The sequence below is a fragment of the Cataglyphis hispanica genome, chromosome 8, assembly GCF_021464435.1.
Source record: "Cataglyphis hispanica isolate Lineage 1 chromosome 8, ULB_Chis1_1.0, whole genome shotgun sequence".
Lineage (NCBI taxonomy): Eukaryota > Metazoa > Arthropoda > Insecta > Hymenoptera > Formicidae > Cataglyphis > Cataglyphis hispanica.
This window is the reverse complement of record NC_065961.1, coordinates 7,942,717-8,012,559: the sequence shown is the minus strand read 5'-3', so window position 1 is coordinate 8,012,559 and position 69,843 is coordinate 7,942,717. Positions and strand designations below refer to the sequence as shown.

Here is a 69,843-nt window from a genome sequence, read left to right as displayed (position 1 = left end):
TTGCGAACAAAGTCCAAACTTTGTATAAAGTTTTTCATCGCCAATGTATCAAAAAGAATGCATAAAATAAGAAAAATTACTATTATTACGGATTTACTGATATTGTAAAATATACTCGATTAAATTAACAGCTCAAATTTTTCATAAGAGTAAAACACTTCTAGTATATTTATTAAACGATCAGATTAATTTCATCTTTAATAATTAATCAAATCAATTTTGTCTCTTCTATATATGTAAGTGGTGCGAAGAAGAATGCTTATATTTTTTTCATCCGTAATCGAAAAAATATAGATAATAAAAACATTCGATTTAGACAAGCGATATGTTATGTTCTTATGTACATTATCTGGATAACAACAATCAAATTTGTTATATTATAATACCGTTTTATTAATATCATTTGTTAAAACAAACAATTGCGCACTCTAATATTTTCTCTTTTAAATTGTTTCCTTGTTTTTTTAACACATGAAGTTCGATAACAGTTTATCGGTGGTAAGGAGAGAAAAGCCGTATTTTTGAAACTTCTTTCGCAGATGATTTGATCGGATGATATAGATATTTTTATTTAATTAAGTCGAATCAAATTTTATCATCAAATTTATTTCGATAATACTTTAAATACAATATTTTATTTCATTTTCTTTTAAAATGTATTTCTATTAAAATGTAGATACTATCGTTAAGATAAACTTATAAGCCTAACGCTTGTGAACGTAGTTGAAACAGATATGTATAGTTACCTATCTGCTTGTGACTCCACTATTTATAATTAAAAAACGGATTATTTGATTAAAAACTCAACCTCGCTTATTAAAAACAACAAAATAATCCCAATCTATTTAAAATAAGTTAATAATTATGCGAGGTTTAAATTATAGGATATCTATTTTAGAATTATAGTTTTAGATAGCCTATTCATTATTGTGTTTGTGTGTATTTCCGTGAGAAGAGAAGTATATACAATGCAAGTATGTGGACGCACGTGTAAAGTAGAGAGGTCAAAATAATATTAACAAGATAAATGAAAAAGTATCATGTGGGCACTGTACCAGAAGAAGCAAAACATTTTGTTACTCGAATTATGAAAATAAGATTACTGATCGGCCGAATGTTTTATTTTGCTGGATCCTTTCCCATTATTAAATTAATGAGTGTTGATCCTTAACTGGTGAAAAGAAATCTCTCAGACTTTTTATTTTTATTTCAGATTTTTTTTTCCGAAATTTAAAATTTTTCAGAACTTTTCGATTTTTTGGATAACGTTAATTAGTTTTATCCGTTATTTAAAGTATATAGAAATATAAAAAATAGAAGAAAACACTATTGTATTACATTTAATATCTTAAATGATTTAGTTTTCTCAATCAAACAAGAATTATAGAAGATAATATTTCAAATATCTTTGAAATCTAAAAAATTCTCGTATATACTATGTTAATGATTAATTTAGCTTGTTGATTTTATGAACATTAATTCGTTGCTAAATTATTCCATACAGTTTGATCAGAAATCGAAATATAATTTTTTTTCGACACTTAATTTAACAAAATATCAAATGTTTAATTTTGTGCCTGGATAATATTAACTTTTTTTTTAAACTATTCTAATTATTTAGTCATGTCTTTATTTCACGTATACACAATTCCTGCTTAAATTAATACCTTTTTTTTATTCAATTATATTCTCAAAATGTTGAATGTATTATTTAAATTAATACGCAACACGTCATTTCTATATTGATAATTATTCTTAAATTGTATATCATAGTTTATTATTATAATATCACCATTATTGATTATCCTAATAACTCTTTTTATATATACATTGAATTATTTCAACTCTATACAAATTAAAAATTCTTTAACATTTTTATATAAAACACATATACATATGTATAATCTAAAAAAACATATTACGAAATAATATAAATAAATGATACAAAACAAAGATAGAAGAGATAACAATAAGAAAATAAATTTCAAAAATACTTGTGTATTAATGAAAAAAAGTGCTTATATATCTACTAATTTGGTTCAACGATAACAATAATAAATAATGATAATAATTAATATATAATAATAATTCGATAATAAATACTATATTACGTTATTAATCCTATAGAATGTTTTTGATGCAATTGCTCTTATATTATATAAAACAGCATTATTACAATAACTACAGCTTACAGTAATGTTATAATCACAAAAGATTATTATTGCTTAACATTATTATTGCATTTTTTTATTATTATTAAAATTATTTTATACGTGCTACTGCTATTATTACTATACAATTATTGTTGCTATTATTACAACAATTATTAATATTATTGTTACTATCATTACTACTACTACTACTACTACTACTACTACTATCATTACTACCACTGCTATCACCGCTGCTATTACTACAACTATCATTACTAATACTATTAATACTCTATCCCTATTATTATTATTATTATTACTAGTTCTACAACTATTACTACTGCTATTATTGTTACTATTACTAATATTACTATATATTATCATTAAACTCCTAGGAATATTATTAATAGTATTACGGCTACAATAATTATTGCCACCAATACTAATGCTACTACTATTACTATTAATTCCACACTTTTATTATTATCGGCATTGATACTACTCTTATTATATATTACTACTGCTGCTGTCATTACTACTGTGCCGCTGCTTACCATTATTACTATTATACTGTTACTGCTGCTGCTGATACTAGTAGTAGCATTACATTTACTATTACTCTAATCTACTATTACTACTACTAGGAATAACAATTCTACTGTTATTACTATCATCACTATTACCACTAATATTATTGTTATTTCTAATTCTTTTATTATTATTATTACAAATACTACCACTTCTACTATAATAACTATTACTACTACTGCTATTGTTACTACTACTATTATAAATAATTTAACACGTCACCATTAAACACTTTACCACTATTACCGCTATTAATGCTACTGTTATAACTATTACCGTTATTACTACCATCACTATCACCACCACTAAAACTAAAACTACTATTACTATATTATTATTATCGACTATTACACTATTATAATAAGTATTACTGCTCTAACTAATAGTGTTACTAATACAACTAGTATTACAGCTGTAAACATAATTATTATTATATTTTATTGTATAAATCATCACTATTACCACTATTTCTAATAATGTTGCTATTATTATCATTATGTATGCTACACAACATTAACATTATTTTTCTTATGTTTTATTTATCTACTAATTTTCCTCGCATAACTATTATATTATTAAAATTGCATTGCCAATATTAATGCATTATATATATATATATATATATATATATATATATATATATATATATAATTATTATTTATTAAGATATTTTAAAGCATATTAATTGTAAAAAAATAGATATTGAAAGTATATTTACACAAATTATGAAGATGACAAATGTGCTCGTGACGACTCGAAATTAGCATGGATATGTGAAAATAATATTAGCATTGCTACATTGTTTTAGAACTATAATGATTCAAAATTATTAAAAAACCATAAATTATAAAATTTGGACACGTCACATGTACTTTTGAATATCGATCACTATTTAAAAATAACTGGGTGGTTCGGGATATATACATCACGAAAGTTTTATGTTTCTTTCGGAATGCATCACGAGAGAAGAGGAATAAAGAGCGCACAATTTATATAATGTTTCTTTTCACGAGCAAATAATCGATGAAGTTACAAATTCTACAAGCCATTGCAGTATTCTGAGGTAACATTCACATATAATTTTTGTAACAAAATTTTAACTTCATTATTTTAATTTTAATAAATTGCTAAAAATCGTTGTGATATATGTGATACAAATATCACAGTACTTAGTATGCTGCTTTTAAAGCGTGAATGATAGAATAGTGTGCCAATTTATAGTAATGTAAGTTTAGATTTTAGGTATTCACATCAAGAATAATGGCGCATGATGGAGATAAATACATGAAATTTCAATTATGATAAGTGAAAAAAATAAATCTAATGTGATACAACGATTGTATGAATAGTGAAGTAAGCGTTAATTAATGGCACAAATGATATGATATGATTAACTTGAAAACTATTATATCTTGAAAGTATTTAAGAATATTTCGATATGTATCTCCAGTATAATTTAAATTGTATAATAATCTTTATAATATCTCTCATTGATCTTCATTTATTCAGCATTGTTTTTTCCAAAAGATAAAAACATTTATTTATTATTAACTCACGTTTAACGAAGGTAATATTTCGTAATTCATAACAATCAGATTATTTAAAAACATTTTGTATAGCGTATCAAGTTGCCTTGAACCAAAAGTGCATTAAAAAATTGTTTGCGCTTCAGCCGTTGTGAGGAATAGATGCAGAGTTAGAATATGGATATTATAAGACAAATCGATACATAGTTTCATTTACGACAATAGTGATAATTTCTGCAATGTCACTAATAAATCGTATATTTATGACAGATAAACGGTAGCTTAAAAAATGTTAGCAAAATAAAAATTTAAGAAATGTGCACTATCATTTTTATATTTATATAGGCGCATATATACATCAAGTATCAAAGTAACCAGAATAACGATTCGTAATCATTTTCGTTTTATCACATTTCTATTGTATTTGTCTTATATAGATATCCGTGACCAATATTTGTCGCTCCAAGCAGTTCTCTCAACGTGCCTATAAATACGACTCTGCTTCTGTAAGATAAATCTTACAGCAATAATTCTAAGTTTGTCAAGTCAAGGTGTATATTCCAGATTTTGAATGAAAACAAAGTAGAAATATGTATAAACTATTCGTGTCAAAGGCAAATCGATCAATTGAAATTTTGATATATAGGGCGCAAATGTCATTATATATTCCGAGCCACTCACGTCTTACAGAAAGAGATGCGATTTAAGTAGTTTAAGATTTAACGAACCGTTCACATACACACATACATGTATACACACACACACAGAACAAATTATAAGATATACTTGAGGAAAAACATAATTAGAGAGCAGAAGAGACAATAGAAACAGATAGAAATCAAATCTAAAGATTTGAATATTTTCAATGACCACCGTTTTTTAAATATAAATACTAGAAAAGCCGTAAAAAAATCGAAATGTCTGTTGATCGTCATATTTGAAGAAATTAAAAAAAAAGATATTTGATTAATTCCCACGGCTCAGCTATATATACACATGCATATATGCACATCGTAGACATAATAATATATTCAGAATTGTCAAGATATATATATATATATATATATATATATATATATATATATATATATATATATATATATATATATCTTGACAATTATATACGCAATTTATTTAGACTTGAGGAATACCAAACTTGATAAAAAAGCAGAGTGCGTTTTCACTAAAATTGAACATTGTTGCAAAAATAGTATTTTTTTTCTGCAAATTATTTTCTTTGTCACCATTCGCTATTTTGTTGTGTATTTTTATAAATATTTTTAAATAATTTTTATTAAAGTGCAAAATATAAATTAATCATTACAACGAGATATCTGTAACAAAAATTAGAGATCTGTAGGACAAAAATTATCATTAATAACGGATTACATTGAAGACTGACATGAGAGTAGCGTCAGAGACATTGCGTGTGTGCATGTATGCATGTACAAACAGATTATCTTTACAGATTGTTAAAAGAGTATGTTTTCTGTCTCACGTTTTATCTTACTGATAATATCTTATATTTCATTATATCTATGATATACTATGTGATATCTATGATATAATATACGATTTTAAGTAAAACAAGCAAGTCGTTAATTAAAGTCTCGTTAATTAAACTCATTGCAATGTTTTTTTTGAGCAAAAGAAAGAAAGAGAGAAAATGAGAGGTAGAGAAGATAGTTATAACTGTAATGATAATAAGAACTGTGTACGCGTGTATAAATTTAGTCATGAGAAATAATATTAAAAATATGTACTATAAAAATATAATATATATAACATTGTGTAATATATAATAATAATAATAATAATGATGATAATAATAATAATATGTAGTAATCAATAAGTAATTATATATAATGACACCAAAATAATATAATAATAATAATAATAAATTTTAATAATGATGATAATGATAATAATAATAATAATAAAAATAATAATAACTACAACAAAGATGACAATAAGAAAAATAATTGTTCTTGTTGTTGTTATTATTATATATATAATTATATATTTATCAAATATTTATTCAATAAGTAGACTGTACGCTGTGTAGTATCATTGCAAGATGTATTTACAAAATGATAAGTAGAGAAACAAACAATTGCGAGAAGAAAAGCACAAGTTAGAAGCGTCCAAGAGCTATAGCTCTAGGATAGAATTATTTTACAATACAAGGTGTCTCTCGATAATGTGAGTGCTTCATCTTTTCGGGATATTTCTTCAATCGAGTAAAAATTTTATATGCAAAATAGCACAAAAAAAGCGAGGTGCCATTCTAAAAGGCTAGAAATAATCTAAGAACATAAAAAATACAAGATTTATATGATTTATTTCTACAAATATTTATAATTTATATCTAATGAGCACGAATGACTTATTAGATATTATCCGATATGAAAATTCATTACTACTACTTATATTGATTTTCAATATATTGTAAGAAAATAAGCATCCTCTCTCTTATATTTAATTTACTTTCTAAGATTATACTAAAGTGATATTTCTCCCGAAAATAATAAAGTGTTTAACGATAACGATAGCCTCTAACTGGTGCTAAATTTGTGCTAATCTGCGTAATGCAAAATCGAATAATGAATAATAAAGCAATAAAGTGTAATAAAAAATTTAAGATTTGAGATGTTTGATAGATTTTGAACAAATTTTAAGAATTAATAAGAATTAATTTACTTGAGATCTTAATAACTTTATTTACTTTAAGAATTAATTCAGAAGGAAGTATTACTCCTTATTATACATATATTACTATGTATAAATTTTTTTATACAGAGGAAAAGGGGAGAGAGAGAGAGAGAGAGAGAGAGAGAGAGAGAGGGAGAGAGAGAGAGAGAGAGAGAGAGAGAGAGAGAGAGAGAGAGAGAGAGAGTGATATTATCGATACAAGGTCAAAAAACTCGATTCCTTTTTTATTGGATTGAAACTTGATTTATATCATATAAAATACAGAATTTATTTCAAAAATAAAAAAGAGCAAAAATAATGAACAGGAAATTTATGAATTCGCGCGTGCAATATCTCTTATTTTATTTCTTTGAAGAAAAAAAAGGAAGAGAGAAAGAAATTTAAATATTTACATATATTATTACTACTCTTATGGTTTTTGGAAAATATATAGCGTAAAATTAATTTTGTTCAAGTTACAACACAATAATCGCTATCTCGATCTAACGACTGATCATGCATATTTTGCTCAGCGATGCTTTCTTTTATGAATACTACGAACGATGTTCATGTTATATATCAGGGATTAGAATAATTTTAGTGTAATACGTCATTAGAAACAAGTGATAAATACCACATTGTAGTAAAGAAGAGAAAAGGCTTAAAGAAAACATACATGTACGAGAGATTAAAAGAAATAGAAAATGCGCTCACAGTGGTAATAGTGATGTAAATAATATTAAAAAGAAAAGAGGCTATTGCGATACACGAAAACTGTCTCAGAAATCTCCTTGGGATAAATTATTTCCCTGCGAAGAAAGAGAAAGAGAGAGAGAGAGAGAGAGAGAAAACACAGAAGAGTAAAAGTTCTAACGTTAATAGCTAATAATAGCTGTAATAGTAAAAACCAGAACTTTTTCGACGATTTAAAGTTAAGAAAAGAGAGGTTATTGGAAACCTCGCTGCGCCAATTATGCGTTGTGTCCATACTGTCACAATTAATATATATTATGTATATTATATATCTGACAATATTAATTATATATATTAAAATTCTTGATACTATATATATATATATATATACATATATAAAAGTTATATCACTTTTTAATTTCCCAAAAGTCGACAGTATCATTTTCTAACTTTATCTTTATTTTGAGAAGCCCATATATTTAAGTCATAATTTATATATACAATACATATATATTTTTTTCGCATTATATATATATATATATATATATATATATATATATATATATATATATATATATGCACGAAAGGATTCCAGAGTTATATTTTTTGAACAAATATTTAAAATATTTTCCTTCCTTGCCTATCCAAAATCTAAATACGTATGTATTTTACATTTATAAACAGAGAAATTATTGACGTAATCAGAATAATCAGATTTATAGAATGAGTCACACGAAAAATTGTCAAACGATAGCGGCCGATTTCGTAGATGCACGTGCGCCGAGGGCGTCGACCTTATTCGAGCTATGCAACAAGGAACGAATAGATGATAAATCCTCGGCAGTTTCTGGGTCGTCGCCGAGAGAAAATCGTCACGTCGTGAATGGCTCGTGAAGCATATCATCGTTGGGCAATGCACCCGATGGCGGTTTCAAAGTTCGAACCACCTATTTATCAGATATTGCATCACTCGGATGCGTTCGAGTCTCTCGGCCCTTTTGCGCCTCACCTACAAAGTATTAGAGAAATGAAACACGATATTACACAATCGCGAATTACATCATATATCGATGATTATATAAAAATGTACATGATTTAATAGTTCATTTGTTTTAGAGATGAACATATTCCAAATTTCATATATATATATCTTTTTTGCTTAAAAAAAGAGCAATTGGAAGAATAAATCTATTTACTAACTCATAGAGTAAAGAGAATGATGAGTTTAAGATTTATACATATAAAAAAGATGCAATTTTATATGTATATTGTATATATGGGCGATGTACAGAGCAATGATATGTAGTAAGTAAATTATAAATTGATTATCATTTATATTATTTTTAAAATCATAAACATATTTCTCGTTCTTTTTCTTGATAGTCTTTGAATCATTCTAGATTATCGCATATTAATATAACGCATATTAATACGCGCTAGTATTCTGTTTATTAAAAAAGACATGCTCATATATCCTATCGTTTCGAAATAATTATGTGCAGGATTAAAAACGGAACGGAACCATCAACGGAAACACACAGTTGTCAACTGCGCGAGATGATCTGTCACATGGAAGAATTTATCGCTTCCAGATCGAGAAATGCAACGAGGCGAGATAATCGTCCCCCCCATTTCTTTCGTATATCTTTCGTTGGCGTGTGATACTACGTATTATGCAATCTTTGAAGAAGAGAAATCGAATAAGATGGAGAAAGCTACTTCTAAACTCTCTGCTTAGTAAAGATGCCGCGACCTTGAAGGGTAATGCACTGTGAGCGCGATGCAGCCGATGACACACATTGTCGACGCGCTAGGTCATCGACCCTTTCTCTCTTTCTTTAAAAACTTACCTCCTCCCTCGAACCCTTCTTTCCACTTTCTACTTTAACATCTTTTGCGGCTTTCCTCGATTCATTCGCGCATTAGTATGTTATTCGGATCTCATTTATACACGGATGTGTGTATCTCGGAACTAAATTAATGCGTTCGGCTTTGCCATTAAGCTCTGTTTCATGAAATTATACAAGAATTATAATACGACCTACGATCTAGACTGCTATATCTCCGCCGTAAGTGAAAATATCTTGAATGAAAAAAATAGAGCTATTTCACTATCTCTTTCTAATGGACGTGAATTTGGCCCCTCTTGGTGGCTTCTGACGACAAAAAAAGAAGAAAAATATTTTCGAGATTTTATATATATAATTGAAACTTTTCCTGTCCACAGAAATTCTGTAAAAAAGATTACATAAAAATTTCTACGAATAAAATCATATTGAAATTAATTAATTTTGAGTGTAGGATAATTCCTTTTTTCAAATTATTCTCGTCTCGAAGTATCCTATAAAAATATGCCTCTTTTTATTTGTAATATGGAAATAGATAATATCTCGTGCAGTATACATATTTGTGATACTTATAATTTGATATATTATTATCCTATAGGGCCTATAGGGGGTTCCGCAATTACATATTTCTGTAAATAATTACGTGATGTGCAGGATTAAAAATTAACAGAAATATGTGGTTGTCAACCGCGCAACTAATCTATCTATAGAAGCATTTATCGCTTCCGGGACGAAATCATATCGATTAAATTACCTCGTGGGCGCTTTTCTTCATCAATTACCGCAAATGGAGAGTCGTTATCGCAGACATCGCTACTTTTACTGGAGCAAATTTATCGCGCGCTCCTGCGATATTCACCGCGAAAATATAAATCATTCCATTTCAAGTCAAATCAAGGTTAGTTATTCGAAAGCAACGATATTACGCCGAGAGATATCCGCGGATTCATCGCAGTCGTCGCGGGAATGCGAATTTCGCGGGCACGACCCGCACAAAAGAATTGCACGCGTGCTCGCCATTTCGGTTTCAGCACAATCGCGCCACTCGTTTCTAAGGTCATCGTTTCTCGCGCGCTCTGGCATAGCTTAAAACAAGTCGCGTTGAGATTGGTCAAGGTACGACATCGCTTTAGACCCGCTCCTTTCGCTCGGTCCCTTCTCTACCACCCCTCTCCCTCGTTTCACCTTCACATTTTCTCGCTCCGAGCCGCTCGCTGCCTTCGTCACCGGTTCTAGCTTATCCATCTCCCTCTCTATCTTTTTGCCGTAGCAACGGGGTCCCCCGTTCTACTCCGCTCTCCCCTCCCCCATCCCGCCCTCCTAATACGAACGCGCAGCTTCCCTGCTGGAAACGACGTACCCCCGCGCGAACGTTTTGCGCGCTTTGGAGGAATCGCAGGAATGATTCACGTGTTCTTCAGGAGCGGCGTCGAACATGCGGATGCCCCTCGAAGCCTCGATATTTCATTTGAAAAAAATGCAACATTAAGATATATTGCGTTCTTTAGGATTTTCCTCTCAATGACGATGAGATATTGTATTCTTCAGGATTTTTGAGATTTTCATATCAAAAGGCTTGTGAAAATTGTAAATGTAGATAGAAATCGTATGAAAGATTGGCTTCGATTCAATTTTGAATCAAATATTTTTTTCAAATCAAATTGTTCGAGTTGGGCTTCCCTTTTAAAAATGAAATCTCTCTTTTAGTTTTGATTTTGAGAAATAATGAAACTAATACATTATAACTTTAGTTTTTTTAAAATCGATAAGCTATATTTATAGATCGATAATACCGATGCTTCAAAATTTTGAAAATTTATTTCTGATATAAGAAAAAACATTTATCAATTATTTTATATAATATATAATATGTTGTTATTCTTCAAAAAAATAAATTCGAGAATTAAATACAAAATTAGATCAAAATACAGAATTAAATATATATAATAAGCATCTCATACAAAGAATTATACTAGAATTTCTTGTAATATAGCACCCGATATAGCTATTTATAAATAAGATTCATGTAAGACATCTTTGCTATTTTTTTTTAAGCTTAATTCTTTAAATAAAGATCACAACAACATTTATTGCTAAATATAACTGTGACAAAAATACGAGATCTCTTGTATCAACGGCATGTAACATGCGTATCGTAATCCAATTTGCTACATTTGATGCTGGGGCCTCTCTCTCTCTCTCTCTCTCTCTCTCTCTCTCTCTCTCTCTCTCTCTTTCTGTGTAGGTATTGATCGCTAAATTTTCGTCATATCTTCCGTGCTTAGTGTCACAAAGTCAAGGTCTACGATACCGTAGGCCTTATGATTTACACACGCAATGTTTATGTCTATGTAAATTTTTACAACACGTATCTATAAATTGGACATTTAAATGCACATATGTATGTATGTGAATAGGATATATAAAATATATTATATATATTGTATAAATTAAGGATAAATAAGATTTATTAATATTAATAAGATTTAATATAATATTTTGTTTAAATAAAAAAAAAATTACTACATTGATAACTAAAACTGCTTTTGACAATAAAATTAAGAAGTTTAAAATTTCTGCCTTTGCAATTGTCAAACAATTTTATTTTTCATGTTTCTTAATTTTAATTTAAAAAGGGCTACGTCTAAAGAAACATTTTGTATTTTCTCAAACTTTTTTAATTTGTTACTATGCAATAATAAGAATTTATCTATTTAATAGAGAATAAAAATTAATTGCATAAAATTATCATTCTCAAAACAGTTTAAGTAAAATTTTTATTCAATGCTCCGCATACGTCAATGCTTTGATTACTATGATAATAATCGGCGACTAATATCGAAGAAGTAGTCCAAATTTTTCAATAATATATACAATGTGTCGCACAATATCAACAAGCCTTATTGAATTAATACCATCGTAGAATCATAAGCATTCTTCATTGTCGACGCGCGTGTACGGTAGCCAGAATTTTAGCTGAGAATCTTTCATTTCCAATTTACGCATTCCCGATTCCGTTTCTGGAAACAATGCTCGTACTTTGCTCGCATGCGCCGAATCAGGGATTTTACCGGGCCATCTCCATTATCCGAATCAACGAGGGCGTATCGACGAGGGACTCCTATCAGGCCGGGCGTTTCGCCATTTATGTGTGCATGTAGCGGACGAGTAAGGCGAGCGAGAGCGAGCCGCTGTGCGAGCCGTCGCTCTTCCTTTCCCCACGCCGCCGCCCTCGCTGATACGCATCCCCCTTTTCCCCCTTCACCCCTTCCTCGTCGACGACGCCGCGTTCGCCCTTCTCCCACCATCCCATCGCGTACCGCACGTGGCGTCCAATGCCCCGCCGTGAGGCAGTCGTCGTGGTTTCCACCCGACACACGTGCGTCGCGCGCACTAGGTCATTGCTCTCCTCCGTCTCCGACGAACTCTCTCGCGAGCAATATCGTTGCGAGAGAGCGAGTCGGGGCGAGCAAACAGGCGAACCCGACCCTTCTTCGCAGCACTTGCCGCACACTGTGCGCGGCATGACCACGACACGCCAAATCGCACCGAGCCCCGGTCCCGAACCCCGGAGTCGCAAACCCGTCCCGCTCTCAGTGCGTTGTCCTGCGTAACCGTGGAATGCTTGCGAAGTTGACGTCGACGCTCGCAGAAACTCGTCGCGAGAGAGTTTCGGCTTCGCGCAAACTTTCGGACAGATTACAATACAACAACGTCATCACAATATATACAATTATATGTATTATAATATTTTTCTCCCATGAAAATTAAAATAGATGCACGAATAAAAAAGCATGATGAAAAAGATATAATTAACAAAGTCATATACCGATATATTGGGTTTAATAAGATGACGATTAAGAAAGGATAATTATTACCAACTGATAAGAAGTTGATTTGGTCGAAAGATAAAAGGACAAAAAATCCTCGCTCGATGATTATTTAATTGTTACACGTTATTTTGAATTTCTAATCGCGCGTATACATTCGTACTATTATATATTTTATATTATTTCATTATTATATTATATTTATATTATTTATCTAAGTTTTTATTTTTATAATCACATGCTATTATTAGCCAGTAAATATTAACAATCTAAAAAAAGTTATGTATTATTTTTGTTTTTATCTCTCTATAAGAGATGATAACGTTTCTCGGTTTGATTACCAGACACTATACTCAATTTGACTCTCAATTGCTCCACGCGATATAAGATTGGCGTCAAAAAAAAAAAAGATCTACCTCGTGATTCTAATTAACACACGAAAACAAATTAACTCTGCAATTACCTCGACGTCATTGCGATGTTCATAACAACGATGATATATGTATGTATCGTTTCGTAATAAAAACCGGTGTTTCGTATCGATCTATTTTATCGCGATGAATATATGAAAATTATTACGGCGCGTGTAATTATAATATTATTAATATAATATAAATATATCGAAACACATATATAAGAGCATTTGTGCACGTTAATCGTCCCTGTCGCAATTTTTACATGTTTTTATGAATCAATTGCTACGCATTTTATCTCGAGCGTCGTTGCGTCCGTTCAAGGATGCCAGCCCGATTAAAACACAGAGCGTTCGTTATCTAATATTATATTACTAACCATGTGCCATGCGCGCTTTCGAACAATCAGTGCAACGACTTTTGCTCGAGGTCCTTGCTCGTCGTCGTCGTATCAAAGTATTACATCGGTCTTTCTCACCTCCCTTTCATTATCCGCAATTCCCGCCAAAAAATCTGTATTATGACATAAAGCTTGCACAATTACTTTAACTCGTTTTTTACCACTCGCATGACACTCGCGTCACATTCTTGTTTCTCATAAAAAATATGCATAACATTATTTTATATATAATATTTTATATAAGTCATTAATACTAATATTAATATTAATATATCGTCATTAAAATATACATATATTATATTGAATGAAATTATATATAATTTCTACAATTATTAATTATATATAATATATATATTCGAGTAGCGAGATTGATGATGGATAATCTTTAAAATGCATCAAGTTAAACGTGTCAGTTTTGACAAAAACAATAGTTATTAATTAATTATTAATTAACTTTCGCTTAATTAACAGTAATTAAAAATTGCTTTTACATACATATAATAGAAAACAATTATAAGATTGACAATTAAAATAAGAATAATGTGTTAACTAAAATTAAAAAAGCTTGTACTCGAAACAGACAATTTAATAAATACTTAACGGATAAAGAGATGTATATCTCTGACGCACGGCGTTCTTAAACTTTCTACATCCGCTTGTTTAGGTGGTGAAAGCGAAAAAGAAAAAAAGGAGATCATACAGACAAACCGGAATATCATTGTGTTAAATGTAAGCCACACACGATACATTTGTGGCTTCCGCATTGTTTTAGGAATTTTAGAAAATTCTTAAAGTTTTGTTTCCTCGAGATTTCTCATAACTTTTCGGTTTTTTTTTTTGAATTTTTAAGTTAATCGAATTTTTTTTTACAAATTACGCGGCTAATACTCGAATTTAAATCTTGAATTAAAATCTTTAAATCTAAAATTCTTTGAATTTGATGAGAAACGTCGAGTAATGTCATATCACTACTGTCTATCTAGGGTGGACATAATATGTTCTTAAAAAAATTTATATTTTCCTTGATATTTGTAAAAATGTATAAATCGTGATTTCAGAAGTTTTTGCATGCTAACTTTTTAAGGAAGCATTTTTCGATTCATGTTTATGGAAAACTTTTTATTCAGAATTAAATTTCCTATAAAATCTCAAAGTCTGGCCATTTAGGCTCATCCTATATATTATATCTGCTTCTTTTCGATCATTCGTATCTATTTAAAATCTTTTTTCTTCAAAAACTCTTTCAATTCAAAATTTATCACTATCTTGATTCTTTCATTAAAAAAAGGAATTTATGAAATGTGATAATACTTGATATTTTACATCGAAAACGTAAAGATTGGCGAAATTTCAATAAAGCAAAGAACAAAGAGTTTAATTTAGGCAGAGACTATTTTTTTGGTCATCTTGTCAACGCAAGGTGGGTGTAGTCCTTTCCGATCCTTATCTTTTGCCTAGTTTGCCATTTTGGTCGCTCTGATAAATTGTAGCGACCACGTGGATCATGCGCCGATGTGACACGACGTCACGAAGTAGGAGAGGCAAAGCACAAAGCGCGGTGAAAGCGAAAGATGCGACCCTACCAATCGTTACGCATGGACCTACGTACGCACGCACATATCGCGCACACATACACACACACACACACACTCGCGCGCAGTCGTCAATGACGAGTAGAACGCGTATTGTGCAGTAACGTATCAAGTTTCCTTGCCATGTGTAGACACGATTTTTAATTATTGCTTATTATAATACATAAATTATTTTCGAAAATTGTTAATTAGTTAATCCTGTTAATTTTTCTTTCAAGACACTATTCTCTCAAAGTTTTTTTTTTACTTATTGTAAATAACAGACTTTTTACCTTCCAAATCATTTGATTATTTAACATTTTTTTCGAATCTCTTTAAATTTGTGGACGACACACTTTATTTATGTATTGCGTTAAAAAGAGTGCGAATAATTAAATAAGATAAAATAGTTGATTCATACATATTAAATGCATCGTAATATATCGTTGCTTTAATGTAATTGCTTCGATAGTATTGTCTCGTTAATTAATGATTAAAATTAAATTTAATTTGTTATTCTTAGGTTTTTCCTAAACATAATATCGTATAAAAAAAGGTGGAGAGTCAGTTAAATCACAGTTTCAATTTTACGTAATATGTAATTATCGTACAAAATATTATATTTGGCAAAAATAGAGCACGATTTGCCTGAATATGATCTTCCTTTCAGGAGCCGAATAGAAGGAATGCTGATAAAGGGAAAATCTTCACCAAATAGCTCGCAAAAGAGTCAGTATTAGGGAAGAGGCCGATATTATATAGGAGACTCCCTTCAATGTTTATGGGTTTTGGTGAAGTATAGGGCCATGGGAACGCTTAACGCGATACTGGCACGCAGGAGTTAGATTCGCGCGCGCGTGAGCTTGCGAACGCGACGCACGTGTAGCGGTGAATCCATGATTGTACGCATCCGTAGGTCACCGCGTCCTTTACACCCTCCTTGTCGCTTCCTTCCCTTCGCGATTCCCTCTCGCTTCCTCTTTCCACCATCCCTTTATCCCTTTGGTCATCCTCGTTCCACGATCTCACGCGCTCTCTTTCTCTTTCTCTTCCTCCCCTTTCTCTCTCCCTTTCTCCCTTTGCAGTGGCGTATCGTGCGCGTAAATGCTTCCAGAGAAATAATATTGGACTTTTGTAAGAATTTTAATATGCTATTTTAATTCCAGAAAATGTATCCTTTGATATATCTTAAATTTGTATATATATACGTGAGTGAAAAACTTTATATACGTATGTGAAACGTACTTTCTAAATACATTTTCGTTTTTCAAATCCCTAATTCTTACGCGGCATTAAAATAATTTGTCGCTGATCGCGACTTTATTTTTTTTAAATTCCTTTTGCACGTTTAATTTACATATATGTATATATATATATATATATATATATATGTGTGTGTATATGCTATTTAGTTCTACTTCATATATTTGACAATCGACATTGTCAGGTTTTTACGGGCTGAAAAAGAGATTATTTTCGTTGAAAAGAAAGACGATAGTTGTTTATGATGATAAAACCGTCGATTGATTAAGAAGGAATGGGCTTATCTCTTAAATTTTGAAACGTCGATTACGGTCTGTGAGACGCCGCACATGAATAGGTCAACACCGAATCTTTGATAAGCACTTTGTTGGTTGGTTCATCTGTACGAGTTTGTTTGTAAGAGACGTGCTTTACTACGCATACGATAAGCGCGATAACGATTGGAATCACTCGGATCAACAATACTAGCGTAATAATAACGATGACGATAACACATTTTTTTAACATGTTGCGAAATGTCGCGTCAATGTCCGCTATATTTATTTTTCACTGTTTAAAATCGACAAAACTGCATATATTCCCAATTTAAATAGAATTCTACGCTTATACAATATCGTATCGCAAATATTTCTCCGTTATCGAGTCGCGCAAACCAACTTGAAAATTGCAATTTGCGTTAAAAATAAAAGAAAGAAGAATATTATGTTTAATATTTGGCATCGGTGTGACCCGTAGCTCGAACAATAGCTAAGGCTCGGCGAGCGCTGGTTACGCCCGTGTACTCTCCCGCGACCGTCGTCCGTCACCCCCTTTAGCCCCCGACGCTGGATCGACGATGGATGGGCCGCCGTGGTGAGTGCGAGTGTACGCCACGCGCGAGCCAAGTTGCGCCGACCACGCCGACAGCCTCCACGTGCTGCCGAGCGGCACTCGACTCAGCCGCAAATTGTAGGTCGCCGCCGTCGGTTTGCGAAGAACGGGCGGTGGGGCAGGACGGGTGGGGACGGTGATGGTAGAGGAAGACAGAGAGGAGAGGGGAAGGTGCGGATCTCCGCGCGCTCGTGCGTGCGCGCCTGTCGTGATCGTTCGGCACGGCCGAGGCCGAAGAGGTAAACATTGTACAGTACGATTGACCGGCCCCGAGGCGGCGGGTCTTTCGCTTTTCCTTCCTGTCTCCTGTCTGTCTCTTGCGAGAAGATCAATCTCTTTTTCTCGTCGATTATTGGATTAAAATCCCACGAAATTCTCATTCGCCGCTAACGCTGCCGCGCTTCATTTCTTCGGATGTCGCTGAAGAAAAGGTGAGGATGACACCGTGATAGACCATCGCCTAAATTTTGGATTACGCTGAAACACAAACGTGAGTACTTTCAACGTGAGTTTTTTCATCGAGACATTTAATTTTGTATCTTTTATCATTTTTTATTTTTTATTTTTTTCTTCCCAATTGTTCGAGACATGACAGGTCCTCCGATTCAATTCTTCCAGTCATTTGCGAATTTCTCGAACCTACATTTTTTTTTCCACAAATTTTCACTAATTCTCATACAGTTTTAAATTTCTACAAATCTTTATCTACATAAATTATTGGATCCACGATTCCCTTTTTTTCTTAAATTTATCAATGAGAGTTTCCGTTAAATTGAAACGAGGCATATCACATGTGTTTTTAGAGTTATTCTTGTTACTTTGATATCGACTTTTAAACAAACAAGGTAATTTTCTTGCGATAATGCACGCCGAAGAAAACTTGAAGTGATATCTTACTTAATTAGTAACGTTTTTTTCATAAAGCGGATTGATTGTCATCAGTTTCCCAAAGTAAAATCGCGGATCATATATTCAATTACTGATGTAATTTTTATTTTATTATTTTTTTTTAAATCAATTGTAGAAACATTCTTTGATTAAAATTTAATTTATTTAAAACAATATATATATATATATAAATATTTATTTGTTTACCAAATTATTAAAATTAAGAAATCTTTAAAATTTTTGTTCCTGGAAAATTTTTAAAAGAAATAAAACATTTTTTTGCTTAAAATGTTTTTTAATAAAATTTAATGTTGTTTTTTAAATAAACCTAAAAAAAAAGATAAAATGGTATGTTAGTTATTGCATATGTGATGTTTAACATTTAATCGATATTGTTCATAAACGTTTTAGATACTTATTTAATTATACGTATAATAATATTATATATATAATTTTATAAATTATTATGTTATTAATATAAAATTTAACATTTTACAAGTTCATCAAAATTCGTGAAAAATCATAATAAAAACTTAGTTAGGTAGTTTGTTAAAATTTTCGGAAGAAAAGATCGATGTAAAGTAAGAATCGGAAAAATCACAAAGTTTATTATGATCTCTTCCATTCAAGACGGAACATGTAATTTTTGTAAAGCGCAATCGTAGAAGTCATCACAGAGTTACTCGAGTCGTAAAGAGGGGGAGAGACAGAGTAAGAGAAAGAAAGAGAGGCGCGGTTCCATCATAAAATTCGGCGGAAAGTGTGTTGCGGGTGCGAGCGGCGACGGTCTGGCCGTAGGGCGAGATTTTCTCCCTCGGCACAGGGGATGTTTCCGTGGATCAATACGATTTTTGCGTATCCCATTGTGCGTCGCGATATTCGTCGTAGGACGCCGATTAAGGGAGCTCGGTCGAAAAGAAAAAGAGATTGGCCTTCCGGCGGAGGGGAATGGAAGGAAGAAAGAACGCATCGTACGCGATTATCGTCGAACGTGTGCCGTCCGCGCGCTCCTCTTGTGATGTAACTCGACGTCCTTACTGCGCGGCGAGTTGGACGAGGTCGGTGATCGCTATAAAAAAATGCGACTCGCACACGTGGAGGCGGTCGCGCGATCGCGCGGTTTCCGACCGCGGCGTGCGAAAGGCTGGTGCTTGGCGCGATGTGTGGTAGGGGAGGTGGCGCGGTGAGGGGGAGATGGTGGTGCGCGAAGATACGCGCGGCCGCCGACCACGCCCGCAGCCTCCCGGCGTCCGTTGTCTGAACGATTGCGCTGCGCGCGTGCAAGCGTTTCGCGTTCTGTCAGAACTGTCTTTAATCTAGAGAAGAAAAATATTTTTTACCTGTCCGTTATAAATATTCTACATTCCTCTCGGAAATTCAGACTTGAAAATATATTGTAGTCGGTGTTATGCCATTTATATTCTCGTACGGACGATCGCAAAATTTATCACATGGATTTTTGTTGGCCTAGTTTGAGCAATTTTTTCATCTGTGAGAGCACCTGTAACGAAGCACTGTTTTTTAAATTGGAAAATGACAACAATATAAATATGGCAGCAATAATAGTAATATATATTTAAATTATAATATATTGAATTATAATATAAAAAAATAAATTATAATATACTTAAATATGCATTTTTCCCCTCTCATACACACGGCGCGATTCTTGAGGAACGGTGAAATATTGGATCAGATTTAGGAAGCATTTATGATAAATTGTACACTGCGAATAATCGTGCACATTCTATTTTTATTGATACTTGCGCGGATTATCTTATCGCAGGAATAATTCATTCTAAAAATATTCCGATGGAACGTTCTGTGAATTATTATTAAAGCCTTTGTAACCGATAAATATACTAATAGCGCAGTTGGATCTCTTGTATGTTTGACAGTAACGCGATCAATTATCCGAGTTCTTTAGAATTTTAATATCAGCATTAAAATTAAAAATTTATAAAAACTGAAATTGAGCAAATGAATTCGAACTTCAAGAGATTCATGTGTCGAATAATAGCTTATATTTATCCAAAAATTTGGACACATTCAAATTTATGCAAATGATCAATCTTACGGAAACAAGAATGTGCAATTTTCGTTCGATTCACGTTCCAAGTAGCAAGATGACGTTAAATGACGTTTCTAACATCAAGATGTTATTAAAACGTTATTTGACGTCATCTTGCTACTTGGAATATAATAAAATATTTGTGCAGGAACTAAAACAGAAATTACATCATAGCTTAACCGTACGTGCTTCTCACGAGAGCGATAAATCAAGATAGCCGCTCTATCTGTGATCTCATAGATACGCTAAATCGTACACATTACATCGTACGAAAGATTACATTACGAAATATTCACGGTTCAACAATAATCACTCTTTCCAATTTTTGTTTTAGTTTCAGTTTCCCATTTTCAATGTTGGGCTACTATCAAACGGAATCTATGGCAAATTCAGCGATATCGATGCCTGGGCCGGGACCGGGGCCGGCACCGGGCGGCGGTATGGAAACAACAAACTCAGTGAAAAGCCTGGTGTGCAGTCCGGACCTAACGATATTTGCTACATCGAGATGTAACGGCGTGGAGAGCACGGATTCGGCTTGTCCAACAACGGCGGACTGCACCGGAAAGTACCAATGTCTGGTTTGTCGAAAGAATTTTGCACAGAAGAACGTGTATCAAAGTCACTTGAGATCTCACGGTAAGGAGGGCGAAGATCCGTACCGCTGCAACGTCTGCGGCAAGACATTCGCTGTGCCGGCGCGGTTGACGCGACACTTTCGCACCCATACCGGCGAGAAGCCGTATCAGTGCGAGTATTGCAGCAAATCATTTTCGGTGAAGGAGAACCTCAGCGTGCACCGACGCATCCACACAAAGGAACGGCCGTACAAATGCGACGTGTGCGGCCGCGCGTTCGAACACAGTGGCAAACTGCATCGTCACATGCGTATCCATACCGGCGAACGACCGCACAAGTGCAGTGTATGCGCCAAGACATTTATACAGAGCGGCCAGCTGGTGATACACATGCGCACGCACACTGGCGAGAAACCGTACGTGTGCGAGTCGTGCAAGAAGGGTTTCACCTGTTCGAAGCAATTGAAAGTGCACACGCGCACCCATACCGGCGAGAAGCCCTATACCTGTGAGATATGCCGCAAGGCATTCGGCTACAACCACGTGCTCAAGCTGCATCAAGTCTCGCACTACGGTGAGAAGGTATACAAGTGTACGATCTGCAATGAGACATTCACCTCAAAAAAGACAATGGAGCTGCACATCAAGAAGCACCCGGAATCGCCGACGTCTCTCACCTCGACCATCACCGACAGCGGCATCTCCTCGCCATCAGCGCCGGTCGGCTCGCCGATCGAGCCAGACATTGAAATCTCCCAGGGTAGCACTGGTGGCACGGTGGGCGGTAGCAGTCTCGGTTCAGCCGTTGTTCCGGCAAGTTCGGGTCTACTCGGTATCGCTGCCGCTGCAACTGCCGACGACAAGGAGAATCACATGAAGACTGAAGAGGCCTATCCGGATTCGACAACGAGTCCTTATGCCGTTCAACGCGACTTGGCGTATTATTTATATTCTGGTAACAGGGAACAGCAGTATTCGCAGCCGGTGACAGCGCCGTCCGTCAATCCGGCGGAAACCGTCCTTGGCAGCATCGAGGAGCGTTTTCAGGCGAGCGTAGTCGTGAGCACACCGCTGGAACCGGCAACTCACCACCATGTATTCTTTTATCCCGAACCGGCGTATACCAGTTTTGGTTTAACTCCTAATGGCGGCGATCTTGACACCGCTGATTGCTCGTCTTTACTTAATTTACCAGGTAACGATGCGCGTCGCAGAGTTGAGGCCGCGCTGGAAGCGGTCGAGGAGGAACGTCAAAGACAGGAGTACGATGGTATTGGAATCGGCAAGATTAATCGGGATCCGTTACTCACGCCGCCCAGCAGCAATCCCGAGAGCCCAGCGTCATCACCTGATCTGGCGTTAGACTTGGCAATTCCACCACGGGAAACGCTGATTCTTCCGCCCAGAAAGCGCAGCAAGATGATACTCCAATCCATGGAGAGCGAGTACAGGAGCAACGGCCTAATCGCGGCTTCGCAGAGGCAAAATTCCGTCATTCAATTTGCGCGAGCTTCATAGTGAATCTGCTGAGGCTGATGACAAAGCTTTGCGAAGACCACGTGACTCTGGAAACTAAAAGAAGGAATCATTCGGCAGGTCTATCCGATGGCATTGAGAAACAAAAGTTGGAATTCGACTTCTTCGGCTTCTAAGATATAAGTTGAAGAACAAATCTTGAGGAGTTCTACTGATTTTCTAATGTCGAGTGATAATCGCAAAGCGCATAAACAAACGAATTTTTTAATTTAGCGATTGCAATGAACGAAACATATTCGGGCAACACGGTGGCGATTCCGTTGTTTCCGAAAAATGGACCGAAAGGAGGAACTCGCGTTTCTCTTTAGCGAATTCTAACGCAAAACGTAACGTGAGTGTATTGCAGCTCGTTAGCATCTTATCTTTCCGTTCACATGGTCAAAAGAGAGCTGATCGCGTCAAGTTCGAATTGACAGTAATCGCGCTTGTTACTTAATCGATACTACTAATTAATGTGTAATTCGTCATGGACTATATGTATTTTGCTAATAGCTTACGGGCAACAATACGTTTGCAACTACCTTCTCAATCTTGTTCGACAGTCTCTCAGCCTTTGAGGCTTGTAACGTATATGTCGGAATATATGAGAGACAAAAAAGAGTGGATATTCTTTGATCGGGAAAATCGCATCGATCGCAAGCGTGCTCGGTGAAGTAACTGCGCGAACGTAATTATTATATATGTGCTCGATATTAAAACAATATAAGTTTATAAAAATTTAATTTTTTGGAAAACTAAAATAATTAAAAAAAAAAAATTTATTAATTAGAGAAAGAATGAAAAAGTTCTCTTTTTTGAGAATCAGAAAAATTAAGCATATTTATTTTTTCTTCTTAAAAGCTCATTATATTTTATGTTTTGTTTAAGTTATATATTTATATCTTTTAATTTTTAATTAATTTATACGTTATTTATATATTTTAAATGCGTGGCAATTTTTTTTAATTACATTGTTTTAACATTGATTTATATGTAAAAGCTAAATATCATAGGTATTAAAGGAAGAAAAAGAGAGTTTTAATATTTTATTTAAACAAGAAAGAATTTGCCATTGACTATGCAAACATTAAAAAATGCAGGCCATGCATATTATAAAATAGAGATAATTATAGAAAAAAAATGTAGTGATACCTATAGCATTTAGCTATTTTAAACTGACTTTATATACGGCAGCTATTGCCAGCAATATAGCGCTCAGTGATCAATGTACAAAGTAATTAAAAGTACATTTATATAGATGCCAATGTTTTGAAATACAAATATATTACTAGCTACACAACTGCCGAATGTTACGGTCAATAAGTGACTACTATTACGTAATTACCGACCAATATAATATACGAGGGAGTTGGCCGTTAACGTTCGCTCGTTGAGCAAAGTGAGACGAGGAATTGTAACTCTGACATTCGTGCATATTATATCATCGCCGCACGCAAACGACGATTCGTGCGCCCGTGTTTTTCGAATAATTTATTCGCCCGCTTTTGGGTCTAATTTTTGACGTCGTATGTTTGTCCTGTGTAATTGTCTAACTCGTGCCGATCAATTCATCTTTCGGATGCATTCGCGAAGGTCGAATATCTAATCTCTTGCCAGCCTTAACAAGACTGACGTCAGTCTAGGTCGTTAGTGTCGTAATCCGGTCGCAAACAGGTGCCTCCTAGTGGCTATTCATCGTCGTTGTCATCGGTTCAATATTTATCGGCTGAATAAAAGTAGACGACATGTGCGATAAGTACAAGTTTTTTTTTTAGCATGTAAATTATTTTTTGCAATTTGATATTTAAATTTTTTTATAAAGATGACAAGCATAATATGAATGTGGGATCTATGTGATTCATCTGAAAATTTTAATCCTGCCGAAGACTTAAAATCGTCAAATATTTAAAGAAACTATTTTTTATATGTGCAATTCTCAATGTAGAGAGAATTGAGAATTTTATTTTTCAAATTATTATTATTTTTAGAAACTGATTTATATTGCTTAAATTGTTATTACCAATTGTGCGTGTTGATCGATTCATGTTTTTATTATAAATTTATCTCGATGTTCCTCGATGATGACGCCACTAGAATCTCGGCTGTTTGGACGGGCAAATTTTATCCGTCACAACTCATCAGGAAATTTAGATATATTCTTGAACATCGAAGCCAATTTCGCCAACTTTGTCGGTTAACCACAATCCAATTTATTCTATTTGCAGCCTTCCAGTCGTAATCCTAGAAAAAGATAGAGGTTGAAAATATTAAACTATTAAACACTAAGATCAAATTTATTTAAATATTTGGCGAAATTGGTTGTCATGGAAAATCTTTGGAAAACTTTTGAATTCAGCTCCCGAAAAGCTACAGTCGGATATATTATTGTATATTTATATATAGACAGCTTATATAAAACGACAAGGACGACAAATCTAGCTAAGCGAAAGCGTCTAGTTAGGCGAGAAGGTAAAGAAGGAAATCGGTTTTTGATGGTATCGTCAATATTGTTCATCGCTTTTGTGAGGATTCGATCTTAGTGCGGTTATTTAGTGCGTGAAAATTAGTGTGTAACATATTAATCAGAGTAGCCAGACGATACCGTTGCGGAATTAAAAGAAAAAAAGAATTACAGTCTTCGAAAAAAAAAAAAAAAAAGAAATGATAGAGAAGAATAAGGTAGGAAAAGGGGAGAAAAAAGTGCACCAAACAATTTAATATCTCTGTGATAAAAACTCCATAGTACCAGAGTATTGAGCGGAGCCGAGCCCACTGCCAGTACAAGCGTATATGTGCACATGCATGCTAGTGTGATGCGAAACTATACAACTACACATTTTATATTACTGTATACAGTGATACATTATACTATCACGATGTGAAAATTCGTTTGACAGAAAGACATCTGCCAAGATCTTTTTGTTTTTTTGTAGTCACAAACTAATCTCGAATGACTTTGCAGAAACTTAATTCTCTAGAATGTTGATTTTATATTTTACAAATGTTTTATGAGTCATATTTTCAGAGACTTTGTATTCCGTAAAATGACTCTATTTTTCTATACTTTTATTTTAGTCACAAATTCATTTATCACAAAATTAATAATCCTAAACGTTTCCACGAAACATAATTGCTACCGAGTTTTTTGTTCTCTTTGACACTGAATGTATACGAATTAATCTGTCAAATCGAGTTTTGTCGCAAACGACACACTGATAGAATAATACACATGTCCGCTCGCGACGCCTGGCTACCATAACATGCGTGTACATATATGCGTTCATTTAAGTTTATATAATAACGAGTAGCGTAACTCTTGTATCGTGCATACATTATATTCGCGATTGCTGCGAAAATACACCGCGCGGATCATTCTCGTTAGTCTCTCGATGCTTTTAGCGTTGATAACAGTGCAATCATAATTTTAAGATCGCCCGATTTCGAATTACACCCTTCCACGAATATGTAACGCTTTTATTTTTTAAGATAAAATAATACGATATTTGTATACAACGTGAGATCGCAACAATTCTGAAGCTGAAATTCGGAAGCTAACGCGATAAGGAAGGGATAAAAGGGACTTGTTAATTTATACGTTTTGGATTAATTTAAAAATTTTTGGAATTCTAACATTTAAAGGGATTTTAATTGCTCCCTAATATATGGTAATTGTTATAGCGAATGTAAGCCGCGCGGTGTAATGCGAATCGAGCGTTAATTATATATATTAAGTATTACATTAATGACGAAAAAGAAAAATAATAGAGTAATGACGTCACTATTGTTAGTATATAATATCTATTATTAAATATTATTTTATTATTATTGCGATTATACTATCATTATTATTATTAATTATCATTATTGTCCTTATTATTATTTTATTAATATTATTAATTATTATTATTATTTTTTTACGATTATAAAATCGCACATGCCAGCGAGACAAAAAATTATCCTATTCCAGCTGGCGTGTAGAACTGACTGCATATACAAGTATATCATTTTCGTAAAGAAAAAAACAAAACATCATTTCGCTACGCATTCACTTCATTGCGTTTGTTATTAGGATTATTCGAGAATCTTTTCTCGCAAAATCGAAGAACACGAGAGCAACCTATTTCGAAGTACAAGCAGGGGCCCTTTCTTAATTTTAAAACGTTGATGAAAGTTGTACAAAAATTTATTATTGTTTTTGTATTTATAAAATTTAATATAAATGAATAAAAAGACACAATGAGTTTCCAAACATTCGATTACAGCATATGTCTAAAACGCCCATGAATGCATTTTTTTTTAAATCCCGTTTTTAAATCCAAAGTTTATTACTTATAATGAAATGTTAACATCGCTCATTTTTTAAGCGTTTCTTAAATATTGAGTATAATTATCATGAGTTTAATGAAACAAATAAATCGTTGCAAAATAAAATAATTAAAATGAGAAATTGCGTAAATAGCAAAATTTTATATCAATGCAGTCCGATGCAACGTGATGCATGCATTGCGGGCGTCGAGCTCACCTGGTTTTGTCTCGGGAGATTTTGCGCGAGATGCACGCGGGGTGATACTATTAATAATAGCACGATTTTTTTCAATATCGAAAATAATAATTGATTTGGTATACGGCGTAAAATTCGTAAAGAATTTAGAAAGCATAACTCAAACGAAAGATTATATCGATATAAAAAAATAGATTTAAAAGAAAGATTTTTTAAAACTCTTTCTCTTTGAAGAATATTTTTAAATATTATTAAAATAATCTATTAAAAAGAACAATAAATATGTAATGGATATAATAATGTCAGTGGCTCTTGGAATCAAATCTAATTGCATATTAAAAGAAGAGAATAAGTTTCTGTATTGGAGAAAAAAATTTTGGAAGAAATTCTTTTATTTAAAAATGCTTTGTGTGTGTATATATTTATATTTGCATCTGAAATTTTGAATTTTGGTTCACGCAAGTCGTGGAGAAAAGGGATATGTTAAACTAGATAATGAAAAAAATATCGATATATCTTATTGTAAGTATACATATATATTTTATTACTTTTAAATTAAATATTTTTCTATCGTTTATCTTTTCTTGTTCTTTAAAATCAATTTTATTTTGTTTAGAAATAATAATAATAATATAAATATTGTGTGTGGTGTGTGTGTGTGTGTGTGTGTGTGTGCGCGCGCGCGCGCGCGCGTAATTTTATACAATAAGATAAAGATGACTGAAAAGAATTTATTTAAGAGATATAAAGAAATTAAATGCACGTGTTTACTAAGATATATATCGATGATATCTTTTTCATCATAAAATTTATATATACATGCAAAAACATGTGTATATATGGAGATATATATATATATATATATATATATATATATATATATATATATATATATATGTTTTGTGTAGTAATTATGTAGACGTACTTTCAAAACTTTTCTTTTCTGCACAATATCATTGTGAAAAATTCCACTTTTGGTTCGGTATGTTAGATAAATGACTGCGTTTATTTATGTTTTTTTTCCTTGCTGATTTCCTTCCTCAATAACAGCAACGTATTGTTTATAATTAGCTCAGCAATATAATGACCTACAAAACAGAGTATACAAAATAATTAACACATTTTCTACAATGCCATAAATAAAAATAAAATATTTTCACAAAGTAATAAACGGCAAGTATTATTAACATTTTCCTTTATATTGAGATATAATTTTCAATGAATCAGTGAAAGAGAAAAGAGAGAGAGAGAGAGAAAGAGAGAAGTAAAATTAAAAAAATATATTTATTATTATTTCTTTATTTATTGCTTAAATAAATGTACTTGATAATAATGTATATGTTTATATTCAAGTGTATATGTATGTACGTTATATTTAATATGAACTGTTATCAATTATTTTAAAAAAGATGTAATTTAATTCTTACATATATGATTTTATAAATAGATGAAAGTAGAATTGATTCTTTAACGCAATATATGGTTACTGAGATGAATTTACAGGTATATTTGAATAAATTATAAAAATAAATAGCAAGAGCAATCATCACGGATATTCATCAAATAATTCTCTTTATCCTTCAATCTTTATATTATCTTTTTTATTAATACATCCTTTCTCTGTTATATATTTACAAGATGTTATATTCTCCATTACATTTATATATATTAGCAAGAAAAATATCAATGTATTATATAAATTAACAATTATTATTACCGAAAATTCTGCGATTAAAAATCTTGAAAAATCTGCGATCCGAGAATGTTCACGATGCAATAAAATAAATGTATTAGATGTAACGTTTCCGTGAATGTACGCAACGATTCAAATATTCTTTGACCAATCAGGAGTAATCCCAAATATGAAAGTAACATGACTGCCAACTGCTATTGAAATCCGGACATTGGACATCATTTCTGATTGGCTGCACAATTCGATTGCCGCCATATTGTATCATATATCCTGAATACGTTCTAGAGAATGTATAATATATGCTAGTCACAACAGAGAGATAGAGAGAGAGAGATTGCCTTTGTGTATAATTTTAATTAACCTAAAACAAAGTTAGAAGTGCGAGGAATTGAAATAGAGAACATGGGAATAACATTTATATGTGTTTTATAATTCTTTCATCGTAAAAGCTCAACATTTCCTTCTCAATAATTGCGAGCATATATTAATATCGATAATAGTTTCAATGTGAATTTTATATAGTAATTAGTGTGTGTGTGTGTGTGTGTGTTTTATGTTTAATACAGCAAAATGGGAGGCGGAGATTTGGTAATAATTTATTATAAAACAATTCAAAAGCAAGACATCATGTTTATCATACTTTTCGATTAATAAAGATAAAATCCTGTTGTAGAATTTGAAGAAGTCATGGCATCCATCTACTATGAAAAACATGGAGAAGGTAAAGAAAGCGGAGCAGCAAAACAATCAAGAAAACAAAAGGATAGCCGAGTTAAAGAGACAGATCGAAATGGAGAAAGATCGAGAGGATATGACAAAATACGCTATGGAACAAGGTGTGATAGAAAAAAAGGATGAAAAGAAATTGGATTGGATGTACAAAGGACCGAATGAAATGGTCAGTAGAGAGGAGTATCTATTGGGAAGGCCAGTTGATAAAGCCTTCGAACAAATGCAACAGGCAGAGAAAGAGACAGAATTGATTAAAGCACCAAAGAATCATGTTGAATATGGTAAATTTATATATTTATGTTTATATGGTAATTAAAAAAATTTATATAATACTATTTTTTTTATTTTGCCATTAGAATGCATTCCACCTTCATTGCGATTTTTTTCTGGTAATGAGCAAGTAGATCTGGTTAGAAAAATGCAAGAGGATCCTCTATACACTATTAAGAAAAAAGAAATGGAAAGTAGGAGTCAGCTCTTGAAAAATCCTGTCAAACTAAAACAACTTAAAGAATTAGTAAGTGAATATTGATATTTCATCTTTCTTTTTACTGTGTGAAATATTTACTTACATGTGTGTATAATTTCTAGCTGGAACAGCAGTCGCGTAAAAGTAAAAGTGAAAAGAAAAAGAAAAAATCAAAGCGGAAGGACAGTAGTGAGGACGAGGTTGAATTGGATAAGTTGCTAGTAACTAAATATAAACAATTAAAAGGCAATATTAGTGAAAAAGATTTGCTAAAATCGATGAAAAAAATTAAATACAAACGAAAGAAGAAATCAAGAAAGCATAGTCACGATTCGGAAAGTGAATCGGACAGCAGTAACGACGGTTTTGTTAAAATAAGGCGACACAAACGGCAAAAAAAACGAAAGAAAAATACAAGCGATAGTGACAGCAGTGATAGTACTGAGAGCACTAATAGTGAAAATGTCACTCAACATGAGAAGAAAGATAATAAAAAGGAATGTAATAGAAAACGTTCAAGAGATGATATAAAAATAGATAATGAACGAGACAAGAAAAGGAGCAAATATAGCGATCCAAAGTATGAGAGAAGTAGAAAGCGTGAGGAAGAATATAATACGAATTATAAACAGAGATATGTGCGAAATGATATGCAAAGGGATAGCTCAAAGGATAATTACAAAAATGAAAAAAAATACTTTGCAGAGAAACGAAATGATGTAACAGTAAGTAATGGACCTTTTATTTTTAATAATGAGAAAAATCAGTTTTATAAATAACATCAACCATTTTTTTGTGAAAACTCGTATTATGAAGGCTTTCACAAATAATCTTTAAAAAATATATATATATATATATATATATATATATATATATATATATATATATATATCTTTAATATATATTTGATGAAGATTGTGTGAAAATACGTTTATGTCATAATTAAAACTAACTTAAAATATTTGATTTTACAGATATCAAATAGCGAAAGATCTAAATCTACCTCCGATATTAGTCGGACGAAATTGAAAGAGGATAGAAAAGAAGCAAAATATAGACCAAAAGCAAAACCGAGTCTTACTGAAGAGGAAAAGGAACAACGGCGGCAAGAAATGATGGCAAATGCAGCATGGCGCGATAAGGAGCGAGAGAAAAATGTGAAAATGTACCGCGAGAAAGAGAAAAGGGAAATACAAAATAATTCGTACAACAAGGATTTTATCAGGTACACGATTTGTTTAGATATTATCAGATACACGATAGACACGTTTCACGCTCAAATGCTAACACATATCTTCGTGAAATAGATATAATATATAAAAAATAAGCTTGGATATTATTCGATGTTAGTTTGACTAAAATATGGCATTTGTTATAGGAAACAACTGGTCGTCGCGACAGAAATAGGTACTGTCGCATCTAGAATCAAAGCCAATATTAACAACATACAACGTTCCGGTCGCGCAATGGATATGAATTTCGCCAAGAGATGATTTTTACCTGCAATCACGTATATTTCCTACAATTATATAATTTTTATATAGACTCTATTTGTATATAAAGATTTTAAAATATAATATACTATATATCCGAGAAAGAGAGAGCGAAAGCTTTGCATTGAAACTTGATCGGCTCTTTATATCATCGCCGTGTTTTATCTACGAACTTGAAAATATATATATACATAGCGAGTTACATTATACACCTCTACATGTAGTACTTTCTTACTAATATTATAATAATCTTTCTCAAATCTTCAATTTCCTTAATAATCGACTTGTATCGTTATGTAATTTTACACATTTCTCGGGGTGATTCGACGACATCGCTGGGATCTACAATAGTAGTCACGCAACCACCAGTAAGAACGTTGTTGACTACGGCCCTAGCAAGATATCCTGTAGTCACCGAGTAATGTGCAGAGAAAAAGGACGATTTATCATCGCTATTTGATAAATTGTGATCCTGCGAACATATAGCAAAGGTTTAAAAAAAAAAACGAACATTTATAATATTTAAATTACCTTACAGTACATGATGAAACTATCTTCCACAAGCTGGTTGAGATGCAGCTGTTTCTGAAAACTTAATTCCGGATTTCGAAGCAAGATAGTCGATACAATACTTAATAGCTGTAAACATACAATAAAAATATTTCTTTTTTATATGAAATATAAACATTAATAGGTATAATCTCTTATCAATTCTTTTTCTTTTTGTTTTTCAATGTCTGAATTTCTTGTATTTGCAACATTTTATATGTTTGCAGTCATGTAAATAAATAGAAAAGAAAAATGGAGAGGTAGTTCAATAATATTTGTTAAAATCACTTACTTCAACTACGATCTGACGGTATTCCGGCATCTGTATGTGATGTAGCAAGGACTCTACAAGCAAGGCAAACGTGATCTCGGAACGTGTCATGCTGGACACGGTAGGCTGCTGAGGTAATTCGCGTTCGTTCACTACGATACCACCGGGACAGCGCATCAAAACCTCCCATACTTGATTATAAAAGTGTGCCGGCACTCTACATAAGCAACCCTCAATTTTCCGGCGGCCAAGCACTGTCAGACTTCATACCGGCAATACAATAAATGTTATCATCGAGAAACATTACAAGTTTATAATTAAAATCAAGCAATATACTTTTCTGTATGAGCCCATTCCTTGACAGTCAATACTTTAATGAGGAATTGCCGAATTTCGTAAGGACTATAATTCTCAACTGGTTTGGCATTCTTCACGAACATTTGCAAGTAGAGCTTTATCGCTTCCAAGACCCATCTAAACATCATTCAAAAGGCGATTAAGCTTTTTATTTTTTTATAATAGCAAGAATATTATTATAAATAACGATTCCTTACCCGATACGTATTTTTAGTATGCCTTTAAACATTTCTGGATTAGTACCAATAAGTCTGCCGCAGTACAGCAGAATCTCTTGTTGAAGCACAGCCTGTACCACATTGTGCGGTTGTATCGTGGAATACATCACTGATTGTATTTCCGCCGGCGTCATCGGTTTGTCGAACACTGTTTCTTCCTGCCCGATCACTCCCACTGCGATCTAATACCGCAATTGGCGATAAGTTCCAATTGAATTAAAAAATTAAATTTTGAATCTATATATTTTCCATTGATACCTGCTTTCCTTTGACTAGTACACCAGTAATAAAAGGACTAATGCTGTCCACTGTGTGATTCAACAAACTGCTACAGTAACGTACAGCTATCCAGAATCTTAATGATCCAGCTTGTTGATATAATGATCTCAAATGATCACGGACTAAAAAATGATGAAAAATTACGATTAATTATAGAGCTAAAAATGAATCATGAATGAAAGATAAAATCGAAGAAAATGAGAGAAAAGAAAAATATAAAATACCTGTTGTTCCATTAATTTCATAATTAATTCCTTCCCGTTTTATCAGGATACCATATAGTTGACACTTAGCATATAAGCCAATGCTATTACGAAGTTCGTTTAATATATTGCCTAGAGGTTCATTTATCATATGCTGAAAAATATATTACTATTGCTTACATATTTATTCGATTAGGAGGAATTTAACTATGCAATTTTAAAACAATTTTCGTACAGAATAGTCGGTGACGTCTTCTGCGTAAGCGATGGCTCTTGGAACATCCGTAAGACTTTGATAACCAATATAATCATGTTGCAGTTGTCTAAATTGCGTTAAATCCAGATCTGTTTCCATTGTATTTACAAAGTCCAGATGCTCTATATATGTATAAGTAATCTGAATTATATTATCATATGAAATCGTAATCATAGCGCAATCATAGCACAAAAATCATTCGGTCGATGGAATTTTGTTAATAAATTATATTACATTTCAAAAGTTATTTCATATATTTTTATTATTATTAAAAAAAGAGAGAAGAAATATTATTATAAAAAATTTTAAAATCGCCAGATGAAAAATTGCGCTAAATGCAAAATTTAAAATCCGTTATCTTTTTTGCACAGAAAAATTAATCTTATATTACCAATGCAAGATGATGAAATCAGATTTTGTAGACGGCCGATGCGTACTTTCGTCTTATCGCAGTAGCCTTTTTTTAACATCGCAAAGAGGTCCAACATCTTTTTAAATTGCGGATCTCTAAGCAAATTTTTACAAAAATAAGATATGATCACGACACATTCACGTATATAAATAACTTATTGTAAATGTGCGAACTTACCGCATATGTTCCTCCCGTATTAAAAGACATACAGTAGGTCGGCCGGAGAGACGCCAATATTTGCCTACGAATTGCAATTCCGTTTTAATATCATCGATCAGTAGAGCCATGTCTCTGTATAAATAAAACTCGGACACCTCGAAGATTAAAGGATAACAGAGCACCGTCATACCACAGACTCTATACACCTGTTCATGTGAAAAAAAAAGAATTTATTTGTTAAGATATTTTATTATTATATTACATTATATTATTAATATTATTTAATATTGTAATTAATTGTTTAATATTGTATTTTATTTTACACATTTTACATCATTATGTTTTATTGCTTATAGAAATACATTTCTCTCTCCCTTTTTAGAAAAAAATACAGAACTCTTCATCAGACATACCTTACTTGTCCCTAGAGAACCTATAGGTCGCGCAGGTCGTCCTTGGAGATTTAGCTTATTATTCACTCCTAACTTTTGATAAACCTTCACTAATTGAGTGGATGAAAGAATCTGAACGGGCTCAACTTCATGTGGCGTTTGTGTTTGAATACCATATGTGGCCATCATGGCTTGCAATCGCATAGATTCTGCGATTAAAACTATTTGTACTACTAGGTCGGTGTGAGTGCCCTAATATACAAAAGATATAGCAGTGCTCATAAAATACAATGTCATCAAGCATATTTTTAAAATCATAAAAGACATTGAAAATAGCAGTTATTTAAATTTTTAACCATCATATTTATACAATTTTGCATAAGTTTATAACAAGTTTAAAAAAATATAAAACAAGCCAAAAATATTGCAAATGAGATGAAAAAATATGAAAGAAGCAAAAAGAATTGCAAACAAGATCTTTACTAATTATATATTACATGCTTTTTTTGCATAAATATAGAATCAAGGAGGAACAAATTTTTCAGATAACAGCATCACACTCTTTCAAGAAAAAAGAAAATAGAATATTCTACATATAACAGGCATATACATTAAATTACTTACAATGTTGGGCTTTGCCTGTGTGGAATAACATAAAAAATTATTAAGTTTTGATTACGAATTGTGGAAATAAATTATTTATAAAATCAATAAAGTATCTCTCATCAAAACTACTATCGAAATGTAAAGTTTAAGCAGATATACAATGCATCATTTATTTTATTTTTGAAACGAGAAAAACAAAATATAGATAAACTTTTATTAGTTTCACTTTTATTTGATGCTTATTCGTATGAAAATAATTGATTAATCTATACATATATATCTAATTATATATTGATCAATATATATACTTATATATATTAATATATATTTTTAATTTCAAGATATAAAAATTATATATTTTTCTTTTTTTTACCTGAAAAGCAGAATATCTTCCCGCTCGCCTTGGACGATTGTACGATGGCAAATATCGACGTATCGGATCTAATTCGTTAATGTGTAGGAGGCCAGCGGTGAGTAATTGCGCGATCACAAACATAGCTTGATTCCACAGGTACATTGGCGCATCCTGATCTACAGATCTAGAACCTCTTCCTTCATCGCTCGGTAAACGATAAGCACTGCATGGTTCATTTCTTTCGGCTTCCAAATTTTCAATGGGTACATAATAGTACATAGGAATAACTGGATCTATCGTACAAAATAAATTTTATCATGAAGCTACACAATTCATATATGATTATAAAAGATGATTTACACATGTGCTAATATATTAATTATAGGATAAAATAAAAAAATAAAAAATTATTGGTTTAGTACCCCCATTGAGATCCTTGTGCACTCTTGCTTTCAATAAAGTTTGATATTGCTCCACTTGCTCCGGCAAACTCTTAAACACGCCGTCTATTATCATGAATATGTAAAACAGTGGCCATTCGCATTCGATACTATCAAAATCCTATCAAAGAAAAATATTTATTATTTGATTAAAATTAAGAAATTTTCATACAAAAGTAAATTTCAAATTTTGGCAGACCTTGATTTCTCCAGATTTATAATACCGTCGCTGCTTATTTTCTAGCACTGTTTTATAACCATCTCTTCCGAATCGTTTAAAGCCATAATTGCCTTTCAATCTGCCAACTATATTTGCCTTGGTTTCATTGTACAGAACTTCTTCGTGGGTCGCAAAGGCAGGAAATGAAATCGTTGGTAGTAAAGCTGCGTCTACACTCTGAAAATCGGTAAAATCTCGTAAAATGTCATCTGGAGTATCATGCAACTAATAAGTTTACTTACCTTTGAACTAGATTCTCTTGGAAGCATTGTCTCAAAAATACTGCGATTACGATTGTGAGCATCAATATCGACGTATATCACAGACCAGGATGCTCCCTTCTCCCCAAATAAATTACAGCCATTGATCGCCTCCAGTGCGCTCTTGGCGATCCCGATAGAGCTAGCATGAATTTCTGGAGTTCCATCATTATATCGACTTCCACGTTCCCACATGCCATAATCTGGCGTACGATACGCCCTTTCAACATAATATACTAAATTTTGCACAAAGGCTACTTCATCTTGCGTATATATAATTTGCAATCCGGAAGAAATCATTTGTACCAAAAATATCAAATAAAGGGATACGATGTCAATCTACACACACATATACATATATATTCAATAGAGTAGAAATTTATAACGATAAATATATATATATATATATATATATATATATATAACACATAAACTATTATATATAATATATATAAACTATTATTTTGAAGAAATACTCAAATTTTTGTCAAATGCTTACTTGTAAATGATGGTAGTTAGCATCCGTATAAATTTCGTCGCCAGTGTCCAAATGAAATTTACAATGCAACGCATAGCGATCACATTGATTTTTCTTAAAGAGCTCTACTCTAGAAGATTGCTTTATCCAACATTCCAAGATACCTCGCATACATTTTACCGCGGATTGTCCTAACTCATAAGACTTCCCGCGGTCGTCATCGATACGTCTATATGCTTGATAAAGGCTCCATACTGCAGCAGCACAATATATACTTTCGCGCACACTGCCAGTCTTCTTATCAGTAGAAATCTGTGGAAATAAGCCTGTTATGCAGCTCTGATGACGTAACAGTTGCCGTTTGACAATTCCGTAATATATATCCAATTGTCTGACGGTATCCTCGTAGTTTGATATTTTGAGAAACATATCGGCATCTATATCTATCACGCTGCCTTGTCGCATATTTCTAATCTGCGAGAGTCTGCAGAAACTTAACAATTTTTATCGGGAAAATCATTATTCGCATATTCAGATTCAATGCGACAAACCTTTTTGTGTTCGACGATGTTGTCGATAAAGTTGATAAAGTAGCCATTTTACATTTGTGCCTGTTATCTATGCAAGTTATTTTTAGTTCAACGATGGATAGCTACATATCTATACGTATATATATATTGTATTATTGATAATTATATTTATTCTGTGTCAACATCATACATTGCTGACTTATGTAATTAAATTGTTATTTCACATTTAATATCATTTAAAAAATTATTAAATAATTCATTCTGCTCATAGAAATCACAATTCGAGAAATTTTTGTTTAAATTCTTTCGATTAAAAACACACTATACGGTCAAACGATCACAGAGATCACAGATCAGTGAGATCAGCTGATCGGATGACGGATTCATAATTCATAGTGTATAAAATGCAGTGAGCATTAACTACTGATATAAATAGGCCTTGTTTACACAAATAACTTTAACAGACACTAAATGTTATAGCCAATCACAGCTATTTCATTCTTTAGAGGAATAATTATTAAATTCAATTTTCCTAGAATAGAGTAGATTTTATTGACCAATCAGAACAAAGAAATTTTGCTCCTTTTGTCGTGATTGATTAATTAAATATAAAATCCTATACAGGTAGAATTTCGAACGCATCCAAGATTATAAATGATTTTTGATTTAAATTTATACCAATAAAATAATTTTTTTTTCTTATTTGTTTTTGTTTTTCTTTTTTTTTCTTCTTATTTGGTGTTATTACAATTTTTAAAGAGAAGAAAAAACAATTTTTTTTCATCATTTATTCGAGATTATTCGTAGAACCTTCGGGATTGTCCCCAAATGTATACAAATCTTTTTCGAATGATGAAATGTATATATATATATGTATGTACACGTAGTCGGTTATCAGTTGATCGGAGGATGTAGATATTTTTGTGTCCTTTTTTAAAAATACTGTTCAATTTAAATTATTAATCGAACTGATCTCCCTGCTTGGCAAACATTGCCGATTTTGCGTTACGTGTAAGAAAAAGTTAAATAAAATAAAAATCTGTAATTACGAATTTTAATAATTTAATTAAAAAGTCTAAATTGTAAATTGAACTCACATAGATTTTAATGCAATTACAATTATGGTTGTACAATAATTATGTTGAAATTACGTTGATTTACGATAATATATGTCTTACAATAATTTTAAGTTCAATTTCAAGTTTAATTTCAGATCATATGACACAATGGAGCCCAAATTGACAAACAAGATCGAATTTAACCCGAGGGCGTATCAAATAGATCTCTATGAAAAAGCGGTGCAAAATAACACCATTCTTTACTTGCCAACTGGTGCAGGCAAGACATATATAGCTGTTATGCTTTTGAGGCATTTTAGCGCTGATGTACGCAAGTATGTATCTCAATATAGAAATATTTCTTTTTTAATTTTTCTAATAATATGTGTGTATATTTATTCTTTTAATTATATAAGTTGATAACATATATCTTATTATTTGAAAATGTAAAAGTTTCTTTTATATCTAGGCCTTATAGTCAAGGTGGAAAGCGTAGTATATTTGTCGTAAATACAGTAGCATTGGTGTCGCAACAATCAAAATATATAAGCAGACATACAGGTTTATTTTGTAAAGGTTACAGTGGAGATATGCAAGTGGACTATTGGGAGGAAGATCAGTGGTTGGCAGAAATTGAAGCAAACCAAGTATTAGATTTATATTATTGAGAGTTTTGATTTTATAAAATAATTATAGAACATAATTTTATAATAAATTTAGGTTTTGGTAATGACATCACAAATTTTTCTGGATGTACTCTCACATGGATATATAAAATTAGAAAAAGTAAACTTAATTGTATTTGATGAATGCCACAGAGCAGTAAGCAATCACCCTATGAGACAGATTATGCAACGATTCGAAGATTGTCCTAAAGATAAGCAACCACATATTTTAGCTATGTCTGCAACATTATTGAATGCCAATATAAAATTGGATAAAATTGAATCAACAATCAGGGTAAACTGAATTATAGTATTGTAGTATTACAATGATTATTATCAATAACACTCGTATAGTCTTGAAAAAATTAAAAATGGTTTATATCTTAGTCCTTAGAAATAACATTCCAGTCAAAAATAGCAACTGTAGAATCAATAGACTGTATCCAAGGATATTGTACAAATCCAAAAGAAAATATTGTCATGTATATGAAATATCAAACTTCTGAAATAATTACAAAGATAAGTCAAATAATAGAGAAGGTTTCAGAAGTATTGAAAAATATAAATTTGAATATGGATGACTTGTATAAACAATCCAGTCGAGAGATGCGGCCTAAAACAAAATCTTCTAAACTACTAACTATTATGAAAGATATAGAAACAACTACTTTGCAAACAGGTAATTAAATTTGCTTGTTGTATATAATATAAAGAAAGAATGCATGGTAAATTTTAAAATACAATATTAATCTTTATGTACCTCATCAAATATTTAATAGACATTCAATATGAAATATAACTTATGTTGTAGGTATATATGGTGGTAGTAAGTCAGCTTTGTTACACCTAATCCAGCTAGAAAGTTTAAGAAAATACTCCACTGATTTGGTAAGTGTGATTTGATTAGAATTAAAATGATTAAAACCTACTTTTCGGAGTGATGTGTACACAAAATGTTGTAGAATCTTTAATTTTTGTAAAGTTTAAAACTTATTAAACATATTTTAGATGAGTGATACTGTTCTGGATTATATGATTACGCAAGTAATTACAATAAGAAAATTGTTTGATAATGAGATGAAAGGTTACACGGAATTAGAACAGCTACACAAGTTAGTAATTTAAAAAATTTTTTTGCAAGCTACAATAATTTACTGTTGGTATATTGCAGAACATAATATTGAATAACATAAATTTTCAGCTTTTCATCAGATCAAATTCGCAAATTATTTGAGATATTAACAAAATGTAATGATGAATTATTAGGCAATCAAAAATTCTGCTGCATTATTTTTGTGAAGGAGAGATTTATGACACAAGTGATTCATCATATATTAAAAGTAAGTATTTTTCCTATATTTTTAACATGAATAATAATTAATAATTGCTATAGTGCAGACATAATTATTCTTTCAAAAAAATACTATGTTTTTTGAACCTGCACAAAATTACATCAAACAATAATTTTAACTGCGATCAAAAAGATAAATTTAATATTTTCAATTTAAAATTTATATTATTTCAGATGCTATCAAAACTTGATAAACAATACAATTTTCTTTTACCTGATTATATAATCGGGTTTCAGAATAATCCTTACAAGTACAGTAGAGAGATTTCATCTATTGCAAAGTGGAATAAGGAAGTATTGGATAGGTAAAGTCTAATTTCTTGCAAATTTATTTATTGTGTATTTTTAAATCAATATGAATTATAAGAGAATTTTTTTTTGTTTTTTATAAATAATAATTATTAACAACAGTACATATTCAGGTACATATTCATTCACATATAATCTGTATACACATTAAAATATGATTGAAATATTTTAATCAAATAATGTAAATCATACTATGTTTTGTGTATATTTTAATTAATATATTAGATAAATTGGAAAAAATTGTTTCTATATATGTGTATCACAGTATATTATACAGACTTACATATAGTAATAAATAAATAAAAAATAAATCTGCTTTGGTTAATTTAGTAATCACAATATAAATGCATTTTCACAGGTTTAAAGCTGGTTTGGCAAATTGCATTGTAGCAACTGATGTTGTTGATGAAGGTATTGATGTACCAAATTGCACATTGATAATACGATATGATATGCCAACGGATTTCAGAGGTTACGTTCAAAGTAAAGGTCGAGCACGACATAGTTCAAGTCAGTACATGGTCTTAATGCCAAAAGACGATATCGCTTTTCTTCAAAAATATGAAAGCTACAAAAATATAGAATCACGATTAAAAATAGTAAGCATTTTGATATAATGAATAATCACTTATTCTTTCATTAAGAATGAAGAGGATTATATGATTATCGATTCAAAAAATGCTTGTAAATTTATTTTAATATTATACTATGTAGTATTAGCTTTATATATTGCATATAATAAATAAAGCATTTGTATTTGAATCGATATGAATATATATCAAAAGCATGCATGCATATAAATGTATGTCATTTGTATTCCACTCTAATTCTTTTGAAATAAAAAAAAAAAAAACAATATTTATTTTAAGTCCTACGAAAATTTTGGATATTATTGAAATATTACTAAAAAATATTTATAACTTAGAAAGAATGTGTTTCCTTCTTTATGATTATACAATTTCTTTTCATCTTTAAAATGAATATTCTGGTCCAATATTTGGTGATCTACTAAAGAGAGAGAGAGAGAGAGAAGGAGAAACATATTTTACATAGATAACATTTAATAATAAAATTATATTGTGTGTGTTGTATGAGTGCATGATAATGATAATATAATTGGTTATACTGATTAAAAAAAAAAAAAGTATCTTTTTTAAAACAAAATGCAACAAATCAATGTAAAACAAAAATGAATCACTAACATTAATTCACATATTTTTATTGTTATTAGAGTTTAGTGGGACAAAGTGAACTACGCATACTTCCTACTGATAGCGATATTTCAAGTTGTCTATATGTTAGTGAAATTGAACCATACGTAGTGAAACAAAATGATGGAAGTGTGGAAAGTTGTATAACAGAGATATCTGCAATCAATATGATAAATATGTATTGCAATACTCTAATGAATTCCAAGTTAGTTCGTCTGGTGCCCATTTGGAAATTATATAAGATGAAAAATCATGATGGGACATTGTTTAAGGTATTTTCTGACATCTAATCTGTACACACGCACACACACACACACACACACACACACACACACACATATATATATATATATATATATATATATATATATATATATATATATATATGTAGAATGACAGTGAGAAATATATTCTTTGTTGTAATTCTCGCAACATATATAAATATGTTTATATATTTATTGTACAAACTTGGTAGGTTTCTCTTAAATTACCAAGCATATCGCCATTAAAAGTCGAAATTTACGGCGATTCTATGAAAACTATAGATAGCGCTAAACGATCTGCTGCTATGAAAACTTGCATAAAATTGCACGAACTAGGTGCATTGACGGATAAATTATTACCTGCAACTGGAAACGCAATCTTACAAAATTTGAATTGTTTGTTTCCAAACTGGATAGACGAAGACAAGAATTATTTACCTGGCACATATAAGAGAAAGCGAGGACATAGACTAGAAGCAAGTATATTATATACAATAAAATGAGATTATATAAGTTTTTTTGGTGTGTAAAAAGTAACTGATATAATATATAGAAGTTATTTCATACACGTACAGAAAAATACACATACACACATTTATAGTGTATATCTTGCACACACACCGCACGCACGCGCTCACACACACACACACGCGCACACACACACACACACACACACACACACACACACACACATATATATATATATATATATATGAAAATATATATTATATATATATATTAATTTACAAAAATGTTTTTGGATAGCACCCAATGGCATTATATAGCGCATTCCCGAAATCTTTAGAGATATTGCATCTTCATATTCTTAATTGTACTCCTACATATCCTATGACGAGTTATGATAATAGACGGATAATTTTTTATAAATTACTGAATGATAAGAATGGCTTTGGTATCCTTTCCACAAAGAGTATGCCAAAGGTAAAAACATTTTTACAAGTATCTAAAAATACTAATTTAGAATTACATACATACATAGATTAATATAATTTTTTTCACATTTGTCAGATACCTTCCTTTCCGATTTTTATGAAAGACGGCCAATTAGATGTTGACGTAAAAATCAATTATGCAACAATGATGCTAAGCGAAACCGATATTGAATCGCTCAAAAGATTTCATTTCTTATTGTTCAATGAAATTTTATCTATTATTAAGAGCTTTATGCTCTTTGATAACGAAAATCTTGAAAATTCCTTTCTAATTGTTCCATGTGAGTAAATATAATTAAAATATAAATTGCTGATTTGTATAGATATTGTAAGTTCATAGTTTGAAACATATTGTAAGTTTACTTGTTGTACAATTTATAAGTTTTATATTAAATCAATATATGTGTACAAATCAATGTTGATGAGAGAACTTTTACATTCTTGTCCGAATGTTTTAGTGAACGACAAACAAGAAATAAATTGGGATGTTGTGAGAACGTATCAACATGTAGAACGAATTATGCCATCTAAGCCTTTTCACTTCAAGACTAGCGATTACGAATTGGCATTAGTCACTCCAACTTATAGAGGATCAGCAAATGTTTATATAGTTACGCGTGTGTGTGACGATCTTACGCCCGAATCGTGCTTCCCTAATGAAGATTTCGATACATTCACGCATTATTACAAGGAAAAACATGGTTTAACTATAGAAAATCTACAACAATCGATGTTGGAAGTGAAACCGATACCAATGAAGATTAACTACATAAAACCGAGGTAAAATAACGTGCTTATGCTGTCTGAATCATTTAATCGACTTAACGAAATTTGCAGGAGATTGCTTGATGGATCAGTAAAATATAAGAAAACAGATGACACAGTGGAAGATCTTCAGGAACATTTGATTCCAGAACTATGTTGGAAGATAAATTTTCCGGCTCTATATTGGTTAAAAGCAACCATATTGCCTTCCATTCTTCACAGAATTTCTCAACTCTTAATTGCAGAAGACTTGAGAGTAATTATCGCAAGAGAGACTAATTTAGGATCTTTGACATTGGAAAAATGGTCTCCTTTAACAATGGAAGAAGATAGTGTGAAATTGTTAGAGGAGAAACCTAGTAACGAATTAGATCTAATGACGGACGATATAGTCGAAATAAAGCAACCGGATCTAAACATATATGAATTGAGCGGTACGTAGACGATGTGTATTATCTGCATACATTCTAGAATATTTATTATGTAAATAAAAAGATTTATGACATGATTAATCATATTTATTATAACATTTTTATATTTTTGAGACTTATTTTCATAAACTTTTATAAAATACAATTCAAATAATTTTAAAATTGAAATACAGATTGTAGTCCCTCGAATGACAAAGAACCTCAGGATTTATATCGTAATATGGAGGAAGTCCAAATGATCGATATTCAATATTATAATCATTTTATATCTCTAGATTGTAATGATAATATTCAGGTAAGTCAAATGCAGTAGTGTATGTTGCAATTACATACATGTATATGTCTTTCAAATAATAACATTTATATGAAATAGAAAAATACGAACAAGGGTCACATCGATCGTCGCAATGTGAGACCGACTGTATCAGTGCCATCGTTGGATATTCTTGTGTCATCTGAAAAACTTTTTCTTTCACATGGTCCTAATGTGATAGAAATCATGCATGTGAGTAATTATTTCCCATCGTGTGTGTCAAGAGAGTAATAATAGAGTAATAATAATTAAATACAAGTAATTTACTCATGATATTATAAGATTTTATTTGATTTTAGGCACTCACCACTCAATTAGGTATGGATATGTTTAACTTGGAGCGATTGGAGACTCTAGGCGATTCTTATTTGAAGTTTATTACATCGTTATTTTTATATCATAAATTTCCGGCATTTAATGAGGGTCAATTAACGGCATTGAAGGGAAAAATCATCGGTAATCGGAATCTGTATTATTGTGGTAATAAGAAGAATATTCCCGGACGCATAAAGAATGACGCATTTATACCTACGAGTAATTTCATCGCGCCTGCGTATACAGTATTACGTCCGTTACAAACGATATTGTTGAACGAATCGGTGGCGCCAAATGTATTGTACGAGCTACGAATACCAGAAGAAGAGAAATTCACCGGGTATATAAGCGAAAATACAAAAAATATAATGGAGCAGATAGTATCGAATTGGGACAAGGAAGACACGCAAACTGGATACGAGCATTATCTCGGTGTTCAAATTTTATCCGACAAGACTGTAGCGGACTCGGTAGAAGCGCTGATTGGTGTTTATCTCAGGGTAAATTTACATGATTACGCAGCATTATTGATTGTTATCTTTGATATTTGAATTTAACGAGTAAAAATAAAACGTAAATTAACATAACTAAATATCATATAATAGTCAAATACACGAGGCATTAAAAATATTAATTCCTTTGATATTAGAGCAACGGTATAAGAGGCGCCGCAAAACTGCTCAAATGGTTTGGCATATTGCCAGATATTCAGATCGACGAATTACTGTATAGTAGTCCACTAGATCCTTTAATAGATTCGGGGAATCCCAACAAATACATGCCATGGGCCGATGATATGGAAACTAAGATTGGCTATAAATTTAATAACCGAGCCTTTTTATTGCAGGTAATCTTAATTTGCTACAAAAGTGGCTGCGCGTGCGCGAATTTTTATTGTTACATTTATTTATTCAATCCAAATTCTTCTCCTTATATATTTTACATTTACTGTATCCACACATTTTTGTTTCTATTTATAACATGTAATATAAAATTACGATATTATTTGTTTCGTTTTAGGCGTTCACTCATCCATCCTACACACCAAATGGAATAACCGAGTGTTATCAAAGATTAGAATTTCTAGGAGATGCTATTTTAGGTAAATACAAAATCTGTTTAGTAATATTAAAATGAAATCTATCATACATAACGTGATGCAACAAAGAATACAAAATATTTACACATATCTTTCTTAATTCTTTTAAATTGAAGTTGTAACGAAAAAAATACTTAATTTTCATCTCCTTAATGATTTTAGATTTTTTGATTACATGTTATATTTATGAAAATTGCGGGAACTTGAGTCCTGGTGATCTTACTGATCTGAGATCTGCTCTCGTCAACAATATAACATTCGCTTGCGTAGCGGTACGGTATGCTTTAGACACTGCTTTACTGTCTTACGCTCCAAAATTACACGAAGCAATCGACCGCTTTGTGAAGTTCCAACAAGAACGAAATTATGTAGTTAACGATGAGGTATGCGAGCATTATGAACTTTGTTCAGTGAATAACATAATGTATCATAAACTTTTTTTTTATATAAAGTTGCTGTGGGTATTACTCGAAGAGGAGGATTGTAATCTGGCAGAATATGTTGATGTTCCAAAAGTTCTTGGAGATTTATTCGAGTCTTTGATCGGAGCCATTTATCTTGATAGTGGCAAGAATCTTACAAAAGTTTGGGAGATTGTATATTCTTTTATGCATAAGGAAATTGGTAAGTTTATAAGTAACATTAGGACAATAATTTATTAGCAGTAACAATCTGATTCAATAAAGAGTACTTAAGTGAGAGAATATCTCAATTCTATCAAGATTAAAGTGATTTGCTTATTTTCAATATATTTATGTTGATTTGTTATCGAATCTTGTTGAAAACAAGAAATTATAACTATTCGTTTTACAGATAAATTTAGCAAAGACATACCTAAACATCCAGTACGACTAATATATGAAAATAAAGATGCACGTGCCAAATTTTTGTAAGTTTAATCAGTTGCATGTTTTTATATCTTTATATATTTAAAATATCACTCTTGCAAATATCCATATGCATATACAGACACATATAAAATATATCTATAAAATTGCAGGGATGCTGTATTAATTGAAGGTACAGAAACAATCATGGTACCTTTGAAAGTAACTATTGCAGGTAAAGAGAAACTCTTCCATGGTTTTGGAACTAATAAGAAGCAGGCTAAATGCGCTGCCGCAAAACAAGTATTAAAAAAATTGCATCTTGAAAACTAAATTTTTTAATCTATTAGTTTTATATGTGCATGTATTGTATCTGAATGAATGAATGTATGTATGTATGTACGTATGTTTGTTTCTTGCACTTGTATGTGTGAAAATTCATAGACATTCGTCGAGCAATACTTTTTTCACGCTCGGCATTTTATTATTATATAATAATGTTATCTTTTTTTACTGCATGAACTTCTTGATTATAATTAATATGTTAAGTAATTAAGTTGATGCAAATTTTCCTATTTATCAATTAGTTCAATCACCATCTGATTGTAATATAGACTTTTAGTGCATAGATCAAAAACAAAAAAAATTCTATTTATATCAATTCTATTTTTTTTTTTTGTTAAAGTTGTATAATATTCTATTTTAAATATTTGGTAACAAATAAATATAAACATGTTGCATCAACTTGATAACATATGAAATTATAAATATAAAATTTTTATTGAAAGAATATATTCTATATATTTTTTAAAACATTTTCAAGAAATCAATTATTTCTTTTAATATCGTGTAACAAATCAGAATTTATTTTATACGCTTTTTTCCGACAAATTGCAAATATGAATTTTTCATTCTGATTAAAGTTATGGAAAAATTATGCATAACTATATAATAATAGAGAAAAATATAGACCAATACTCATAATCTGTTCTCATATTTAAGATCATTTCAAGTATGGTCTTTAGATGCAGCCTTCATTGGTTGAATGGGATTTTAAGATCCAAGACTTAAAATGATCTTAAATATAAGAATGACTATGAATACAGGCCATAGAGTTTTACATTTAACTATAAAATTTGTATGTTAAATATATAGAGTTAAAGTATTATATTTGTAAAAATATGAAAAGTAATATGAATTGATGAAATGTGGATCAAACTCTATTATTACAATATGCTGTTTTTTCCAAGTTTTATATTTGTTAATAATATTACCATATTTGTATCTACAAATGTTTCCATGTAATTGTTATGATAAGAAAACAAAATGAAAAAAATAAAAATATATATATATATATATACAAAAAAGAAAACTGTATTTTTTAACAGTATTTGTATGATTCAATTTTCAGTTTTTCTCTTTTTTAAAGAAGGTCGATCAAAGACTTGTTTCATCCCGGCCGCTTGATTGTTATGGAACTTTAGATTTTGCGCAGTCTCTGATATCCAAGGTGAATCGAATTGTGTGGTGTCTTGATCCACCAAATGAGTGTATTTGGTTCTACCGCTCCGTCCAAAATTCTTTACTTGCATGACTTTTGGTAGAATTGTTTTGTCGAAATGGTCCTCTAAGGTCGCACCAGAGAAGTCGCGTTTAAATATGGAATCATCTTTATCCAAGTAGAATGCGCCACGATGATAGTATTTTTGTAAGAATTTGTATTTGCCTTTTGTCGCTTTATTAATTATCATTTTTGGCTTCAATCGAGCCTCTTGTCTTCGTTCCTCCTCAGTCATATTACGAATACGCTCGATCTCCAAACGTTCCTTTTCGAGCTGTTCCCTCTCTTCGCGATCTCGCTTAATTCTCTTTAGCTCGCGCAATTTCCAAGCTTCGTATTCTACTTCGTCATTTTCATCATCTGTGCAAACGTCGTTCAGTTTACTCTCTTGCTCGACATTACCTTTATTACCTATCTGCGTCTCTTTCCGCACCGCCTCCTCCACCATCCTCAAAGTTTGCCTCTTTCGTTCTTCGGCCAGTTTCTTAATCTCAATTTCTGCTTGCTTCTGTCGCATTGCCTCCTTCTCCTTTTCCATCACTGTGATTCTGTCTTTTTTACGAACAAATACAGGTTTTAATCGCGGCCCAGTTTCTTCTTCAGAATCTGTATATTCCTCGTATTCTGAGCTCTCCTCCGAACTTTCGCCCGATCTGTCCTCCTCTTCGCCATGTATCAATTCTTCCTCCGTTTCTTTCTTGGAGAGCACTCGTTGCTTTAGGGCTTCTCGTCGTTTCTCTATCTCAGAGTCTGACAATTCTTCATCCTCGGACGAATCGGAGCTCTCTAATTTGATCCTCTCTCGCGTTCTATCCAATTCAATTTCGATGAATTCAGGCTCATGAATGTGTCTATGTCTCTCTGTGCGCACTTCTGTCGGTGTTTCCTTTTGCTGTCGCGTTAATCTCCGCAAACGCGGATCATCCTCGTCCCTAATTCTTGTGTGCGAGTGCGCGGTAATATCTGTGACGGATTCGTTGTCGTCATAACTCTTATGTACACGTTTGTCGAGAAAATCCTCCTCTTCCGACTCTTCATCTGAGCTTGCCGCAGCATAATCTGGTCGTTTACCAGAAACATAACGATGTACTTTTACCTTTTTCATAGACAATTCCCCTGTAACATAACATAATTCTTTAAACAGGGACAAAAAAGCTTAAACATAGATTACATGTCTCGATTATATACACATATATAAACAAAAATGAGCTAAATATATTTAAGCAAAACGAAAAAGTACATATTTCTAAAGAATTTTTTTTTTTTTTTTCATTTTAAGCAATTGTTTTATATTTTACTGTGAATATCTACTTTGTCATCATTGTTACAACAAGTGTCCATAATATAATCACAAGCTTATATCAAATTATAATCTAAATAGAAATAATTTTTGTTTCATGAAGCATTTGTGCTTTAGTGAATTTCACTTCACCTTTGTCATTTTTTACAGGCACAGCTCCCGCCGTGCTTTGTATTCCCATCGGTGCGGGTGCTAAGGAATTGTTTGTCACAAAATAGTCCATCATCATCTTGATACTATGTCAATAAATTCAAGTAAATTACACAATGATAATATCACAGACGATATCGTAAGAGGATGGTCGAGGGATTTGAGCGATTAGGCCGATTCTATAATAAGTCGTACGTCGTTAATCGTAAGGAAATTGACCAATCACAGTCGATAATATAAAAAAAAAATTGACTTTATCTTCCCAATCGCGGCGTTAACAAAAACAGTACGGTGCAGATGTATATCAACTTCTCGCTTCCACAATTTGCGTACTTGACGCAATGCGCATGCACAAATTTCGTTGAGCCAATAGTATTATATATATGGCCTCTACATATGCCTGCGCATGCGCATTGTGTCAAGTATACGAATTGTGGAAGCGAGAGGTTGATTTACGTCTGCACCGTAATGTTTTCGCCTGCGTTGAGCTTTGACTAGCAATATAACAGTATTACATATATGGAGTGATATTAAATCTGTAAAATTCATCCATAGATAAATATATCAGTACAGATCTATCAATTTATCAAACATACTCAGCGGAAATGTCCAAGTTCCGAAAGTTTCTTGCAATTTGATTAGCCAATCAGCACGTGCGACGAAGTATACTGTGGATGCTATTGGTCGATTATTCTATAGCGTATGTATATATCATATGTATCCACCGTAATTCTGACGTAATCTCAAAAAAGAGAGAAGAGAAAAGAGATAATTGCAATGTGGCACTCTTGCGTCAAAAAAAATTTCTAACCTAAGATGCCGAAAAGTAGAACGTTATGTCCTAATAAAATCTGAGATTTTGCATCGAAACCGAGAAACTCGCGCGTGTATTAATAATTATGTCTATATTCGGTGGATAAAAATGAATGTACCATTGATCATTTTTGGGATTTTCTATTTTCTGAGTACCTTGTTTAGATTCTCTCATGCATGGGACAACGATGATTTGGAGGTATTCGACGTAGTCGAGGAGGTCAATCAAAATTTTTACGATGTTTTGGGCATTACACAGGTATTTTCCTACAAATATATTTTAACATTTTTAAATGTCATTAAATAAATTTTAATAATATTAATAAATAATGTCTTTTCTCTCATAGTCCGCGAATGCATCGGAGATCAAGAAAGCTTTTAGGCGTTTGTCATTGCAGCTTCACCCGGATAAAAATCCGGCTGAAGATGCGGAACAACAATTTAGAAAGGTATATATTTCATAGAAACAAAGATAAGACATTAAAATTATTAAAAATATATACATTGACAGCTTTTGCATTTTTCTTTTAGTTAGTCGCTGTTTATGACATCCTAAAAGATTCTGGAAAGCGACAGAAATATGATAACGTACTTGTTAATGGTTTGCCAAATTGGCGATCGGCAGTGTATTACTATCGTCATGTTCGAAAAATGGGGCTGCTGGAAATGAGTGTTATTTTATTCACAGTTATTACGATAGGACAATATCTTGTAGCATGGGCAGCATATTTCGAGAAACGATATACTTATGTAAGAAACGCTTTATTTTCTTTTTTTTATATTTGATAAAAAATTGTAAAAAATTAATATTTGTTGCAATGATTGTAGGAACAAGTTTTAGGCAGTAAGCTTCAGAAAATGCAAAAGAAAAGCAGAAAAAGCAAAATGGATGTTCCAGATTTGGCGGACATCTTGGAAAAAATTCCTACTCCAACCATGTGGAATACTCTTCCATTTCAGTTACCAAGATGGATAATTGGTTCAATAATAGCTATACCTTCTACCATTCGTCTGATTATTCAACTCTTGAAAGAAAGAAAGGAGAGAATAAAGCAGGAAGAAGAAGAGGCATTGTAAGAGTAATTTTTTGTGTATCTTATCTAATTTATATATCATTTGTAATAAATTAAACATCTACTTTTCAGAGCACAGGAGAATGAGCAACCAGAACCAGAAATAACATCGCGCAGCGTTAGAAAACGTAGGTCTGGTTTTACACCACAAGAGAGAAATAGCAGCAATTTTAAAGATACCATAAAGAAAGAAGATTGTGATTACACGAATCACGTCTGTGAAAAGCAAACTATATCTGGCGGCTTGTGGACTGACAATGATATATTGGAGCTCATAAAGTATGTGAAAAAGTACCCCGGTGGAACTCCGGAACGATGGGAGAAAATCGCGACCGTTATGAATCGCACTGTCGCGGAAGTGACACACATGGCTAAGAAGGTTATTATATTGTTATATCAATTTTATTTTTTTTTTAAATGACGAGATGTTGAAAATCGATCGATATATTTTACCATGTTAGGTAAAAGACGAAGGTTTAAAACCTACTGAATCAATGGACGAGGAAATTGTAGAAGAAAGACCAAAGAAAATTAAAACCCGCAGCGAAAATACAGTCAGCACTGTCGAATGGAGTCAGGAACAACAGAGAGCATTAGAAGCGGCTCTCACAAAATACCCCAAGGGTGCATCTGTAGATAGATGGGAAAAAATTGCAAATTGCGTCGAAGGGAAAACAAAAGTAAGAGATTTTTCTTTATTATCACTCTCTTTGTGTAGTGGATTATAGATTTAGAAATTATCATCGATTTACAGGAAGAATGCCAAGCGCGCTATAAACAATTGGTAGAATTAGTGAAAAAGAAGCAACAATCTCAATAGTTCTACTAATATGAGATTCTGTTTTTCCGAAGACTTTGTATATTATCAAGCCAAGAAATAGTATTTTACTGAACTATAGCACAAGTGCGGAAACAAAAAAAGTGATATCTCCCAAATATATTGATTCTCATTTTAGAAACTTGTAAATTTTTTATAGATTCTCTTATGGTGTTTCAACCATGTTATATGTGTAATATATATAATATATATACACATTCGCGTCCATACATACAAAACTCGATCTTGTCATAATACAAATATAAATTTGAAACTAGAAATAAGAAAAGAATAAATTAAATGAGGAAATATTTTCCCTATTGTCACATCTTATTAAATGTTATCGAGAATGTATTTATTTATAATAAATTTAATAATTAATCAAGAGGGAAGAAAGACTGAAAATGTACGATGTTGCTCTTTTTAAAAGACTGATTGCTAGAGAATTTGTATCATACATTACCAAAGCAGATCCTTTGATAAATAATGGAAATTTAATCTAAACATGGTTACATTTATAAGTATGTACATCATAAAGGTTCGTAAATCATTTTCTTTATAATTGTATTCTTGTACATATGATTCAATTATTACATTATGTTCTTCTCATAATACACCTCATAACACATCTTATAAAATCGAGTCATATAATGTCTTTGCGATATTATAACTTGTCTCTCCTTGCTTTTCCTAATAATAAAGCAAAATATTTTTTACATGTGTATTAGAACAAACTAGTATGTTACATTACAAAATAAAAATGTTTTCTGTCTTTTCAAAGTTTTATCATTGTAAGTGCAAGCTGTTATTGCGATAAAAGAAATACTATTTTGAACCAAGAGCATATTTTTCTCTATAAGTTTCAGAAATATAAAATGTGCAAGCAGATAAAATCGTTATAACGCGGAATTTACATAGATCATCAGCGAATCTTTTAATTACGTCTCCTGCGAACCCGAGATATCCTCCATGCATTTGGTTCCTCATATTTATTGTAGAGCGGTTCTAGCCTCTGATTCTTCTTAAATTTGCTGAGTTTTGTTGGATCGCTAAATTTAAAGAACGCAGGCGCAAACTCTACTAGCCACTTTGGATCAATGGTTGTCACCTCTCTCATATATTCTTTGGTGGTTTGTACCAATTCATGATAAATTACCCATTCCGGCTGGCGATTGAATAATGCGCTACTCGGATGAATATATACAACTTGACTGTCGACTAATGTTCTGTATCCTTCTTGCGGATCCTTTTTCGCGGCGTTTCTGAAAAATCCAGAACACACCGCCTTCTGTATGCGTACTGTGTTTTTGCCGGCCGACACTACGTCCAGTTTGTGCCTGTCCATTATGCCCAATAGTTGTTTGCGCACATCTTGGGCGCGTTTCAGTGTCCTGATCTGTACAAAGTTCTCATAACACCACGCATTACTTAATTTATTATTTTTCCAGGAATTATAAACCGCCAATAGGGTCAAATGATCACCCTCCGGTTGATTAAATTTGGCCTTCTTCTGGTCGGCCAAAGCCTGCTTGTCCTTCGGTCGATAAAAGACGTTCTGAACGGATAGCATGCTAACGATGGTCAGAATCTCATCGGAGCATTGAAGGTGTACGCTCATGATCAACATCTTGGATAAATTTGGTTCGAGTGGAAATTCTGCCATTCGCCGACCTAACCGCGTCAATAGACCCTCGTTGTCAAGGGCGCTCAAGCTATGCAACGATTCTAAAGCCATGATCAGCGACTCTACCGGTGGCGCATCCATAAAATCGAAATGCAAAAGATCGTTGATTCCCATAGTTTTCAGTTGCAGCACGGTGGTAGCCAAATTTGTCCGCTGAATCTCCGGTACTGGCGTGGGCAGCATTTCGTCTCTATAAGCCCGCTCGGTGTAGAGCCTATAACACTTTCCGGGTCCGGTTCTGCCGGCTCGTCCGCTACGTTGTTTCGCTGCCGCCTGACTGATTGGAGTTACTATGAGACTATCCATACCAGTTTTGGAATTATAAACTTTTTGCTTGACAAAGCCGGGATCAACGACGTAATAGATGCCATCGATTGTCAGGCTTGTTTCAGCAATATTTGTTGCGATGACAACCTTGCGCGAACCAGGTGGTGCCGGCTCAAATATCCTAGTTTGCATCTCCGAAGGCAGAGCCGAATAAACGGGAAGAATGATTAGTTCCGGCACATCCGGACCCAGTGACTTCATGCGCTCGTAAAGAATCTCGCAAGCTGTGTCGATCTCTTCTTGACCGGTGAGAAAGAGCAAAATATCGCCTGGCGGCTCGCGCAAATGGATCTGCATAACGGTGATTAGCGCAGCGTCCAGGTAATCTGTTTCCGGCTCTTTCGTATACATCACCTCAACTTCAAACGTGCGTCCGGGTATGGTAAAGATCGGCGCTTCGAAAAAGTATTGCGAAAACTTAACCGCATCCAGAGTGGCGCTAGTGACGATTAGCTTGAGATCGGGCCTACGGCCTACCGCCTGTTTCAGCAGACCGAACAATACGTCTGTGTGAATCGTGCGTTCGTGCGCCTCGTCCAACATGATCACAGAGTACGTTTTCAGATCAAGGTCCATCAAGCACTCGCGCAACAGCATACCGTCGGTCATGTACTTGATGCTAGTCTCCGGTCCAGTGCAATCTTCGAAACGGATAGTATAGCCCACCTCCTGGCCCAGGCAGCAGCCAAACTCCTCTGCCACTCTTTTGGCCACACTCATAGTTGCCACGCGGCGTGGCTGCGTACAACCGATTTTGCCGCGTGCGGTAAAACCGGCCTCTGCAAGATATTGCGTGATCTGTGTCGTCTTGCCCGAGCCAGTCTCTCCGATGACGATCAGAATTTGATTGTCCGTTACCGCTTTCACCAAATCATCCCGTAATTTATAAATCGGCAAGCTCTGACGTTGCTCCAACAGCGTCAGGTTGGTCTTTTTACCGAACGAAGATTTCTTACCGCCTATCACGTGCTTCTTCCATTCAGGCAGATCCTGCGTTTGCAGCCCGATGCCGCGCATGTTCGCCGCTAAAGTACGACTTTCCGCTTCCGGCAACGGATCTATCCAGTTCTTATTCAGACCAGTGGGCACAGAGTCCATCTCTTGTTCGCGCTGTAACATCTTTTGCTCTCTCCGTTCTTTCGCCAAGGCACTCTGCATCATCGCTGCTTGCGCCAGCGAGCCGTCCGGATTCTTCACTATTCGCACAGGGCTAAGGTCGCCCAATGCTCTACCATGACCATGCAGAAATGGTGGCTCTTCTTCGACGAGCTCAATCTCCACATCCTCCTCTTCGTCGTCCTCTCGCGGCAAAATCCCGGTCTCGTTGTCGAACTCTGGTAACTCGTTCCTGTCGATGCATGATGCCGCCAACATCTGCTTAATCTCCCACTTTTCTGGCGATGATAAACGTTGCACGCGCTTTCTCGAATATGTCTCGTCCTCGTCGTAATTACCCTGTAATTCTAGCAAGGAAGTAGGCCTATCTGGATTACGCAAATGCTTCTCGTCCTCATCTGCCTTTGCGATCGGCACTACGGGATTTAGATCTCTCCCAGTCTCTTGATCGACATCCTTCATACTTAGAGACACCTTTTGTCCACCAACACTGAGAACTTTTACTAGGACTTTCTGACCTCTGGAAACTACATCACTCGCGTTCGCCACTCGACCTTCTCTTCGTAATTGAGAAATGTGAACCAAACCTTCCCATCTGCGCCGTAAACTCTCTAATTGAACGAAACAACCAAACGGCACAATGTTTGCAACCTTACCTGCGTAAATTTTACCCACCTCTGGTTCTACAGAAAGCATTTCTTCAGCAGATCTAGATCTAGATCTATCAGTATCGCGTTTTCTCGAGTATCTTGTATCTCTATGATCGCGAGACGATGATCTTCTGTGTTCACGAGATACAGAACGTCTTTTGCGCGTTCTATTTCGAGATCTGGAACGCGATCTGTGCCGCCTCTCTTTACGATTCGGCGATCTGGATCTGTGTCTCCTTCTATCTCTTGATCCACTTCTGCTTCTCTTTCTTCGTTTGTCTTTTTTCTCACTACTGTCAATCTTACTATTTCTCTCAGTACCTGTAGAATGTTTTTTATTAGACGGTGCAAATGCTTCTAAAGAAGCCATAACATCGTTGACAATATCTTCATCTTTGGCATTTTTGATATTTGAACAGTGCGGATCATCGTTTGGTAATGCTAGCGCAGGGAATTTTAGAGCCAGTTCATTCTTATTTATAAGTTTTGATGGCTTTTCGACAGATGTTGTAACAGGTTTCATGTGTTGTATTATCCTAAGAAGATTTTTTATGAAAGAGTCTGAAAATTCGGCTCCATTTTCGATCAATATTTTTTTAAACGCTTCAAATGTGTTGTTTTCTTCAGCTAGATGTATAATAAATTCAGCCAAATCTTTGTCGTTCCATCCAAGATGATTTTCCAATTCTGTGCATATTTTAGACACTAGAGATAAATGTTCCAATTTTGTGACCTCTTCCATCTCCATTTTCCTCTCTGTCAACGATTTCTGAATGCACTTAATAATATTTGTGATTTAACGATTCTTGGTTTGTGATTCTGAAAATCGATAAAAAGGTAAAGAAAATAATGTTATTGATAAAATAACGTTTTTTCATTTATATCACTAAACACTGCACCATATTACCTGATATTAAAATTAAAAATAATAGCCTTATTTCCTGTAGTTGCACGTTTATTTTTTATTTACTTTTTCTCTTTCTAACGTTTCAATATATAACCTATTTCACCAAGTGTATCATAGCAAGGAGCAAGAGGAAAACTGCTGTTACCAAAGATGTGTTTCTAGAAAAGTTTCGAATCGTTTGATTGGTCAGAACGATAAGAAGAAAGATTTCTTTGTTCTGATTGGACAATTTGTAATACTTTATTCCACCAATAGAATTTTCGAACACTTCTTTCGACAACAAGGCAGAGATTATGTAACTTTTCCCCTAGAGTGAAAATGTGAAAAGTGAAAATCGAACGTTATTGATTCTTACTTCTAGAACCAACAAATCAACATAAGTATTGACACGATGCTCAACAGTTGTGCATATTATTTTACATATAAAAATATATATACAGGGTCCAAACGTTTCGGCCTTTGATTTTATAGGAAATTTAATTCTAAACAAAAAGTTTCCGATAAACATGAATCGAAAAATACTTCCTTAGAAAGTTAGCGCCCAAAAACCTCTGAAATTACACGATTATTTTTACAAATATCAGAGAAAGTATGTTTTTTAACAGAAAATACCAATACAAAAATTAGGAAATTAAATTATCTTTCAAATGAGATTAAAATGATATTATAGTATGTTCTATAGATTTTCAGTTTTAAGTTAATCAGTTTCAAATATATAAAAAAATTTTTTTTGGTTATTAACGCTACAGAGCTTTTTAAATTATCCTCTTATAATAATTGATTTAAACAATACAAAAAAGTAATTTTTTTTAGTAGACTAACAAACAAGCAAGATAAACATTAAAAATTAGCTAAGGCTATATAATAGTATAAATAAAAAATATTTTTAAGAAGCTCTACTATTTTTTTTATATATTTGAAACTGATCTTAAAACCTATGAAACGTATTACAATCATTTTAATCTCATTTGAAAAATAATTTAACTCGAATCTCTACAACTTTTTGGTACCATTTGTTAGAAAACGCATATTTTTGCTAATATTTGTAAAATGTATAAAATAATGTATAAAATAATCATAATTTTAGAAGTTTTTGGGTTCATTTTTTAAGGAAACATTTTTCGACACATTTATATAACTTTTTGTTTAGAATTAAATTTCCTATAAAATAATCTCAAAGTCTGGCTGGAACATTTGAGCCTATACCCTGTCTATATTAAATAGACATATATATATATATATATATATATATATATATATATATATATATATATTTATTTTTTTTTTTTATTTATCTTACTTTTATCTTTTTTTATTTATTTCGTTATAGTAAAACAGATGAAAAAAAAATTGCGGAGGATTTTAATGGTAATCAATTAAAATTATATATCTTACGTTTTTTCAAAAAGATCTCTTTTATCGTCAAATGATTATTATCTCTATTATCAAAAATAATGAAAAATATGCGATAAGATTCTTGAGATATTTATACATTTAACGATATATACAACTCGATAAAAATACATATATATTGAAAAAGGATGATTAATATAAGGCTATTCCCCTCTCTATATTTCGTTGACTTATTCATCAATGGCAACAAAAAAAAAAGTAGAATTTTCAGGATTGTGACAAGAAAATAAGATCGTGTTATTCTGTATAGAAATTATAGACGACATTGTTACTTTCACTTTTGCACTTTTTCTTTTTCTTTCCTGCGTCTCTATATTATTTTATAATCTTTTTAAGCAAATTTCGATCGAGACGAGGTATAAAACGCGAGGAGGAAATGAAGGGAATAGTGGGAAGAGAGGGGAAGCGGAAGAAAGCCAAGATCTAATAATAAATTGAAGGCTAACAATAAATTGAAAGTTTAATGCGTTAACTCAGTAGAACGATTGTTCCATACAGTCTGATTGCAAAATCATTTTGCTAATTACTATATAGTAAACATTTCAACACTGAATTTAAATGAGAATAAAGATTATATTTTGTAACAAATTATTTATTTAACTTGTAAACAATTAATAATTGTGAACAATAACTGTAAATAATTATTTAAACAATTTAAATAATTTGTAAAAAAAATATTTTTCAAAGAACTTATTGCGACATTTTATTGTACAGAAAGTTATGTATTGAATTTATGATCAAAAGATTTTTACTGTTTGCAATGATGTTGCAATCGGACTGCGAAGCAATCGTTCTATTTGACACAGTGCGATTACATCCACTCTAAAAACAAAGCGCGCAAAATGTTATTTATTTAGAACGTTTTGAACCTGAATTTCAGGTTCAAACCATTCTTAGCCAAAGAAATATGTTTTATTTCTTGTGGCTCACGATGCCTTGTTCAATGGATGATATTAAATATTCATAATATTTTCAACCATCAAATAAACATGGATAAATATTTTCTTTATGGCTGGATCTAGAGGAAGATTATTACGGTGTGTCCGTTTTGAGGATCACTGAGAGGATAAATGCATGCATATTTAAATCGCTTTTTTGGTTGAGAAATGGTCCAACGTTTAGGATTAAAACTTTTTAAATAAATACAAAAAAGAAGAATTTGCATACTGTTTACAGCGCTTGACTTCTAATTAGCCCACTTCTCTTCTAATTTTATGGACATTTAATATCAAAACTTTTCATTACTATTTTAATATATATTTAATTTACATGTATCAGTATATTATGTACAGTTATGATATACATCGTCGAATTCTAATATTCTTTTTTCACAGGTACAAACTTTCTTGACGAGGAAGAATATCGGTTTTTCTTTGTGTCTTCTATACATGGAACTTTGATGATATTGAAGTATATCTGTCCCATCAAATTTGCCGTTGGATGATTGGCAGCTTTTAAACATTGATAAAGCGTTTTGTCGCAAGTACAATGTGATCTGTGAAACAGTGAGATACTTGCTTGATACTTGAATGATTGTCTTGAGGAGAAAAAGAGAGAGAGAGAGAGAGAGAGAGAGAGAACTGTGAGACCATTAACAAGTAATAAATAATTTTGAACATTGTTAAGAATGATTAAGGAAATAATATAAGATAATAAATTGTGACGCTCAAAAACGCAATAAAATACTCATTAAAAAAAATTGATTATTAAATTTTTTTTAGGAATTATCGATAAAAGGTCTTACTTAGTATACAAGGAGTAATTTGTAAGATTGTATCGAGTCTGTTGAGCTCGGACTTTTATAGGACAAAGATCATGGGTACGACAGCATCTAAAAAATACAAGATTTATATTAAATTGACTTTAAAATTAATCATACGAAGGAGAGAAAAAGCAATCAAGAACCAGCGCGGTAATTTGTGCACATAAATTTTATTCAAATTATATTGATATTTTAATAAAGTTAAAATTAATATAATTTGATCGAGTCTTTAGTTTATTTTGAAATTAACATTTTCGAAAATTATCGGTTTACCTGTCGATGTGAGGTAGATCGCCCAGATCATGATAATTTTCAGCTATGTCACCCGTACCACACCATTTTGTGCCTATAGTAATATATGTATACATATATTTAATCTTTGCCAACAAATACTGTATAAAATTCAAAATTGTGTGTGTTTACATAAAAATGATATAAAAAATTGACCTGGTAAAATACCAGAGAACAGAGTGATTGAACTAGCGGCTCTGCTCAATGCGTTCATCGGCAAAGCGGACGTGGCTTTCACCTGGAGTTTGTCTAACAATTCGCACTGTTGCATGAGTCTCGTTATCTCCTGAAAGGATACCACTTGTGGTTGTAAAATCATAGACAAGTTTCGTAAAACTTCGGTAGCTTCGGACGGCTCACTGAAAGAGACACAATGATGCAAGTCAAGATTGCGCAGAATTATAAAAAGAAGAAATGACGACTAGATATATAACTGACTAAGAACCGGTTTTGAAATGATCTGATTATTACAAGCAGTGACCTTTAGGGAAACCACTTACTATACTTCGATAATATTGCAATCGCGTAATTCATTGCTTGGACCGAGATTGATCACGGCCACTGTCTGTTCGTGGTAAAAAACGACTCGTATCTCGTCATTCGAAGGCGCAGAAGGATTTGATACAATGTCGCCCAGTCCCTTGAATGTGCTTTTGAAGAATGTCGGCTGCGCGGTCAAGCTGCATACTGATGACACGATGAAAAAGAACATCAAGCGCATTGAATGCATCTTCTTCTTCAAATCGATCTTGAGTTTTCATCAATTATTCGAATATTTCCCGTTACGTGATTTTATACTTGATCAAAATCTTTATATTGTACATTTCAGGGTTTTCTTCGCGAAAAGAAGATAATTCCGATATAAAATTTGATATTTTTTGTTTGAACTTTTTGCGTAAATGCAAAACATGAGCATCTGCACATTTTGTAATTATTTACAAATCACATAACGATTTTTCAAAGGATCTATAAAAGAAAAAGTAAAACACTCGGGATCATTTTCTTCACTCGCACGGAATAATAGTTTGAACGGAATCAAACTTACCTCTCGTCGTATTTTGAAATTTTATTTGGCACATGCAAATTTTTGCGGAAATATTTTTTTAACAAAAATTCTTTTAATATTATGTAAAAAATTATCACAATATAAAAAAAGCAAAATAAACTTTTTTAAATTGATTGATATATACTGTTCGCATTTACGTATATCAAGAACCGATCACAACAAACTAGTCGATCACAAATGATGTACCTGGCATATAATATAATGCACCCATATCCAACATCAATCGTACGGACGAACCAGACTAGTCGATCGAATGGCTAAACGTATATAGATACGATGGACACCCGCGCATATTAGCTTCCCTCTCCTTCGATCGCCAAGTATTACATGGTAGCAGATGCCGGTGGGGAGACCTACATTCGTGGGGGACTAGGACGAAGAAAGTGGGACGAAACAGCGGAATACAATTCTGTAGTATGTAACTGCAAATTTATGGAATTCCCCGTAAAAAGAAAAAAGGGAGAGAAAGCGCGATGTCTCGTCGAATTTCTTCGCAATCACGCGAGAATCTTATCGTAAGCAAAACTTCAGGACAAATTTTTACAATTTATATAAAAATATATATTATATATATATATATATATATATATATATATATATATATATATATATAAATCTGTAAAAAAATTTTAGTGTGGATATAAATCACAATGTCTTGAGAAAACGCTAATAGTTTTAAAAATCATCTTAAACTCTCTTGTTGGCTTATTTATAATATAAAACATATAAACATTGTTTATAAATGTTTACATCTTAGCAATCAAAATAGCTCTGTGACATTTTTTATATGCAATAATAACATAATAGATTGCCATTGTGTCGTCACGTTTATTGAAGCTGCGAAATTTCGCTGGTGATTCGCGATAAAGCATTATTTTATATCCGCAACGCGAATATTTAATGTTTTCATTGTCATTTTAAGATTATGACAACAGTGGTTCATAAACAATGCCAATAGGACTGATAATTTTATATATAAATAATTTTGATATCATCGTTAAACAACGATATTTAACAGTGACTCTGCCTCAGAGAATGGCACGAAGGGTTCGATTTGTTCGCGGCGCTCGTTGGATATTGACTTCCTGTGCGAGTTGTACTCAACGTGATGCTTACGGGAGTCGCATTGGACAGTTGCAGTCTAACTGGACACTGTCTATATCCTGTAATAAAAAATGAAAGAGCATTATAGTCTCACCGCATTTTTATATAATGCGGTAGCAGACACAATAGTATTTTTAATATGCATGCACACAGAGTTTGTGACAATAGATAATATGAAATAGAAATATAGAAAGTTGTATCATTACGTAAAACAATTTGCGGGAAAATTGATTTGTTTCATAAAAAATTTTGTTTCTTGATTTTTAGAATGAATCTAAATCGAATTTCATATTTTACGCGTATTTTAAGCGTATTTCGTTGAAAGTATAATAGCTTTTTTATAATTCTTTTGGTTAAAACATCAATATTAATTTGCATGTACGTTTATGATTAATGAACAAAAAAATTCATTATCAAGATGCATAGATAATTTATAAAAACAAATTATTTGTTTTTGCAAATTAACTTGTAATGGATTACAAGCAAATTGCAAGTTTGGCGATTCAGTTTCCGGAGTGAATCGTAAACTAAATATTTCATATAATAATTTGATTAAGACATGAAGACATATATTTATATACAAAAAATTAAATTAAACAATTATTTATGAATTAAAAGTATATAATTAAAAGTATATCAATTATTGACTCATATATGTAATCGATTATTTCAAATATGTACAAGAAATATATTTCATAGAATTAAAAAAAAAATATATATATATATATATATATTTCTTGTGGTATCAATCAATTATTTAATTAATACATAAATAATTAAATAAAATCTACATTAAACAATTTAACGAATAATTGTTTCTTGTTTTCTTAATTTGTATCGCAAAATATGCGCATAATGTAAGTAAATAAAAGATGCTTCAATAAACAAACAGAAAAATTATCTACCGGCATGATGAGGCCCGGAACAGTGGCAGCATATAGGATTATTGCGTGGCCGGGGACAAAATTCGACGCTATGCGGCTCGCCGCAGCGGACGCAACGCGGCAAGTGCCGACAATTGGCAGCCACGTGCCAAAAACCCTGACACCGGTAACATTGCAGTACACCATCTGCTGTTTGCGGTACACTCGACGTCTCCGGAGAATTATTCCCGTAATCTGGCGGTGCACATCGCGACGATATACCGGAGGAACATGCGGTATTACCGCGCCACCAGCGTTCCGGAACGGCGTTGAAACGTGCCACCTCGAAAAAATCCAAACCTTGACGTAATAAAGCTTCGTAATGGCCCGCGTCGAAGACCTATATGAGAAAGGAGCGATAAATATCTTACTTTTTTATTCCATTTTATATTATGTTTATATATTAACAGTTATATTAACAATTTATTATATAAATAATTAATAAATATATATAAATAATTTATATTGACAATAATTTTCTACGACAGATTTATATTAATATTGACAGCTACCTTTCATCTTAATTTTTTCGTTGCAAATAATACAAGAGAGCTACCGAGATATAATTGGAAAGTTGACTTTCGAAACTTGTTAAACGTATCTTAGCTATTTCATAGAAACCTCGTACAAGAACCAGTATTTTTACAATGACATAATATGTATATTTTTGTGCAAATTCAAGTAATGACTACATAATCTAAATTTTAATTTAAGCTTAGGTGCGTAACTATTTTTTTACGTCTCAATTTTCATGGTATAAAATTAATAAAATTAATAAAATCCTTGACTAGAGAGTTATCAAATATGTTATCAATGGAGTGTTATCAATGGAAACAAAGATAAGCGCTTTTTACCTCTACTCGAACAAAGTGTCGCGAACGTTCGACATTTGCAGCGACAATTCCTTGCTTTGTCAGAGCCGAATTTATATCTTGGAGTGGTATGGCCCACGGGACATCTCTCAGAAGTACAGCTTGATGATATCGAGAATCTCTCGCTGAGAATCGTGCTACCTTATAGAAAAATATGACCTATATATATATATATATATATATATATATATATATATATATATATATATATATAATACCTTATAGAAATATATATAAATTTAATCGAAAAACTATTTTTAAATATAAATATAGTATTTAAGAAATATAGCACTTATGTTAATATTTCATTGAAATTCGGAAATGAAAAAACGATTATAAGCTCAGAATAACATTTGGTTATAAAATAGTTTAGTAGAAAATTATAAACATAATTCTAATATGCAAAATAAAATATCTCTTTGCCCAAAAAGATCATATATGCAACGTTTTCTATCTATATGCAAAGTATTCTATCTCTCGATATCTGGTGGTGTTTAAAAATAATATAAAAAAAATTTATACTTGTACAGGTCTTCCAAACACGCGGGCTAAGTCGCCGCGTTGCAATAGTTTTTCAGCATCGTTTTCTCTGGCAAAAGCAGCTATTAGACCGCACGGAGTTTCAGAGACGCGCCACGTTGACATCGGTTCGGAAGCTACAATAGCTTCTTCGAGATGAGATCGTAATAACTCACAACCTGATCAATTAGATTACGTGAAACATAGTAAACGAATTGTAAGTTTCTATCTTTAGAATAAATTAGATATATTGCACCTTGGACAGGATGACCTTGGTCTTGAAGGCCGCCAGCCCGCGAAATGTATAAAGAGCAGGTGAATAGCGCCTCCTCCTGAATAGTGGAAACTTCATTATTATGCGACGTCAGGTTTAAGTTTTTTTTATCCGTGTGATTATTGTCTTTGATCCTGCTCTGTACAGAAGAATTTGCGTCTTCCTCCATTTTGATAGCCACGTACTCGTGATAATAACTTGAATTTCTATATACATAGAAAAGCAATTTTTGTACATACATAATTTTTGTACATTTTGTACATATATGATTTCCATTACTTATATATATTAAACATATATTTTTTTCATCACAAATGTATTATAAATTTATCACACATACATAAAATATTACATTTATGCTTAATTATTAACAAAATGTGATATACAAATTATAATAGGCTAATTATAGTCAAAACGTAGTCGTTATCATGTAAATATTTATATCACAAATTTCTATTTCAAATAATAAGGATTACGAAAGAAAACAAATGTCGAGTCATTTTTATATTATTATTGATTGTATTATAATGAGCGTCGGCATAAATAAATTAGCATTCTTATGATCGTTTTTGAAAGAAACATTCATTAATGATATAAAGACAAAAATAGAATTTAAATCAATATCATAACAGCCTTTACCATATTCCATCAAGATTTTATATCCACAAATTTGTTTATTTCTTTTTAATACGTAATCTTATTGATTAGCAATTGATGAGCAATTGAAATTTCTAGTATATTTATTTAAAAAAAAAATTGATGCTAAGAAAGAAATTTTTTTTATGATTATTATAATTTAACATTTTTTTGTATATTTATGATATTGATTATGATTATGAAATAAGCAATCTGAAATACATATCGTATCGTGGTCGTTTTAATTGATAATTTATCGAGTAATGTGCCGCAAGTTTTATCTCTCTTGTCTTGAAATCGACATCGATTTACCTCGAATATCTTCTCTCTCGCCTCGTTAACGCAGAAAGACATACGGGCACCGAGAGGACCAGGAAGAAAAATACGGCCCATGCTGACGACGGACGCCATTCGTATTCTCGCCTCCCTTCACGATAGTCGACAATGATGAGAGAATTTCAAGCGTTAATATCGCACTGTCATCCAGTTACACATCAAAATCGTGAGACTTATTTATATATTGTATATATAATTTCTATTATAATATTGAAATTATATTGTGATATATATATATATATATATATATATATATATATATATATATATATATATATCACAATATAATTTAAATATTATAATAGATATTTATATATATATATATTTTAACATCGAAAATTGAATTTGCATAAAAAATGTATCCTGCGCATGGATATTTTAATTCAGAATTAATTGAAAAAATTACTGAAAATTGTTATTATATTATATATAATATTCAAATATACAGCACACAAAAAAATTATATAAATTTTTCCAAAATTCAAAAAATTATAATATTGTAAATATGCATATTTTTATACGATCACAAATGTATTACAAAGATTTTTCAAAATCATCATAGCTGTGTACAAGAGTGGAATCGATAATAATATTTTTCCGATTGATTTATCTTATCGACTGTTGATTCTCTCGTATCTCTTAGATTAAGATGGCGCTTTTAACGCGTTTATTATCTTAATTTTCATATTTTTATTCTCGTTTATTATTTTAATAAAAAATAGAAAATAAAAATCAATAAAAAAAGATAATTTATATATATAAATTTTATACATTATATATATATATAACATTATGGAGGGAGCGTGATAAGAATAGAGATAAACGTGAGATTTTTTCGTTCACTAGACTTTAAATTGTAATTAAAATGAATAATGACTTATGAGTTTTGTAAATAGTACAAGTTCAATGTACAAAGTTCAATATACATTTTAATCATACTTGTACTGCATAATCAATTATATAAGATTGCAGTCCGTTTAATGCAATTCTCGTAACAACGTTCTGAGGAAAACGGCGATCGAATATATAAGAAGAAAAAAAACGTAGCAAATTTTATCCGATTGTACGTATACGTATATGAAAACTATCATGTATAATCTTTCTCTATTAATTCTTGTAAATTCCACATTCTTCCTCTTTTCCGGATTAAAATAATGTCATAATATTTCGGTCTCAAAGTGCTTGAAAAAAATCTACAGAAATTTATATATATATTCTTTGACATTTCTGTAGAAAATAATCCTTTGGAAAAAAAGTTAAAAAATTTAAATATTTTTTTTATTAATCAAGATATTCTATTGTTAAAATAGAATTTGATAAAATCAAAATATGCCAATATATGACCTTTGAAAAGTTAATATTAATATATTAATAACTTTTTCTTTAGTTGTTATTTATAATATATTGTCATTTTAGTTTTAAAAGAGGAATTAGCGCAATGTCTGTTATCAAAAATTTGATAAAGGATTTACCTAAGGGACCATTAGATGCTTATAGAAAGCGGGCAACATTTGACTGGAAATCATTCAAATTAACTTTAGAGGGTGAGGATGGTGTACGATTTCAGGTACTGGAACTGATAAAGTTTAATATATGCATTACATATCTATATAGAGAGCTATACAATTTCTGTTACATACAACTATGTAACTATATCATAAATGATTAAATGTTTAGAAAAAATTATGGAAACTTATCAGAACTCATCCAGCATTTCAAAAGTCTTCAATAGAGTTAACGAACTTGGATGAACTTCGAAGACGCTGCAATGCCCAAATGGTAGCATTTCACCAGAATGACATAGAGGTAATTAACTAAATTAATTATTTATAATTTAAATTATTGTATAACTCTAATTATATAATAATTATTTAATTACAATAATATTATTACGTCAACTTTATCATAAATTTTTTATATTCATACAAAAATATCTTAAAAATATTTTACTGAACTTTTATTTTTTTATTAGAATTTGATGTATAATTTTTATACAATCTTTTTAGCCAATATATGCTCTAGAAAATTTTTTTTATACTTTGCAATATAATGGCTCTATACCTATAAAATTAAGCATCTTATATTCTATGGTACCAAATACTATATTAGCATTAGGTACTGAACAACATCATCATCTTGCAGGAGAATTTAGCAGCGGAAATGTATGTATAAACAAAATAATAATGATTATTGTAAAATATATAATATTCATTATGTATTTTAATTGTTTAGTATATTGCCTGTTTTGCTTTAACTGAATTTTCCCATGGCTCTAATGCAAAAGGCATGCGAACCACAGCAACATTTGATATAGCGACAAGAAGTTTTATTCTTCATACACCTGATTTTGAAGCTGCAAAATGTTGGGCAGGTGGTTTAGGTGAGATAAATTATGGCAGACAAGTTTAATACTGAAGTATCAATCAAGGCAATAATGCTTGATACATTATTCTTTATGTATACTCAGGAAAATCTGCTACGCACGCTCTTATATTTGCCCAGTTAATTACACCAGACGGAGTGAATCATGGTCTGCATGTTTTTATCGTACCAATTCGTGATCCAAAAACTCATTTATCTTTACCTGGTGTTACCATTGGTGACATGGGTGAAAAAATAGCACTTAATGGAATAGACAATGGATTCATAATATTCGACAAGTATTCTATATCACATACTTGTCTGTTAAATCGTACAGCAGATGTTACCAAGGATGGAAAATATGTACTTGCAATAAAAGATGAACGAAAAAGATATGGTAGGTATTAGCATTAATATAGAAAAAATTATAAGTGCAATAATATTGCTATATTGTTTTTTTCCCATGATTGATTCCATTTATATCATTTATCCATGATTGATTAATTTATTTGTGTTGATGTAGGCTCATCATTAGGTGCTCTATCATCAGGTCGTGTC

The 69,843-nt window shown here is 32.1% G+C and overlaps 11 protein-coding genes and 2 long non-coding RNA genes across 26 annotated transcripts in view; 6 read left to right on the top strand and 7 right to left on the bottom strand.

The window, feature by feature from the left end:
- Positions 1-1,115, top strand: part of LOC126851509 (nuclear factor 1 X-type) — a 28,814-nt gene extending 27,699 nt beyond the window's left edge. For all 6 annotated transcript variants that reach the window (XM_050595560.1, XM_050595559.1, XM_050595564.1 and 3 more), the window contains one exon: positions 1-1,115. This exon is cut by the window's left edge and continues 2,183 nt beyond it. The gene's annotated coding sequence lies outside the window, so the exon portion shown is untranslated.
- Positions 1,116-18,186: 17,071 nt separating this feature from the next.
- LOC126851637 (uncharacterized) lies at positions 18,187-22,137 on the bottom strand. Its single transcript, XR_007687722.1, has 3 exons — positions 22,000-22,137; positions 20,074-20,234; positions 18,187-18,322 (listed from the first exon to the last, which is right to left on the bottom strand). It is a non-coding gene; the product is annotated as an uncharacterized LOC126851637 (long non-coding RNA).
- On the top strand, positions 18,190-27,146 carry LOC126851634 (zinc finger protein 92 homolog). The gene is made up of 2 exons (XM_050595786.1): positions 18,190-18,335; positions 21,139-27,146. The coding sequence occupies exon 2, from the start codon at positions 21,158-21,160 to the stop codon at positions 22,898-22,900; it is 1,743 nt and encodes a 580-aa protein (XP_050451743.1). The 5' UTR covers positions 18,190-18,335; positions 21,139-21,157; the 3' UTR covers positions 22,901-27,146.
- LOC126851636 (uncharacterized) lies at positions 25,005-29,311 on the bottom strand. The gene is made up of 3 exons (XR_007687721.1): positions 29,116-29,311; positions 28,324-28,486; positions 25,005-25,138 (listed from the first exon to the last, which is right to left on the bottom strand). It is a non-coding gene; the product is annotated as an uncharacterized LOC126851636 (long non-coding RNA).
- Positions 29,312-29,429: 118 nt separating this feature from the next.
- Positions 29,430-31,813, top strand: LOC126851635 (pre-mRNA-splicing factor CWC25 homolog). The gene is made up of 6 exons (XM_050595787.1): positions 29,430-29,679; positions 29,765-30,104; positions 30,180-30,340; positions 30,415-31,017; positions 31,267-31,517; positions 31,671-31,813. Exons 1-6 carry the CDS (start codon positions 29,662-29,664, stop codon positions 31,783-31,785), a joined length of 1,488 nt encoding a protein of 495 aa, XP_050451744.1. The 5' UTR covers positions 29,430-29,661; the 3' UTR covers positions 31,786-31,813.
- Positions 31,814-31,909: 96 nt separating this feature from the next.
- On the bottom strand, positions 31,910-38,129 carry LOC126851632 (probable phosphorylase b kinase regulatory subunit beta). Of its 4 annotated transcripts, none has more exons than XM_050595782.1 (18): positions 37,792-38,128; positions 37,262-37,724; positions 36,745-37,101; positions 36,482-36,679; positions 36,265-36,403; positions 35,861-36,135; positions 35,506-35,520; positions 34,903-35,133; positions 34,508-34,695; positions 34,310-34,425; positions 33,898-34,040; positions 33,684-33,816; positions 33,439-33,581; positions 33,160-33,362; positions 32,942-33,079; positions 32,627-32,867; positions 32,317-32,424; positions 31,910-32,257 (listed from the first exon to the last, which is right to left on the bottom strand). In XM_050595782.1, exons 1-18 carry the CDS (start codon positions 37,836-37,838, stop codon positions 32,078-32,080), a joined length of 3,318 nt encoding a protein of 1,105 aa, XP_050451739.1. In that variant the 5' UTR covers positions 37,839-38,128; the 3' UTR covers positions 31,910-32,077. The 4 variants fall into 4 exon arrangements, with proteins under 4 accessions (XP_050451739.1, XP_050451741.1, XP_050451740.1 ...); XM_050595784.1 differs by having other exon boundaries at positions 37,262-37,714; XM_050595785.1 differs by having other exon boundaries at positions 32,121-32,257; positions 32,322-32,424; positions 37,792-38,129.
- A 513-nt stretch (positions 38,130-38,642) lies between these two features.
- Positions 38,643-48,145, top strand: LOC126851602 (endoribonuclease Dicer). The gene is made up of 25 exons (XM_050595723.1): positions 38,643-38,781; positions 38,984-39,163; positions 39,298-39,475; positions 39,549-39,788; positions 39,881-40,172; positions 40,305-40,381; positions 40,502-40,605; positions 40,695-40,833; positions 41,019-41,149; positions 41,512-41,752; positions 42,385-42,636; positions 42,840-43,103; positions 43,393-43,569; positions 43,657-43,861; positions 44,039-44,360; positions 44,418-44,779; positions 44,950-45,071; positions 45,150-45,281; positions 45,389-45,904; positions 46,054-46,251; positions 46,425-46,506; positions 46,666-46,886; positions 46,956-47,127; positions 47,317-47,392; positions 47,504-48,145. The coding sequence occupies exons 2-25, from the start codon at positions 38,997-38,999 to the stop codon at positions 47,661-47,663; spliced, it is 4,830 nt and encodes a 1,609-aa protein (XP_050451680.1). The 5' UTR covers positions 38,643-38,781; positions 38,984-38,996; the 3' UTR covers positions 47,664-48,145.
- On the bottom strand, positions 47,790-50,680 carry LOC126851605 (microfibrillar-associated protein 1). The gene is made up of 2 exons (XM_050595728.1): positions 50,324-50,680; positions 47,790-50,007 (listed from the first exon to the last, which is right to left on the bottom strand). Exons 1-2 carry the CDS (start codon positions 50,418-50,420, stop codon positions 48,731-48,733), a joined length of 1,374 nt encoding a protein of 457 aa, XP_050451685.1. The 5' UTR covers positions 50,421-50,680; the 3' UTR covers positions 47,790-48,730.
- Positions 50,681-51,087: 407 nt separating this feature from the next.
- LOC126851606 (dnaJ homolog subfamily C member 1-like) lies at positions 51,088-53,440 on the top strand. The gene is made up of 7 exons (XM_050595730.1): positions 51,088-51,413; positions 51,502-51,603; positions 51,686-51,904; positions 51,983-52,227; positions 52,300-52,606; positions 52,689-52,907; positions 52,982-53,440. Exons 1-7 carry the CDS (start codon positions 51,264-51,266, stop codon positions 53,045-53,047), a joined length of 1,308 nt encoding a protein of 435 aa, XP_050451687.1. The 5' UTR covers positions 51,088-51,263; the 3' UTR covers positions 53,048-53,440.
- Positions 53,441-53,583: 143 nt separating this feature from the next.
- On the bottom strand, positions 53,584-57,866 carry LOC126851603 (ATP-dependent RNA helicase DHX8). The gene is made up of 2 exons (XM_050595724.1): positions 57,729-57,866; positions 53,584-57,640 (listed from the first exon to the last, which is right to left on the bottom strand). The coding sequence occupies exon 2, from the start codon at positions 57,567-57,569 to the stop codon at positions 53,979-53,981; it is 3,591 nt and encodes a 1,196-aa protein (XP_050451681.1). The 5' UTR covers positions 57,570-57,640; positions 57,729-57,866; the 3' UTR covers positions 53,584-53,978.
- Positions 57,867-60,376: 2,510 nt separating this feature from the next.
- On the bottom strand, positions 60,377-62,634 carry LOC126851608 (phospholipase A2 phaiodactylipin-like). Of its 3 annotated transcripts, none has more exons than XM_050595735.1 (6): positions 62,447-62,634; positions 61,695-61,881; positions 61,351-61,553; positions 61,177-61,249; positions 60,886-60,972; positions 60,377-60,636 (listed from the first exon to the last, which is right to left on the bottom strand). In XM_050595735.1, the coding sequence occupies exons 1-6, from the start codon at positions 62,478-62,480 to the stop codon at positions 60,456-60,458; spliced, it is 765 nt and encodes a 254-aa protein (XP_050451692.1). In that variant the 5' UTR covers positions 62,481-62,634; the 3' UTR covers positions 60,377-60,455. The 3 variants fall into 3 exon arrangements, with proteins under 3 accessions (XP_050451692.1, XP_050451691.1, XP_050451690.1); XM_050595734.1 differs by having other exon boundaries at positions 61,695-62,160; positions 62,447-62,532; XM_050595733.1 differs by lacking the exon at positions 62,447-62,634 and adding an exon at positions 62,240-62,440 and having other exon boundaries at positions 61,695-62,160.
- A 434-nt stretch (positions 62,635-63,068) lies between these two features.
- LOC126851607 (uncharacterized) lies at positions 63,069-67,012 on the bottom strand. Of its 2 annotated transcripts, none has more exons than XM_050595731.1 (6): positions 66,901-67,012; positions 65,935-66,158; positions 65,682-65,857; positions 65,142-65,318; positions 64,270-64,627; positions 63,069-63,423 (listed from the first exon to the last, which is right to left on the bottom strand). In XM_050595731.1, exons 2-6 carry the CDS (start codon positions 66,119-66,121, stop codon positions 63,272-63,274), a joined length of 1,050 nt encoding a protein of 349 aa, XP_050451688.1. In that variant the 5' UTR covers positions 66,122-66,158; positions 66,901-67,012; the 3' UTR covers positions 63,069-63,271. The 2 variants fall into 2 exon arrangements, with proteins under 2 accessions (XP_050451688.1, XP_050451689.1); XM_050595732.1 differs by having other exon boundaries at positions 65,142-65,300.
- Positions 66,954-69,843, top strand: part of LOC126851604 (peroxisomal acyl-coenzyme A oxidase 3) — a 5,274-nt gene continuing 2,384 nt past the window's right edge. The window contains exons 1-7 of one of the 3 annotated variants that reach the window (XM_050595727.1): positions 66,954-67,090; positions 68,341-68,491; positions 68,602-68,730; positions 68,931-69,086; positions 69,157-69,304; positions 69,392-69,682; positions 69,809-69,843. The exon at positions 69,809-69,843 is cut by the window's right edge and continues 132 nt beyond it. In XM_050595727.1, coding sequence (XP_050451684.1) covers positions 68,363-68,491; positions 68,602-68,730; positions 68,931-69,086; positions 69,157-69,304; positions 69,392-69,682; positions 69,809-69,843 — 888 coding nt within the window. In that variant the 5' untranslated portion in view covers positions 66,954-67,090; positions 68,341-68,362. Of the gene's footprint in view, positions 67,091-67,726; positions 67,998-68,340; positions 68,492-68,601; positions 68,731-68,930; positions 69,087-69,156; positions 69,305-69,391; positions 69,683-69,808 lie in introns of those variants that run through there. The other 2 variants (XM_050595726.1, XM_050595725.1) reach the window with 2 other exon arrangements.

Coding starts and splice junctions, on each gene's coding strand:
- LOC126851634 (XM_050595786.1), top strand. CDS start 21,158: ATGTTGGGCTACTATCAAACGGAATCTATGGCAAATTCAGCGATATCG.
- LOC126851635 (XM_050595787.1), top strand. Junction 30,341..30,414: donor TAAAACAACTTAAAGAATTA/GTAAGTGAATAT, acceptor TATAATTTCTAG/CTGGAACAGCAGTCGCGTAA. Junction 31,518..31,670: donor TACAACAAGGATTTTATCAG/GTACACGATTTG, acceptor CATTTGTTATAG/GAAACAACTGGTCGTCGCGA.
- LOC126851632 (XM_050595782.1), bottom strand. CDS start 37,838: ATGGCTACTTTATCAACTTTATCGACAACATCGTCGAACACAAAAAG. Junction 33,817..33,897: donor AAGACGTCACCGACTATTCT/GTACGAAAATTG, acceptor TATATTTTTCAG/CATATGATAAATGAACCTCT. Junction 32,425..32,626: donor ACCGTCAGATCGTAGTTGAA/GTAAGTGATTTT, acceptor GTATGTTTACAG/CTATTAAGTATTGTATCGAC.
- LOC126851602 (XM_050595723.1), top strand. CDS start 38,997: ATGGAGCCCAAATTGACAAACAAGATCGAATTTAACCCGAGGGCGTAT. Junction 40,834..41,018: donor TGATTCATCATATATTAAAA/GTAAGTATTTTT, acceptor ATATTATTTCAG/ATGCTATCAAAACTTGATAA. Junction 41,753..42,384: donor TAGAATCACGATTAAAAATA/GTAAGCATTTTG, acceptor TATTGTTATTAG/AGTTTAGTGGGACAAAGTGA.
- LOC126851605 (XM_050595728.1), bottom strand. CDS start 50,420: ATGATGATGGACTATTTTGTGACAAACAATTCCTTAGCACCCGCACCG. Junction 50,008..50,323: donor GCCTGTAAAAAATGACAAAG/GTGAAGTGAAAT, acceptor GTTATGTTACAG/GGGAATTGTCTATGAAAAAG.
- LOC126851606 (XM_050595730.1), top strand. CDS start 51,264: ATGAATGTACCATTGATCATTTTTGGGATTTTCTATTTTCTGAGTACC. Junction 51,414..51,501: donor ATGTTTTGGGCATTACACAG/GTATTTTCCTAC, acceptor TTTCTCTCATAG/TCCGCGAATGCATCGGAGAT. Junction 51,604..51,685: donor CGGAACAACAATTTAGAAAG/GTATATATTTCA, acceptor TTTTTCTTTTAG/TTAGTCGCTGTTTATGACAT.
- LOC126851603 (XM_050595724.1), bottom strand. CDS start 57,569: ATGGAGATGGAAGAGGTCACAAAATTGGAACATTTATCTCTAGTGTCT.
- LOC126851608 (XM_050595734.1), bottom strand. CDS start 61,924: ATGCATTCAATGCGCTTGATGTTCTTTTTCATCGTGTCATCAGTATGC. Junction 61,250..61,350: donor GTTCTCTGGTATTTTACCAG/GTCAATTTTTTA, acceptor ATATTACTATAG/GCACAAAATGGTGTGGTACG. Junction 60,973..61,176: donor GATCTACCTCACATCGACAG/GTAAACCGATAA, acceptor TGTATTTTTTAG/ATGCTGTCGTACCCATGATC.
- LOC126851607 (XM_050595731.1), bottom strand. CDS start 66,121: ATGGAGGAAGACGCAAATTCTTCTGTACAGAGCAGGATCAAAGACAAT. Junction 64,628..65,141: donor GACACTTTGTTCGAGTAGAG/GTAAAAAGCGCT, acceptor TTTCTCATATAG/GTCTTCGACGCGGGCCATTA. Junction 63,424..64,269: donor TTCCGGGCCTCATCATGCCG/GTAGATAATTTT, acceptor TTTTTATTACAG/GATATAGACAGTGTCCAGTT.